At 35.9% G+C, this 72,089-nt stretch overlaps 5 protein-coding genes across 7 annotated transcripts in view; all 5 read right to left on the bottom strand.

The window, feature by feature from the left end:
- Positions 1–26,905: 26,905 nt before the first annotated feature.
- LOC121989365 (histone deacetylase 1-like) lies at positions 26,906–33,714 on the bottom strand. 3 transcript variants are annotated; one of them, XR_006114239.1, is made up of 8 exons: positions 32,930–33,714; positions 30,101–30,541; positions 29,396–29,626; positions 27,791–27,882; positions 27,638–27,710; positions 27,354–27,422; positions 27,024–27,260; positions 26,906–26,954 (listed from the first exon to the last, which is right to left on the bottom strand). XR_006114239.1 is itself a non-coding variant. In XM_042543361.1 (7 exons), exons 1-7 carry the CDS (start codon positions 33,458–33,460, stop codon positions 27,261–27,263), a joined length of 1,440 nt encoding a protein of 479 aa, XP_042399295.1. In that variant the 5' UTR covers positions 33,461–33,714; the 3' UTR covers positions 26,906–27,260. The 3 variants fall into 3 exon arrangements, 2 of the variants coding, with proteins under 2 accessions (XP_042399295.1, XP_042399294.1); XM_042543361.1 differs by having other exon boundaries at positions 26,906–27,263; XM_042543360.1 differs by having other exon boundaries at positions 26,906–27,260.
- A 16,278-nt stretch (positions 33,715–49,992) lies between these two features.
- On the bottom strand, positions 49,993–54,287 carry LOC121989364. Its single transcript, XM_042543358.1, has 2 exons — positions 53,944–54,287; positions 49,993–50,781 (listed from the first exon to the last, which is right to left on the bottom strand). The coding sequence occupies exons 1-2, from the start codon at positions 54,266–54,268 to the stop codon at positions 50,639–50,641; spliced, it is 468 nt and encodes a 155-aa protein (XP_042399292.1). The 5' UTR covers positions 54,269–54,287; the 3' UTR covers positions 49,993–50,638.
- A 1,016-nt stretch (positions 54,288–55,303) lies between these two features.
- Positions 55,304–58,815, bottom strand: LOC121990639 (boron transporter 4-like). Its single transcript, XM_042544741.1, has 11 exons — positions 58,712–58,815; positions 58,499–58,581; positions 58,190–58,382; positions 57,962–58,100; positions 57,709–57,874; positions 57,459–57,625; positions 56,778–56,951; positions 56,600–56,695; positions 56,386–56,502; positions 55,786–56,108; positions 55,304–55,695 (listed from the first exon to the last, which is right to left on the bottom strand). Exons 1-11 carry the CDS (start codon positions 58,813–58,815, stop codon positions 55,350–55,352), a joined length of 1,908 nt encoding a protein of 635 aa, XP_042400675.1. The 3' UTR covers positions 55,304–55,349.
- A 5,781-nt stretch (positions 58,816–64,596) lies between these two features.
- LOC121989363 (glycosyltransferase family protein 64 C3-like) lies at positions 64,597–65,852 on the bottom strand. The gene has a single exon (XM_042543357.1). The coding sequence runs from the start codon at positions 65,735–65,737 to the stop codon at positions 64,757–64,759; it is 981 nt and encodes a 326-aa protein (XP_042399291.1). The 5' UTR covers positions 65,738–65,852; the 3' UTR covers positions 64,597–64,756.
- Positions 65,853–71,920: 6,068 nt separating this feature from the next.
- The window catches only part of LOC121990638 (gibberellin 3-beta-dioxygenase 1-like), a 1,202-nt gene continuing 1,033 nt past the window's right edge, over positions 71,921–72,089 (bottom strand). Inside the window, exon 2 of the mRNA XM_042544740.1 lies at positions 71,921–72,089. This exon is cut by the window's right edge and continues 507 nt beyond it. Within this exon, the coding sequence (XP_042400674.1) occupies positions 71,996–72,089 (94 nt within the window). The 3' untranslated portion in view covers positions 71,921–71,995.

Raw genomic sequence — 72,089 nt, 5'->3', positions numbered from 1 at the left:
AAAGCAGAGGAGTCGTCAAGACTTCCAAAATAAAGTTCATATACGCATGCACGTACGTTTCCAGAAGGGATTGGTGGGAGGGAGAGGTCGGCAGATCGTTTGAGTTTTTCGAATCATACAGTGCATCGGTCTGTGTTGCGATAGGATTAGGATAGCAACAGTCCGCGAGAGCATTAAATATTTTAGGTGCAAAATAATTAAACTGAAAAATGAAAAGCTCCTCTCCTCTCCCTCTATATAAACAGTTGCATTCCGTCCCTTCCTCACCACAGCAACACTACAGCTTCTTCACCATGCATGGTGTGTGTGGTTTGATTAAGGTATTGGGGTGGATTAATGGAGGTTGACAGAAGAGAGTGAGCACACATGGTGCTTTTCTTGCATGAAGAGGGAGCCATGCTTGAAGCTATGTGTGCTCACTTCTCTATCTGTCACCCACCACAAACCTTAGCTAGTTCTAGGGTTATGGTGTTCATTAACTTGTACTACCCCATCATCTTGGGAAACCCTAATACAATCTTTTTTTTTTTGGGTGTGTGTTGATTAAGGTATTGGGGTGGATTAATGGACGTTGACAGAAGAGAGTGAGCACCCATGGTGCTTTTCTTGCATGAGGAGGGATCCATGCTTGAAGCTATGTGTGCTCACTTCTCTATCTGTCACCAACCACAAACCCTAGCTAGCTCTAGGGTTATGGTGTTTGACATGGCGATCATTCAGTTTCTGTCATTTACTTGTGTTTAAGAGAAAAATTAGTTAAGTTTTGTAACTTAAGTCATCTTTTTTAAGCATAAATTTAGGGTTTTGTTTTAATTCTTTTTCGAAGGGAAGAAGCAAATTAAAGACTCGGGGAGGATTTAACAAGTGCCCCTAATGATGCCTCGCTGGAAAGTGATTGGAGAAAGCATCTTTAATTTCCTTTTAAAGGATAGTTTCACTTTGTCGACGTATATGGGATTCTTGTATTCTTCCAAATTAGGTAAGTCTTTTCATGCTGCACTTTAGCTCCAAAGCATCTAATCCACTAGCTGTTGATTGGTCTAACCATAGTAAAGTAGATCTGAAAGACTTGGTAGCAAGATTTGAAGGTTTAAAATTATGTGACAGTAAGGTAAATAATATCGTGTTAGGATCCATTGTCGCAAAGATCAATAAAAGTTGTAAAACTCTAATAATAAACAAATTAAAACTCTGACAACAGGAGTGCTTTCCAGCTGAAACTTTTGATTAACTTGCCATTTACTTTTAAGCAATTATCTCTTTATGCGATTATACCTTTTTTTCTCTCTTAATTGTTGTATTTAATTTTATGTTTTTTTCTCTAATTTAATGGTGCTTTTAATTATTCAAGCTTCTATATGCGTTCAGATTAATGATTAATGTTTTTTGGGGTTTTGCACTGTTAGGCATTGTTAATTCTTTTGTGTGTTCAGGATATGTTCATTTAATCTTCGAATTGATTTTTTTTTAAATTTTTTATAACAGAGTTAATTGGAATTACTATGTAAATTGGATTGAAGCCATACTGATAGTTTTGGGTTTATTGTTTGAATGTGCTTGGTTGAATTAGCATTCAAGAATCACAGATTTTGATAGCATATTATAAACTACGTTAAATTAGTATGCTGTTATGAACTCACTTTAAAATATTTTATAAATATTAAACAAATTAAACTGAACTAATGAAATACAATTTTATTGTAGATTTATTTTTCTTTTGTCAATTAATTTAAATTAGTATAAGGATTAATACATTTGTTCAGGATTCCTAAGAATAAAAAAGCAAGCAAGTTTAAGCTTCCACTGAAGCCAAAATAATAAATAAAGTGTAATTAAATATTATTATATCTTTTACAAAGTGGTTTTTGAAAACTCAAGTTCCTCCAAACTCCTAGGTTAATTGTATTCGACTTAAGCTCGATGCATTCAAAATGTATCTATCAGATTCTAGCTAGCATAACCATGATCCGAACAGTGTCCGACCACATCCTGATCTCGGGTTCACAACGATCGAGTAACGGATACTATAATTGAATGACAAATTGACAATTGCAGTGAAATTGATAGCCATATCTTAGATTACCAATCGAATTCAACATTTCTTTTTGGGCCCCTTCAAAATATTCAAAAGCCCAATCGAACCAAATTTACTTGTATTCAAGCTTATTTATTTTATTGAACTTGTCTATAAATACTAGTTATCATAGCACTAATTGTTTCTTCTAGAATTGAATTGACAGGCAAAAACAAATAAATAACACTTGGAGGACAACTAAACCGACGCATCTAGAAGAATCAGTGCCGAAGGAGAGACCCAAAAAGAATCACGGAATCGGATTAAATCTCTTCCAATTCTGCGCCAGCGTGGGCCCACAAAATTTTCATCCTACAAAATTAGTCAAATCGTTTCGAATAGAATTGGCACACAAGCTTGCTCGTGATGGGATGAGCCGGTTCGTGGCAGGGTCGGCTGTGGCTGCACAAAATTTCCTATAATTGATTGTATTCAATAATTTTATAAATAAAATTGGACTTGAATTTCTTTTGATTTTTTTTCCTAATTCGTGTCCTCCTGAACTTGTAATTGGGATTGATTTGTTTTGGTCGATTTTTAAATAAATTTAAAAAATAAATAAATTTAATACTCCCAGTCACGGCTTTAGTTACGAACCACTATCAGCCATCCTCAGCGCTATCAAAATCTAAACAGACGCTACAAATTTTTTAATTATTATTATCATCAAAAGTGAAATACATATTTGGACCGTCCGATTAAAAAGAAACGATGAACCGTCAACAGCCCAATCCTAGAACAGGAGGGCATTTCACGTAACTTGTTGGCGAAGACATCGTTCTTCCGACTTTAATATATTTATTTATCTTCACAAAATGCAGGCTTTGAATTGATGAAGTTGATTTTTAAAATTTAGTTCTTCAATTAAATCCCTATGTAGATTAAAAAAGAACATATATTTCAATTTATTTATATATATTTGCATTTATTATAATTTTAATTGGCGAGCTTACATCAGCATTGCTTATGTCGGGCTGCAGTGAATTTATATTCCGGTGTAATCCGTCTCTATAAAATATAGCTCCTAGTGAATTTCATTTTTTTCTCACGGCATGGCATTTTTCTCCTGGAGCACAATGAAATCTCTCTACTTCATTCTCGTCTCTATTCTCCCAAAACAATCCTCCCGATCGCAAACTGTGGAGTCGGAATTAGCCCTCAATTCGAGCCCATCAAGCGGCGGCGGCGCGAGCGAGGAGAGCAGTGCCGCAGTGGCCGCGGCGGGGTCGTCGGAATCGACCGCAGAGGACAACCCGTCGACGTCTTTGGGGGCCGCCCTGGCGGCGGCGGGGTCGTCGGAATCGACCCCAGAGGACAACCCGCCGACGTCCTTGGGGGAGTTGGCGATTCCGGCGATCCTATCCGTGGGGATCTACGGGAGCATCCCGCCGGCGGTTCATGTCGACCACCGCAACGCCCCGCTCTACGAACCGCTTGTCGCTTTCATTTGCCTGGCCGTCTTCACGAGCCTCTGCGACATCATCTGCGTGCTCTTGCGGCCCGGTGCTCGCGGCGTGGCTCTGCTGATGGGCTCGTCGATTGTCTTCTTGCTCGTCGCTTTCTTCCTGAGGATTCTGCTGCTGCCGCCGTAAGAACCGATGTTCGTTGGGGTATTAAATAATATGTGACTCCCCCAAGTTATCCAGATCGATGTTAGTTGTGTGTGATATGTTTTTAGCAAAATAATGGACAAAATTGCTACGATAGATTCTTTTTTCACAAAGACAGATCTCTGATGACGAGTTGACTTCGATTGCTTGTCGAAACGCCAGATCAGTTTCCCTTTTTGTTTCCGATAAGACAATTCACTTTATTTATTCGAAGACTAATTCCAGTAAACAACTTGCAAGACTTCCGCGGTCGGCTAAAGTGAGAGTACTTGGCACTTGGTTGTTGTCTTGTTGCCCGTGTTTTCAAACCTGAACCGGACCAATTGGTTCGATGGGTTAACTCGTGAAGCGGATAAAAATTTAGGCTATTTCATAGAAAAAAATCGTGAAAAAGGTAAGTTATTAATAATTAATAATAATTTAAGGAGTATCCACTTGCCTATTCCTCAGTCAATGTTGTCTTACAATGAACCGGGAATGAGAAGTTGGTGCAATTATATATCATGTGGTTAAGATGATTGGCAAGTGATGAAGGAAATTAACAGCCTTGATGTGATTGGTCAAAAGTGGCTAGAGTTGGCTGGCCATTTGATAAATAATAAAAAAAATTCAAGAGCTTATAATAGGTTGATGGAACTTTTATATGGCAAGTTGATTAGATGTTTGACAAAGAGTGAAAAGTTTAAGAAATCTTAGTAGATGACTCATAAGGTTAGAGTTCACCAGGAGTTATAGCAGGTTATCATGGAACTGAAAGACCTACAGCGAAGGCCGATCTAGAGATCCGGCCACTAAGCAATTGGATATAGACATAAAGGTAATGTGTCTCTGGGTAAATGAATGAAGACATGGAGGTGAGATATACAAGTAGACGGAAAGGCAAAACCATTAGCCAAGTAGATGAAGACTTGGAGGAATCTTATAAGGGTCTATAATTTAATGATTCACATTTTGGGAACATTCATCAATTGAAGATGTGTTGGCTTGTGAGACTTCGACAACAACAAAAAATCAGGTGGTTCTTTGTTGTAGTTGGTGATCAATCTTAATCTTGGAGCTTTGTGTAATCTTATGAGGTCAAAAGTGATATAGAGTTGGGATGTCTGAGCATATTTAGTCGATTGAAAATGCATGATCTCATTTGTTGAGTTGATTGAGAAATTGTTTTTTAAAAAATTAGCTTAAGATAGAGTCTTTCTGTTTGGGGTTCAAACAATTGAATTAGAATTCAATTGATCAAAAAGGTTATTTTTTTTTAAAATATATATAAGGTATTCTAATCTTATAATCTGACTAATCCAATGAATTAGAATTCAATTGATTGAAAAGTTTATTTTTTTAAATATATATAAGATATTCTAATCTTATAATCCGACTAATCCTATGATAGATAGTTTTGATCTATAGTCTGACCATTAAATAAATCTTAAAAACACTGACAAGTTCTTGATGTGATATCCATTTCATTCAATCACCACACCGTGCCTTCGGGACACTAAAAAGCTTGTCTCGACCAGTCAATTGATCGTTGGTTCTGTAACAATTAAAATTTGAATTTCAATCAATAGAAAAGGATCCAAGTCATTTAGGGTGATGATCCTAAATCCTATTTGTAGTTGGATGTCGGTGTTGAAGCTTATTCTAGTGACATGGATAGACTTGCATGTTGGAAAAATAAATCTGAATAAAAACAGAGTGATGGATAGAAAAGACTCCATTATAAATAAGAATTTTAGTTTTATATTGAGAATTTTAAGGCATGATAGTTGGTTTATATAGAATTATAATATTGATATTATAAATATATACATGAGGAGAAGCTCTCTCATACACCCTTATGTGAGGGATGCAGATTGCGATTGTGATTTCATCGTTATATTTTGAGAAACAAAAGACCATTGTAATCTTAAAGTACTGTCGGAGGAGATGAATCTGTTTTAAAAAACTATGTTGAATGCAAGTCTCAAGTTCTATGTTTCCAAACACACGAAAATCCACTCAGACTCGGGATTATTTCTCGATTACTCTACATTGGTTTTCGATTAGTTACAGTGACCCACTCGACAATCCAGCATTGCTTTCCTGATTGAGATGATCAGGAAAAGTGTTCTCATTCTATTGAGATGATTACAGAAAATATTGAGCTAGCTAATTAGTTTGGGGAGGTTTACTCTAATTAGTTTGAGGATTTTATTTATCTATTTAATTCAGATGAAATTAGCTAAATAAAATATATTGATGCAGGACTTTAATTCGAGATGAGCGTCTCAATGTGGGATTGGTTAACACAATCGACAAATAAAGGCGGGTACTTCTTCCTTGACCTTTATAGTTTATTAAATTTAGTGCATGATTTTTAATTGATAGATTAGGTTGCTTTACTTTAAATCTATTCGTATTTATCCATACTTGATACTTACATGCTTGACCTTAGAGATGATCTAGTTATTTCATATACAATCTTGGCTTTGGATATCTATACTTTGTAGTATATACACATATAGAATATGTACTTTAGAGGATATATTGTTGACTGAGTTAACATATTAATTATGCATATGATGTTGAGTGTACACATATTTGGTATGTGCTATAGGAGTTTCCATGTTGACTGTTCATTTACATATTATGTGTGCACATGTGTCTGGTGTATACAATTGGAGGAGTCATGTTGATTATAAATATGTTGTGTGAATACACGTGTTTGGTGTGATTATTGAATATATCATGATAATTATACCAATGTTGTAGGGTGCACGTGTCTGATGTATATATTATCGGTATTGTTACTGATTGTATTTGGTTGTTTTGTAGACACTTGTTAGATCTACCTATAGAAATAGGTGTTAGATGGATCATATACTAGAGGTACTTACATCGATTGGGTTATTGCGTTGATGATGATTGCATTTGTATCATGATTATTTACATCATGTTCATCATTGCACTGCATGCTAATGACCATTGTCTTCCTTGTGGTGTAAGAGTCATCAGCCATTTTTAGCTACCCATTCAATCACTCAAGGGGAGTGGTATCTTAGAGTGGAACTTGTTCTAGTTGTGCCTGCTCGGCCACCCTAAGTAGTGGTAGCTGGAGTCATGCACACAGTAACCCTCGTTGTTATATAGATAGATAGTTACTTTACATTATACCCGTCTCAGCCACATTGATATAGTGGTAGATTGGAGACGTGAGCAGTTGTCACAGTCCTGCCCACTCGACCACATTGATGTAGTGGTGGTAGCTTGGAGTGGAGTCTAGGAGTGATGCATGCATGTGCATATGCATATGATGCGCAGTGCATCTTTCGGAGATATATATCTGTATTTGCTTGTGATTGTTGCATTTGCTCAAAATATGATTATTGCATTTGCTCGAGATATATTATTGCAAATGGTTGTCATAATTTATACATGTTCATTTCATACATGTATATGTTGTCATATATTTTGCTCAGGTGTTACGAGTAGATCTGTTGTTGATCGCTAGTGAGTTTACTATTCACTATACTGTACTTGTTAGATCCAGATTGGGTATGTGCATTTATTATGCTATATATGACCATGTTATTATTTCTCTATTGAGACGGTATGTTTTGATCTCTATGTTCTATATTGACTATGTTGGAGTGTATACTGAAAGCCTAAGCTTTGTAAACATTCATTATGAATAAAGAATCACATTTTGTCAAATTGTCTACATTTGTTTGTAGTTGTTCATATAATTTATATTGTAGATAACATAGTATGTGGTGTCACATGCAGAAGATGATGTTATCAGTACCTTATAAATTATAAACAGTAGCTCACGACTAAAATGGAAAGGGACAAACCATTAGAAGGTCGTAGTGTAATTAGGTATTAGTTTATCTTGACTATATAATTACACTAGTACACTCAGAGTGTATTGAGTAGAACCATTAGAGGTCGTTTCTTTTATACTGACTTTATAAAGGAACAAAGACCTCAGTTATTATGGAAGTGTGTGCTCTTAATCCTAATATAATAACAAACACATATGTTTGATATTTATTTCTTTAATTTATCAATGGGTGAGATTTAGTTCGATGAATCAATAAACCCGATAAGTTGGGAAATGGTATCACTTATAGTGTGTGTTGTTGATTATAGAAGGAAATTGTGTCCTAGAGATACTAGGTTGATAATGTCCTCAAGAGGAGCTCATAAAGATTATCATGTTAAACCCTGCAGGTGGACTTAGTCCGACATGATAATAAGGTTGAGTGGTACTACTCTTGGACTTAGATATTAATTAAATGAGTTGTCAGTAACTCACTTAATTAGTGGACATTCGATATCTTAAACACAGAGAGACTAACACACTCATAATAAGAAGGAGCCCAAAAATGTAATTTGGGATTGGTGCGGTAGTTCAATGATAGTTCTCTAGTGGAATGAATTATCATTGATAAAATTAAGTTGTGTTCGAGGCGAACACGGGATGCTTAATTTTATCGGAGACCAAAACCAATTCCTCCTCTCGGTCCCTATCGTAGCCTCTTATTTGTAGAGTTCTATACCCACCTATACCCACCTTCTATACCCACCAATAAGGGGCCGACCAAGCTGGAACAAGCTAGGGCCGGCCTAGGTATAAAATTGGGTGGCCGGCCCTAGCTTGAACCCAAGCTAGTGGGGGCCGGCCAAATTAAATTAAAAGGAATTTTAATTTTAATTTTTATTATGTGGAAGAAATAATTTATTAAAGAGAATTTAAATTAAAATATCTCTCTTATAAAAGATCTATAAAGATTAAAGAAAGAGATTAGATCTCTTTCCTTATTTGTAGATTGGTGAGATATTTTATTTTCTCTTTAAAATTATTCACATGTTGATAAAATTAAAATTATAGAAATTTCCTTTTATCAACCATGAAGAGATTTTTAAAGAGAAATTTTATTTTTTAAAATTTTCGAAAACAAATTAGGAAGTTTTAATTGTTGATTGAAACTTGTCCAATTTATTCTCCAATGATGTGGCCGGCCAATGTAGGTTTATTTGGGAAATTTTATTTTATTTTTCTCAATTAAATCATGTTAAGGAAATTGAGGAAATTTTATTGTAATTAAATTTCCTAATTTGCCTAGGCCAAGGAATATAAAAGAAGGGGTGAGGGTGCCTTCATGAGACACAACCTCTATTATTTTCTCTCCCTCTTTTCCTTGGTGTTGTGGCCGGCCATCATCTCTTCTCTTCTTCCTCTTTGTGGTGGCCGAAACTTTCTATTGCTTGGAGCTCTTGTGGAGGCCGGATACTACTTGGAGAAGAAGAAGAAGAAGGAGAGGAAGCTTGCATCTCTTAGAGCTTGGTTGGTGTTTTTCTTCTTCCTTGGTGAAGCTTTCTTGTTTTGGCCGAACCTAGCTAGGAGGAGAAGAAGGTGCTTGGTGGTTTCTCATCTCGGAAGATCGTTGCCCACACAAAGTCCGAGGTTAGAAGAGGAATACGGTAGAAGATCAAGAGGTTTTTCTACAAGGTATAACTAGTAATTTTTCTTTCCGCATCATGCTAGTTATTTATGGAAATAATACCAAATACAAGAGGCTTACGTTCTAGAATTTCGAATATGTTTTTCGATATTGTGTTCTTTTGTTTTTTCTTTTCCTTGTAATTTGATTGTTCTCTTTGGTTAACCTAAAGTTATTTTAGGAAATTAAATATTAGATTTCTATAAAAGGTTTTGTCTAGTCGGTGGTGGTTGCTCCCATATCCAAGAAGGCCATGTGCCTCGCCACGTCAGTACTGGGAACCAATTATGGAAATTAATATTTAATGGAATTAATAACTTAAGGAGACTTGGGTCGAACGTGTTAAGTTCCGCAGGAGATCCAAGTCAAAATCTAAAAGAACAAATAGATTAAGTTTTGGATCAAACGTGTTAAGTTCCGCAGGCGATCCAAAATTTAATTTAAAAGAACACATGGTAGCTAGGAAAAGGTTCAGACCTTTGTACAAAATTTTTTGTATAGTGGAACCTCTAGGTTTTCCGAGTAGCAACCAACAATTGGTATCAGAGCTAGGGTTTTGCCTCTGTGTATTTGGTATTAGTTTAATTATGCACATGTCATACATAATTTAGGCAGGATAATAGTAGGATGTGCTAACTTTGTGGATGCAGGATCCAACTATTATGGCTTTTAGTTATTATGTGTGTGATTGGACCCTTGGACATGTCAAGGGCATTTATATGTGTGTGCATGATTGTATTAAAATACAGCAGGAGCTGTATTTAGTTTTATTAGGATTTTATTTTTGATCTAGATACATGTACATTCCTTTTATGGAATATAGGATCAAAAATGTAAAATTCTATTAATGTCGCGGATCGAATCTTGCAAAGCGTGGAACCTTCTAAGGACCAGAGGCGCAGCGAAACTAGGAGCAAGATGGATGCGACAGCTAGACCCGGTAGCGGTGGCCAAATATGGCAGCAGCTTGGGATGACAACACACGGAGGACAACTAGAGATAAAAGTCATAATAGTTGAAAATTAGATTTTCTATTTATTACTTTTATATTGTGCTATGTGTGCATGTTAGTTTACAAGTTAAGTAGGCTAGCATAGTTAAAATTCCTCATTTATAAATAACTAAGTGGGAGAGAGATTTTTAAGTAAATCCCATGGTCTCCATTACTGGTTTGTAAGTGATGCAAACAAGCTTGCGCGTTGGCTTTGAGTGCCTTCCTCCATAACGGATGAGCTTGTTTGCGGATCACTAGAACAGACTTCCATTTTTTGGATGACTATAGGAAGTTAATTAAGAGCGTGTGATCTTCCCCAACGGAAGGGGCATAATCTTATTAATGGACTTAGTGTCAAGTAATGGGATACACTTAGACACATCTAATAGTATCCTCCCCAACGGAGTCACTGCTATTATTTGTGTGACCAAATAATTCCAACTATTAATTTTATTTGTCAAAAGTTAGGTTGACAAGAAATAAAATTAATGGGTTAAAACCCTCCTTTTACAAATGTTGAATTTGTATACGTCCACACTAACGTGGCATACAAAATTCACGGTGTTATGAGGTGTTGGTTAATTTAAAATAGTATTGTTTGAGGAATCAATATTATTCAAAATTTAGAGTTCTGACCAAAAGTTATTTGTGATTCTTAGGATGACTTTCAACCCACTGTCCATCATACTTCAACAAAATAGACTTACTGGACCTAATTACATAGATTGGAAAAGGAACCTGGACATTGTTCTGACTGCTGAAAGCTATAAATTTGTACTGACTGAACCTTGTCCTAATGCACCCACTGGTGAATCTACCCAAGAGGAGATTGAATATCATAAGAGATGGGTAAAGGCAGATGAGATGGCGCGGTGTTACATTTTGGCTTCAATGTCAAATGTATTGCAACATCAGCATCAAGATTTACCAACAGCTTATGATATTATGAACAATCTCAAGGAACTCTTTGGTCATCAGGATAGGGCTTCTAGACAAGAAGCTATGAGAAAGATAATGACAGCCACCATGCAAGAGGGTACTCCTGTAAGGGATCATATCCTAAAAATGATGGCTTATTTGAACGAGATACAAATCCTTGGAGGAGAAATTGATGGGGAAACCCAGATCGATATGATCCTCCAAACGCTACCTAGAAGTTTTGAGCAGTTCCGCCTGAACTATAATATGAATAAGAGGATTTATTCATTAGGGGAACTATTGACAGAGCAGAAGGATTATTTCGTCATAATTCTCAAATTCACTTTGCTGAAAATGGTTCTACTTCTAAACCGAGAGGAAAGAAGAAGAAGAAACAAGCTGGCTCAGCAAAGAAAGTGAATAAATCTCATAGTACGGGATTTAAAGCTGGAGTGAAGAAGCCGAAGGGCAAGTGCTTCATCTGCAAGCAGGCAGGACATTGGAAGGCGGACTGTCCTCGTAAGAACCAAAACAAAGGTATATCTCATGCTCTAGTTGTTGAAACATATTTAGCGGTGTTATCTACCAGCACCTGGTGTGTAGATACGGGAGCCACTGATCATGTCTGCAATTTCTTGCAGGGGTTCCAGGAAACCCGACGACTATCTGAAGGGGAGATTACCGTCTACATGGGCAATGCTACTAAGGTGGCAGCTGTTGCAGTGGGAGACGTCTACTTATCTTTTAGTAGAAATAAAAGTTTGGTTTTAAGAAATTATCTTTATGTACCCAGTTTTAGAAAGAATTTAATTTCAGTTTCTAAACTATTTTTAGATGAATATTCAGTTTCTTTCAGTAACGATGTAGTTATTAAAAGAAATAAAGTGATTATCTGTTCTGGTGCATTAGTTGGCAATTTGTATACTTTAAATCCAATTTCTTCCACAAAGCAAAACATGGAAATTTATAACTCATCTTCTAATTCTAATAAGAGAAAAGAACCTTCGGAAATGAACCAAACATATCTTTGGCATCTAAGGCTTGGTCATATTAACTTAAGTAGGATTCAGAGGCTTATAGCCGATGGACTTTTGAGTTCATTAGAGTTGGAAAATTTTTCAACTTGTGAATCCTGCTTAGAAGGTAAAATGACCAAAAGGTCGTTCAAGGCCAAGGGGTATAGAGCCAAAGAAGTGTTAGAATTGGTTCACTCTGATTTGTGTGGTCCTATGTCTGTCCAAGCGAGAGGAGGTTTTGAATATTTTGTCTCTTTCATAGACGATTATTAAGATACGGATACATTTACCTAATGCGCCGCAAGTCCGAGTGCTTTGATAAGTTCAAAGAATACAAAGCTGATGTGGAGAAACGATTAGGTAAAAGTATCAAGACACTACGATCTGATCGTGGTGGCGAATACTTCTTAGGAGAGTTTAGGAATTACTTATCAGAGGCCGGGATTCAATCCCAATTGTCTGCACCTGGAACACCCCAACAGAATGGTGTAGCAGAACGAAAGAACAGGACTCTTATGGAGATGGTTAGATCGATGATGAGTTATTCAGAATTACCAAATTCGTTTTGGGGATATGCTCTGGAAACAGCAGTATACGTTCTGAACTTAGTACCTTCTAAATCAGTTTCTTCTACTCCCATAGAATTGTGGAATGGGCGAAAACCCAGTATAAGACATATTCGGATTTGGGGTAGTCCAGCACATGTGCTGAAACCAGATGCTGATAAATTAGAATCCCGTACAGAAGTTCGCGTGTTTGTAGGATATCCCAAAGGAACGAAAGGTGATTTATTTTATAGTCCTAAAGACCAGAAGGTTATTGTTAGCACCAATGACCAGTTTTTAGAAGAAGACTATATAATGGATCACAAGCCCAGTAGCAAAGTTGTTTTGGAAGAACTTAGAGAGGACATGTCTACTTCAGTACCAACAGTACAAGATGAAGTACCACAAGAGACTACAACACGTGTCACACATGATACACAACCATAGACAGCGCCTCGTCGTAGTGGGAGGGTTGTAAGGCAGTCTGAAAGATTCATGTTTTTGGGAGAGTCTTCGGACTTGATCCCGAGAAAACATGAACCTGATCCACGAACATATGACGAAGCACTCCAAGATATAGATGCAGCATCTTGGCAAAAGGCAATGAATTCTGAAATAGAGTCTATGTACTCTAATAAGGTCTGGGAGCTTGTAGAACCACCTGATGGTGTCAAAGTCGTTGGATGCAAGTGGATCTACAAAAGGAAAAGAGGGACAGACGGGAAGGTAGAAACCTTCAAAGCTAGGCTTGTTGCGAAAGGGTACACTCAGAAAGAGAGAATCGATTATGAGGAAACCTTTTCACCGGTAGCCATGCTTAAGTCTATCCGGATACTCTTATCCATTGCTGCTCATATGGATTATGAGATTTGGCAAATAGATGTCAAGACAGCTTTCCTTAATGGAAGTCTTGAAGAAAACATCCATATGAAGCAACCAGAAGGATTTATTGAAAAAGGCAAAGAGCATCTTGTGTGCAAGCTCAATCGGTCCATTTATGGACTAAACCAAGCTTCAAGATCTTGGAACATCCGGTTTAATGAAGTAATCCAGTCATATGGATTTATTCAAAGTCCGGATGAGTCTTGTGTATATAAGAAGTGTAACGGAAACGTGGTGGTATTTCTTGTACTATACGTAGATGATATTTTGTTAATTGGCAACAATGTCAAGGTATTATCAGACGTAAGGGTATGGTTGTCCAAACAATTTGATATGAAGGACTTAGGAGATTGTGCACATATTCTTGGGATCAAAGTTATAAGGGATCGTAAGAAAAGAATGTTGTGTCTGTCCCAAGCTTCATATATAGATACAATCCTTGCTTGTTTTAGCATGCAGAATTCCAAGAAAGGTTTCTTACCTTTTAGACATGGAGTAGCTCTATCTAAAGAGATGTCTCCAAAGACATCGAAAGAGATAGAGGACATGAAAGCAGTTCCTTATGCTTCAGCTGTAGGAAGCCTAATGTATGCAATGCTATGTACGAGACCTGATATCTGTTTTGTCGTGGGCATGGTCAGCAGATATCAGAGTAACCCTGGACAAGGACATTGGACTGCGGTAAAGCATATATTAAAGTACCTGAGAAGGACTAGAGATTATATGCTAGTTTACCAAGCAGACGATCTGCTCCCTGTGGGTTACACGGATTCAGATTTTCAATCAGATAGGGATAACAGTAAGTCTACATCAGACTATGTGTTACTTTAGGAGGTGGAGCCATTTCATGGAGGAGTGTTAAGCAGAAATGCGTTTCGGACTCAACCATGGAAGCTGAGTATGTAGCAGCCTCTGAGGCAGCTAAAGAAGCAGTATGGCTAAGGAACTTTCTAATGGACTTAGATGTGATTCCTGGTTTGCCCAAAATCATCACAATTTATTGTGATAATAGTGGTGCAATTGCAAACTCGAAGGAACCACGAGCCCATAAGGCAAGTAAACATATAGAGCGCAAGTACCACCTGATACGAGATATCGTGAAGCGAGGAGAAGTTGTCATCGCCAAGATTGCATCAGCGGATAACCTGGCAGATTCTTTCACTAAGGCCCTTCCGGCGAAAGCTTTCGATCGACATGTGGAGGGAATGAGAATCAGATGTATGGTAGAAGATATGGCAGCTTAGTCATTAGTATAAGTGGGAGATTGTTGGAGTGTATACTGAAAACCTAAGCTTTGTAAACATTCATTATGAATAAAGAATCACATTTGGTCAAATTGTCTACATTTGTTTGTAGTTGTTCATATAATTTATATTGTAGATAACATAGTATGTGGTGTCACATGCAGAAGATGATTTATCAGTACCTTATAAATTATAAACAGTAGCTCACAACTAAAATGGAAAGGAACAAACCATTAGAAGGTCGTAGTGTAATTAGGTATTAGTTTATCTTGACTATATAATTACACTAGTACACTCAGAGTGTATTGAGTAGAACCATTAGAGGTCGTTTCTTTTATACTGACTTTATAAAGGAACAAAGACCTCAGTTATTATGGAAGTGTGTGCTCTTAATCCTAATATAATAACAAACACATATGTTTGATATTTATTTCTTTAATTTATCAATGGGTGAGATTTAGTTCGATGAATCAATAAACCCGATAAGTTGGGAAATGGTATCACTTATAGTGTGTGTTGTTGATTATAGAAGGAAATTGTGTCCTAGAGATACTAGGTTGATAATGTCCTCAAGAGGAGCTCATAAAGATTATCATGTTAAACCCTGCAGGTGGACTTAGTCCGACATGATAATAAGGTTGAGTGGTACTACTCTTGGACTTAGATATTAATTAAATGAGTTGTCAGTAACTCACTTAATTAGTGGACATTCGATATCTTAAACACAGAGAGACTAACACACTCATAATAAGAAGGAGCCCAAAAATGTAATTTGGGATTGGTGCGGTAGTTCAATGATAGTTCTCTAGTGGAATGAATTATCATTGATAAAATTAAGTTGTGTGTTCGAGGCGAACACGGGATGCTTAATTTTATCGGGAGACCAAAACCAATTCCTCCTCTCGGTCCCTATCGTAGCCTCTTATTTGTAGAGTTCTATACCCACCTATACCCACCTTCTATACCCACCCAATAGGGGCCGGCCAAGCTAGCTTGGGAACAAGCTAGGGTCGGCCTAGGGTGGCCGGCCCTAGCTTGAACCCAAGCTAGTGGGGGCCGGCCAAATTAAATTAAAAGGAATTTTAATTTTAATTTTTATTATGTGGAAGAAATAATTTATTAAAGAGAATTTAAATTAAAATATCTCTCTTATAAAAGATCTACAAAAGATTAAAGAAAGAGATTAGATCTCTTTCCTTATTTGTAGATTGGTGAGATATTTTATTTTCTCTTTAAAATTATTCACATGTTGATAAAATTAAAATTATAGAAATTTCCTTTTATCAACCATGAAGAGATTTTTAAAGAGAAATTTTATTTTTTAAAATTTCCGAAAACAAATTAGGAAGTTTTAATTGTTGATTGAAACTTGTCCAATTTGTTCTCCAATGATGTGGACCAATGTAGGTTTATTTGGGAAATTTTATTTTATTTTTCTCAATTAAATCATGTCAAGGAAATTGAGGAAATTTTATTGTAATTAAATTTCCTAATTTGCCTAGGCCAAGGAATATAAAAGAAGGGGTGAGGGTACCTTCATGAGACACAACCTCTATTATTTTCTCTCCCTCTTTTCCTTGGTGTTGTGGCCGGCCATCATCTCTTCTCTTCTTCCTCTTTGTGGTGGCCGAAACTTTCTATTGCTTGGAGCTCTTGTGGAGGCCGGATACTACTTGGAGAAGAAGAAGGAGAAGAAGGAGAGGAAGCTTGCATCTCTTAGAGTTTGGTTGGTGTTTTTCTTCTTCCTTGGTGAAGCTTTCTTGTTTTGGCCGAACCTAGCTAGGAGGAGAAGAAGGTGCTTGGTGGTTTCTCATCTCGGAAGATCGTTGCCCACACAAAGTCCGAGGTTAGAAGAGGAATACGGTAGAAGATCAAGAGGTTTTTCTATAAGGTATAACTAGTAATTTTTCTTTCCGCATCATGCTAGTTATTTATGGAAATAATACCAAATACAAGAGGCTTACGTTCTAGAATTTCGAATATGTTTTTCGATATTGTGTTCTTTTGTTTTTTCTTTTCCTTGTGATTTGATTGTTCTCTTTGGTTAACCTAAAGTTATTTTAGGAAATTAAATATTAGATTTCTATAAAAGGTTTTGTCTAGTCGGTGGTGGTTGCTCCCATATCCAAGAAGATCATGTGCCTCGCCACGTCAGTACTGGGAACCAATTATGGAAATTAATATTTAATGGAATTAATAACTTAAGGAGACTTGGGTCGAACGTGTTAAGTTCCGCAGGAGATCCAAGTTAAAACCTAAAAGAACAAATAGATTAAGTTTTGGATCAAACGTGTTAAGTTCCGCAGGCGATCCAAAATTTAATTTAAAAGAACACATGGTAGCTAGGAAAAGGTTCAGACCTTTGTACAAAATTTTTGTACAGTGGAACCTATAGGTTTTCCGAGTAGCAACCAACAGACTATGCACTGTCCAAGTTTATTACCCGCTAAGTCACTCGGACTCACCACCCCTTTATATGTTTTATGTTTTTCAGATAACCTGTAGACGTTGCAGAGTTGCTTGAGTATCCTGTATATCGATCTCGCATCACATTTGAGGATGATCTTTGGCTTGCTTTTGCTTTCTTACATTTTTTTTGGATTTTTATATACTTGGCATTGTAATAATTTTTACGTGGACTCAGTGTTTAGCCTTGTAGCTACTTTTGTTGTTTCGGATGGTTGTTGTGTAAAGCTTAGTCAACTGCGTGATTGTTGATCCAGCCGTATATACTATATATTAAACTGTATGCTTGTGTTTTATTTTAACCCTGTGAATTGTAAGTTATTATATTTATATAACCATGTGTCTATGTATTTAAGTTTTATATGTTATCATAAAATCCCTCGAGACGTGACAGAGCTAACATTGTTAAAAGAAATAATAAAAAAAATTGAACAACTAAACCGACGCATCTAGAGGAATCACCGTAGCAAAACGAGACCCAAAAAGAACCACGATTAAGGACAAGTACGAAGTTTTACTGCAGCAATGGACACCACAAATTTTCTCTTCCTGAAGAAGTAATCAAATGTAAAATGTCCGAAAATTTTGTTGTAGTCCAGTAAATCTATTCCTTGTAATTTGTTGTATTTGATTTTATGTTTTTCCCTCTAGTTTAATGGTGCTTTTAGTTCTTCAATCTTGTATATTTGTTGTTTTGTATATGCGTTCTTATTAATGTTTCAAGGATTTGTTTTTTCTTTCCACTGATGGGCATCTTTAGTTCTGGTGTGTGCTCAGGACATGTTCATTTAATTTCTTGGAATTGATTTTTTTTCTTTCAAAATTGACTTAATTATTGGAATTACTATGTAAATTTAATTGAAGCCATACCGATAGTTTAAAGTAATGACATCATACAATTTTATTGTTGATTGATTTTTCTGCTTTTGTGAATTAATTCGCATTAGTAAAGATTAATAATTTTTTTTTAATAAATAAAGTGGAAATAAATATTGTTATAATATTTAGAAAAAGATTTGTACGATTTTGTCATTTCATTTCATTAAAGGTTCAAAGCATATACATAAGATTAAGATTATAATTATATATGTATTTAATTTTAAACTACCTCGATAGTAAAATTAAAAATGTGCTCCTTATTTTCATTATCATTAAGAGGGTATTTTTTTTAAAAAAAAAAGAAATAAATGTCAAAAAGAGTATTCTATTTTATTTTTTTCATTTTGAAAAAGTATATTACTTGGCTTAGCAGGCCTTTGGAGTCGTCGCCAGCTGGCACTTGCAATACAGCCGAGGACAAGGAGGCGATGATTTCACGTAACTTGTTGGCCAAGACAAGCCGACAAGGTGATTTCGATTTAAATAACCTTTGGAGGCCTTTTCGTTGCCTTTGTTTTCAAACCCGAACCGGACCATTTGGTTATGCGGCCTCACTTATAAAGTCAATGACAATTGACAGCTAGGAACCGCCTGGCTACGCCTTTAGTCTTAGAAGTGTACCGAGAGTGAGACGTTGGTGATAGAGATGCTTGAAGAAATTTAAGAGCCTGATGGATTGGTAAAAGCCTAAAGTGGTCGGTGTTGACAAGGTATTTGATAAATAATGAAAAAAATTCAAGAGGTTAGAACAATTTAATGGAAGTTTAATGTGATCAAAGTATTAGACAATCTTATCGGACAATGAGGAAAAGTGCTCCGAATTTAAATTATAATCGGACTTATATATTGAGTTGACTTGAGATTGTCAAGTAGGGAAGGAAGGGCTATTTCGGATGATTGAGTTAGATGGAAAATCGGATTGTCTTGAATGTCAGACTGCAAACTCCCGAGTGCAGACTCCAAATTCCAGACTCCTAAGTGCATACTCTCGAGTCTCGAGCGTAGACTCCCGACTGCAGAGTTTGAGCTGTAGACTCCCGATTGCAGAGTCTGAGTTGCAAACTTTCGACTCTCGAGTGCAGACTCTCGACTGCAGAGTTGAAGTTGTAAAAAAGAAGATACCGAGACTTGCTTTCAAGTAGTTTCATCCTTAAATCAGATTCGTCCTCCTCTAGCTATGCTTTAAAGTTATGATGAATGTCAGTTTCTTAGGCTACAATGGCAAAACCACGTACATAATCAAGTACTGGCTATTCGTGGTGAACTGTGAAAGTACGTACCCGATTGCTATCACGAGCAAACCACAGAGCAAAAAATGCAAGACGGAGAGAAGATTTGGGGGAACAAAGGTGGAGGAAAATCTTAATTATTAGCTTTGTCTCTCTTGCTCTTAGTCATAATCTCCTTATATAAGAGCTTAGATCCTTGTAGTATTCAATGGCCAAATTAAAGTCATTTATTGCCCATTAATCCGTCCAACTCAAATGGCTGGAGGTTACAGATTCTTCATTAATCATCAATGCATCTATTACATTTAAGCAATAAGTAAAAATATTTAGGTGGCAAAACGTCGATTCATTCGCTTAGGCAAATTTGTCCAGACCGGTCCAACATTCAACGTGAATAGATCGTGCTCGCATATGAGTCAACTTGATGCAGTGTAATCCGGGTCCTATATTTGCACCTCCTGTACACTCACGCGTGAGAGAGTCTCTCCTCATGCATTTGTTCACATCATTAATGTATATGCAATAATATAAACCAACCATAGTTCCTTAAATCTTCTAATGTGAGACTAAACTCATACACAAAGAAGTCTCCTTCCTCCTTTTTCATTCACATGTATCCAACAATCCCCTATATATATGAATGGAAAATATGGTATGTGATAATATTTAGCAGATAAGTCTAATATATGACAGGTAGGTTTTACCCTTTGAATCTTTTCTTATGAAGATCTGTTTGCTTACTAACTGATAAGAGACACGATATGCTTGAACTATTTTGTTGTCTGTGTAAGAATTGACATATTTTACCTAGAACTCTTCTTGATATAACTTAATTCTCATGAGTGTGTTCATTCTTGTCATGAACAAGCCTGGTTCTATGAGAAGTACAAAGAATTGTGTCTTTAATTTTCTTCGAAGCAGCCACACTTCTTTCTCACATAGGTGATTTTTCAAAAGTATTCCATATCACTCTACTGAATCATTAAAAGTCATATGTTTTAACCTCTATCCTTCATTGATTAATTAGGTCGTTCCCCCGACAATGAACAACTTTGTTAGTATAATTAGGTTATCCTTTTGAATCTAGTTCTTTGGATCTCTAGTTTTCATAGGTTAAGTTTCCTTTGCACCAACATTTCTTATCAGCATCAAGTCCATCCCTTATGATGAGCTTACAACTAACTCTCTGTTTACCTTTTGATTAATTGATCTGTTAGGTTATCTTTTGATTTTACTTAGTCAACAGTGATAACTCCCGTTGAGAGTAGTAGTTGTCTGATGATATTATATCTATGACATATATATCTAGACTTATCATTATACAAATAACTCTGTGCCCAGCCAATTGTTGATTGACTATCGCAATGTATGCAAATTACCGACACCAATTTCTACCATCTTGGAACAACTTCTATGAATTGTCATAGTCATCCAGTCTCTTCATCACATTCGTCAAAAGCTACAAACTCAGATTTCATCGTAGATCTAGTTATTACGGTTAGCTTAGAAGATTTTCATGAAATGATTGTACTTTTCAAAGTGAATACATATCTACAAATAAACTTTTAGTCTTTCATGCCAAATATCCAATTCGCATCACTGTATCCTTTTGTCACAGCAAGATATCTCGTTTAGTGCAGTCTATATTGATGAGTATACCTCAAGTACCTTAGTACTCTTGTTATCCCTTTTCCGTGCTCAACACTAGGATTACTTATGTATCTACTCATTTACTCACTATGTAAGCTAAGTCTAGTCGTGTACAACTCATCGGGTACATTAGACTTCCAATCACTCGATAGTACTCTATCTAATAGATACTTTCTCTTTGATTCTTCGATAGATGTTGACAAGTATCTATTGGTGATTATACCAATGCAATATCACCATTTATGAATTTCTCAAGAAGCTTGTTCACATAATGAGACCGACTAAGAACAAGTCCTTCTGCTATTCTAAGAATTTTGATTCCTAGAATCACATCAACTACACCTATGTCTTTCATGCCAAATCCTGAATTCAACATATCTTTAGTGAATTTGATTATCTTATCACTACTTTTGATGATAAGTATGTCATTTACATATAGGAATAAGATGACATAGTCATTCTCTGTGACTTTTATGTAGACACATTTATCACATTCATTGATCTTGAATCCATATTCCTTTATGGCATTATCAAATTTTTCATGTCACTGTTTTGGTACATATTTCAAGTCATGCAATGACTTTACTAATCTATAAACCTTATTTTTCTACCATGACATAAAAAATCGTTTAGGTTGCTCCATGTAGATTTCTTTTTTAAAATCTCAATTTAGAAAGGTTGTCTTTACATCCATCTGATATATTTTTAGATTCCATAAAGCGACGATAGATAATAATATTCTAATGGAAGTTATTCTTAATACTGAAAAATATGTATCAATGTCTTCTCGTTGTCAGTATCCTTTGATTTCCAATCTAGCCTTGTACTTATCAATCATGCAATATGCTTTTATTTTCTTCTTGAAAATTTACTTGCAACCTAGTGATTTGCTTCCCTAAGGAAGGCCCACAAGTTTCCAGGTGTAATTTTACAAGATAGAGTCTATCTCAGATGTAATTGTCTCTTTCCAGTGAGGTCATCAGAAGAGTTACTGCTTCTGAGAAACTGTGAGACTCACTTTCCAACATAAAAGTGATAAAATTCATTCGGTAGGATTTTTTCATTCGAGCTTTTTTACTTCATCTCAGATCAACCTCAATTGGTACTTCTTCTTCTTCTTCTTGTGTTTCATATGTCTATTTAGAGAAGCTAGCTTTCTCTCGAGTATTATTCGGAAGTACATGCTCAAAGAATGAGATATTTCTTGATTCTATTATCGACTTCTTGTGTATATCCGATATTTGTGACTCATGTACAAAAAATTGATACGCACTACTGTTATGTGTGTTGGTGCAGTTAGCACCAATTGTTGAGATATGCTCAATGTGGGTGCGTGCTAGAACACGATTCGTAAACATGCGTAGTGGAAAATAAAATAATAATTCCTAATTATTACATCACACACCACACGCATACAAGGATACAACATGCTAAACATGATCGCATAATTAAAATTTTACAGAAAGTAAATTTACACTAGGTATACCTTACGGATGACCTGTAATGAGAAGGACATCAACCGTAACGATATTTTTGAACCTCGCCTCTATTCGTATCCACGTCGAGCTCCTCAAGACAACTCCTTGAGTATAAACCTCTCCTTCGAAAGTTACTAACCACGAGTGAAGAAGAGGGATCAAGAGGAAGAAGAAGCAAACAAGGAAGAGTCTCTTCCTTGCTTGGTGATCACGACAACAAGGAGAATAATTTCTCCTTGTTGTGGGTGGCGACAAAGAGAGGGGAGAGGGAAAGGAGGATTGAGTTTCTAAAATTCAATCAACCAAATAATGAAATTTGTTACTAATTATCTCCCAATTACATCTATATATAATCCTCTTTAATGAGTTAGATTAGAAAGTCCAAATCAAACTCATTATCCCTTAATCAAAAATTAACCCATCAACTCCTTGGTTTGGTTTACAACTAAACCACATTGATCCGTGACTAATTCATGATTAAACTAAATATGGTTCAATTCTACTATAAGAGATGTAGCCCATCAAGCTCCCCTTTGACTTGAGCTTTCCTTTATTCTTGGTCAAATTCCTCCCCCTTAGACATTGATTCTGATAATATCACTTTTGGTTGAGGGAGTGTTTGTGAGAGAAAATAAAATAGAGAGAGAGCATTAAAGATAATGAGAGATACCCCTTACCAATACTTACTTTACCCTTTCATAGAACCATGTTAAGGTTGTTGAGCCCTAAGGATCATGAACCATATCAATATAGATTGTGAGGAAGTTGTCCCCTCGGGACGGTCTAGTGGCTAGCACATGAGGTGTTGCCACCATGAGGTCTAGGGTTTGAATCTCGACAAAGCCGAGGTAAATGTCTTCCTTATGTGCTAGTCACTATTCCAAAGGTTAGTAGTCGTCCGTGATTTACCTCCTCCGTGTTGGCCCTAGGATGGGTTGGTGGGGGCGTTGGGGGTGAGCGTATTCGCCTTTTGCCACCGTGAGGAAGGTCTAATCAATATTAATGTTGAGGCAGTTCTAATAATTAATGGTTGGATTTTTTTTTCAAACCATGCCCTGTTGGATCAATATGACTGTCGGTGCAATTAATCTATGGTCAAAGTTGACTAGATTGACTAAACTCAATGTGACTCGAGATTGAGTTTCTATATTTAATCAATTGTTGGTTAGCAAGAGGAAAGCTCAAATGGGTTATGATTGACTGGATACTTGAAGGCTAGAAATTCAACAGAGACTTGACATGAGAAGTTTAAAGTCATAATATGTTATTATTAACCGTATACTAGATAATAAGAAAGTCTCAATAGGTCGAGGGTAACTAGATGTCAGATAGTGATGAAGTCTTGGTAGGTCAAGGTTGATTGAATGCTAGACAACGATGAAAGCCCGGTAGAATTAAGGTTGACTATATACTAGGAAAAAAGAAGTCTCGGCAAGTCAAAGTTGACTGAATGTTGGATAATGGAATCATGGTAGATTAAGGTCAATTGGATATCAAGAAAGATAAGAATTCAATCTTGGTTAGGCCAAAACATGAGTATTAGTCGATTGATAAGGTTATCGGTCAACTAATAAACCCTAAACTCTAAAATTGGGATTCAAGGTATTTTTAGGGTTTGCTAAAATAACAACCGCTTAATAGGTTTAATTAGTTAATTGATGACACTGAACAAAAGCTTCATAAATTGATTGAAAATTTTGACTGATCATAATCAGTCAACTGATGAAGTATATCAATCGGCTGATATCTATTCAAACGAAAAGAGAATTCAGAATTCAATTGTGTGATTTGACTAATTAGGTAGCAGTCAACTGATGGTAATGTTCAGTCAACTGATTCTGAGATGGATTGAGCCATTGAGCTGATAAGTCAAAGCAATGTTCGAATCTATAATGGAGTAATCGACTAATGAGTATGATCAATCAACTGATAAGTAGAAATTAGCTTGACAACAATCCTATAAAAGAGGATTTCAAGGAAGCACAAGGAAGTTGGTTGTTGGGAGTTTGAAGATGAAGTGTTGTATTTTCAGACCAAATAAAAGGTAATTCAAAGCAACAAAAAGCATCCAAAGCAAAACTCACTTGTGTAAATGTATTTATTTCGATTTCTTTTGAATTCATTTATATTTTTGTGTTTGGTTTGTATTTGTTATAGAAATTAGATTGTAAAAGACTTCTCTGCATCCGGAAGATAACCGAGAAGGATAATGTTGGTAGTCATTAGGACTAGACCTTGGACGTAGTCAACTTGGAAGATGATGAACCAAGTAAAACCGACCTATTTGCATTGTGTTGTCAATTTGTTCAAATTTTGTTTGCTCAATCAACTCAATGTGAAGCTATTCACCTTCTCTAGCTGACACAGATCCTAACACATACCACATCCACTCAATGTGAAGTTATTCACCTTCTCTAACTGACACAGATCCTAACACATACCACATCCTACTATATCCATATAAATTACAAGAAGGTTCTAACAAGTGATGGTTGGTACCAATCCAGACTATTATATTCCATGGCTCCCTCCCTATCAAGGCTATGCCCAAGGATAGGCCCAAGCCTATAGTCAAAAGTTAGACCCCTCATAAGGGGATTGAGGAAACCCAGCATACTCGAAGGGGAGAGCTAACTATGGAGCTTGACATAGGGTATTCTGAATGGCCAAGCAATAGAAGTTACTTAGATAGTCAAGTCTCGTGAATGGACTCGAAAAGTTAGGTTGCGTGTAACTTGAGATGCCTAATTGTATCAGGTACACAAACAACTGAGCTAGTTAAGATAATTGAAAGGTCGAGTACTCAAACTATCCTACACTCTAGAGAGAAAGAAAGACATTTAGGCTACTGAACAATCTGAAGAATGATGAAGGTGTTCAAGCTGTCGGCACAAAGGATGTCGGGTAGAGGTTCTCAAGCCACTGAGTACCAAGGTTGCCACGATAGATCTGAATTATATTATATGATAATTTGTTTTAAATTATTATATGATAATTTATTTCTTTAAAATTTATTATAATCTAACTATGTTTCTGATGAAATAAGTTTGATTATCCAAATAGCAATTTGAGCAGTTCTAATCAAAATTGTTGCATAAATCAATTCAAAGACTATCAGTGCTATGATATTTGATATCATTCGGAGACCTTTATATTATTAAACATTTTTGCCAAAGTACTTTAAAATTTAAAAAGAATAATATAAATGGACCATAGAAGGCCACTAAAAAAATTGTAATGATAGCTAATAGACATGAATTTATCATCTTTAATATCGTTAACTATTTGGACTAAAAACTTAAAAAGAAGATGGATATACTAAGATGAATACTAAAAGTATAAAAATACTAAATGCAAGACCTCTACGCACTTTTAGGAAAAATACTTGATGAAAGAATGGACCTTTGTCGCTTCAGTTTAGATAAGGCAGAAACAATTTAAAACTTAAGTTGATATAAGCAAAGAGCAATACAAAGCATCGAGTTGGGAAAATGCCGACCGAATCAGCACTTCAGATCAAATATGCAAATGGCTTATAAGTATTTTAATAATCAAAAGACTCAAAATAATTTGGACAAAAATAAAAGAGCGTCATCATTTGACAAATTTTCAAATAGATGTTTCTTTTTCTAATTACAGTCAAATACACATCCCATTTAAACTAAACTATCTAAGACTAATTTTAAAAATTTAAGTTGTAATAATTGATTGCTAACTTCAACGTGTAACATATGATATAATTAGGGATTAAACTCTAAATATATGAATGATAACTTAAATATTTTATCATTATACCATAGTCCTAAATGTAGTATTTTATCATTATACCATAGTCCTGAATGTAGTAACTGGTTGTTAACTTCCATAATAAAATTATTATTTTATGTTGATTTTACTTATTGGAAAATGATAATATAATTAAAATAATATTTTGATAAATAAAATAAATTAAAAAGATTTTATGGCATTACTACAATTCAAATGAACATTTTCTTACCACAATCGACTGTTTAGAAGCTAATAGATAATTATTACAATATGTAGCAGTTAATTACTAATTTCTTGTATCATCTTATGTTCATTTTGCTTATTAAAAAGTAATAACCTTCTTAAAATAATATTTCAATAAACAAACAAACTAAGATAACTCCATAACACTCCTTACATTATAAATAAATATTATTTAATCATAAATAGCTACTATACGATTGTTAATTTCTACAATAACATTATTATTTTATGTTGATTTTATTTATTAGAAAGTAATAACCTAATTTAAAATTCAATGAGCAAGACAACCTAAAGAAACTTCATCACATTCACTACATTATTTAATTTGACAAACCCTTTTAATTTTTACCCAAATAATTTTGAACCAAAATTGTGATGATTTAACAACTACAGTCTACAAAAGGCGTCATGGTGGACTAGAAATTGTGTTCTGAGTTTACCAGGAACCTCTCAGCATAATATTTCAATTTGCCTGTACAAATAATATCACATTGGTAAATAGATAGTTTAAGCATAATGTTTCAATTTAACAGAATAATACCAGAATCACATTAGTAGATGTATCTTAAACACCAGACTGGACTTCCAAATCTGCGGTACTAGCATGAAATAGTGCGGCTGATCTTCCGGCGCTAACTAAAACTGTCCACCCACGCCAAGTCAACTAAAACTGGTGTTTGCCTGCACTTTCTAGTGCATCGGACAACTTAATCTTGCTCTCCAATTCCATCTTTATACTCCTGGGTTCATCTATCGCCGTGGATCCAACATCAGAAGCCTACTATGCAATAACCAAAAACAAAAACCAATAAGACTTCCAGCAAATTTCATCTATGATTAGAAGCCGCTTTTCATCGGATATACATGCTACCTTGAAACCAGAGATTTCTTCAACAACTGCTTCTACAGCTTTCAAATGATCTGTAATTTTTTGATCTTCCTGAAAATCAACAAAGGCAAAGAGGACCACGAAATTTGTGATTAAATCCAGAAAATGCTCAGCCCTTCAACTAAGGTATCAGAAATGTCAGCCTACTATACATGATAGTAAGATGACCATATACAGCAAAATAAATCATTAATAAATTTTCTGTATACAGAAGATATACTTTCATATGTTTAAAAGTGAAGGGGAAACATATCAGAATAATGTACCTGATATTTTACATCACCTTCCTTGGTTTCCTTCTTGATTCTCACATTCTGGATATTAATAGGAAACGGTTTTCTGCAATCAAACATGAGTCAGGAGAATGCATAAAGTGGTCCGATGGAGAAAATAAGCCGAAGAAGTAACAAAATAACTACCTTACTGACTCATCTGGATGCTTGGAGTCATCAACCTCCATGTCTGAATCAGGATCATGCCTTACCTCTGGATCTGCATGATCTTCATCAGGCTGGATATCATCAAAGTAATTACTCTCTTAAACAGCTAACCATATAATTCCCATGCTAATCTCTTATATGTACTTATCAATCCAACAAGTCCTCAATAAGAAACATGTTGTTATGTTTGTATCAAATGTATCCAAAGAGATAGTAAAGTGGTTCCAAATAAAGGTGCATTGCCTCAGATTTGATATTTACTCAAAAGTAGTGGATTAAAGGGGTATAGTAGTGGGTATCAGGTTCAGAACAATTCTTGGATTTCATATTCATTCAGGAAGTGGCACAACTACTGGTGAAAACACATGCCATGTTAATGCTTGGTGTAAAGAAAACAACTTATTTGACCTCGACCTTGTTAACAGATCAATTTTACTATTATTATTTTCAGATCCAATATCATCTTTTCCTTGACAACATGCTTATGGATACAGCCAGCTTTACATAGAGTGGAATCAACAATGTATTCAACAGGTGAAGAAGCTAAGGGTGCGTTTGGTTTGCCCCATTTTCATTTTCATTTTCTGAAAAACGCGTGTTTTTCGTTTTTTAGAAAATGACTTTTCCGCGTTTTCCGTTTTCTTAGAAAACGCTCTCTCATTTTCTTAAAAATGAACGTGGAAAAGGCAAATCAAACACGTTTTCCATTTTCTCAGAAAATGAAAATAGAAAACAGCGTGGAAAACGCAAACCAAACGCCCCCTAAGTATCCTCTAGTGCCATAAGACACATGCAAAAGTCGATATGTCACTTTTGATTTCAATGGTCACAGCTAACACAGGAAATGCTCATTGAATCATTTCTTTAATTAATTTTCAAAAGACATACAAAATATTAATTATTAGAGATGAAAATGCTAAATAGACAATTTATTTATATAAAAAAACTATTATTTGGAAGCAACTAGATACAACTCCAAAGATTGATAAAATGCAAGAAATTAGGTTGACATTGTATGGATATGTTCAAAGGTAACAATATATTCTATGGTTAACTTTGAAACTATCAGAGTGGAAAGTGAAAAAGGTTGAGCAAAGTGAAAGTAAACTGATAAAAATTAATAATAATAATTTAATTAATTTGAACATTACTAGTGCTATAGCCTTGCACATATTCAAATACTAGATGACAAATGATGATATAGTATTGCAAAGAGCTCATTGAGGGGTGATCCATACAACCATCCTCAGATCGATGGAACAATCATAGATGATGATGATCATCATCATCATCAAATCCTCATAGGTTGCGTGTATTTTTTTTCTACAATTAATAAGAATCAGAAGATGAATTGATAATTAATAAGTATTATCTTACAAACCAGAGAAACTTTTTCCATGATTTTTCCAATGACCCATCTATTTGTTTTTTTATAAGACATGCTCAATCATCTCTTACCAGGGTTGCATGTAAAGTTATAGTGAGGTACCAAATAAACTTCAACCATAAAAGAGAAGTGTCATAAAATCAGGTCAAAGATAACGCAACCTTCAAAAACATGACATTCCATTAAGTGAGAAGTACCTCAGGAATCTCTGTATCAGGAGGTCGTTCTTGAAACTGGACACTAGGAGCATGTTGAATCCTTGAGAGATTGTCTAGAAGCCTTGATCTAATATCATCCAATTGCTGATACGAATTTTTGTTTTCCATATTACTTGGTGCAACATGAAGAGTATAATCCGGTCCAAAATACTCATAGTATTCATTTTGAGGCATCTTGTCATCAATTTCTAACCCAAGGGCAACTCCAGTCTGCCCAAGTGAGATCGAACAAAGTTAGAACACATTAAACTAGTACCAATGAGATGGGATTGATATAACACAAGGCAAATAAAGTACACCTAGAGATGAGGAAGTTTAACTTGTGCTTATTGACATACAATAACAAGAGATTGCTTTGTCCATGAACGCAACTTTTATCAGGCGTTTTAGAACAGATCCAAACAATACATATTGTTAATGAAAGTACAATTACAAAGCAACAAGAATCTTACACTTACAATGCTGAAAAAACTGAATAATCATTAAAAAACTTCCTACATGATTATGTATATGTTGATATAAATAAGTAGTGAGCAAAATGGAACAACAATAAAATAGTATATGTGCTGTTTTTAGAAAATGTTATAAAATTCATAGTTCAGTGATCGAAAATATGTGAATCAGGAAAAAGGTGCTAGATGATTCGGCAATTTAATGAAAGAGAGGGTTTGTTTACCACAATACCTCATAGCACCAACATCGAGCAACATTCCTGATAGTATATCCACCACCACCAAGTAACAACAGTGGCACATTAAAAGATCTCATGTATTTCACACATTCGGCATGACCTTTGATGGAAAGGTTAAAACATCCCAACCTGTCTCCGGATAATGAGTCAGCACCACACTGAAGGACCACGGCGCCAGGTTGGTAAACTTCCATAACTTTTCCCATGATAGGTTTGAAGAGAGATTGATAGCTCTCATCATCTATCCCATCATCTAATGGGACATTGAGTGAGTAGTATTTCCCTTTCCCATATCCAATATCACGTATGTCTCCTGTTCCAGGAAAGTAGTCTCCAAATTTATGAAATGAAACTGTCATGACTCTGTCTGTGGAATAGAATGCCTCCTCCACACCATCTCCATGGTGAATATCAATGTCCACATATAATACACGCTGTAGATGAGTGCATAAAAATTTATGGTCAAACAACAAAAATATCAGACATTAGGAGAACACTGAAACAAGCTAATGACCACTGTTAAGTCAGTCAAATCAATCTCAAAGAATGGAAATAGTGCAGTATAGTTAAGTGAACGATTAGGCTCTCTCTAGGTCAAAATTTTGAGACGTTGCAGGAAATTCTAAGGCTGTTTATTTCCAGAAAATTTTCCTAATTTTCCTTTCCCAAGATAAAAATTAAAATCCAAAAAAATGAAAAGTGAAAAGGGATATATTTGTTACAGTCTTTTTCATCTCTATATAAAATAAGAAATATTTATTATAAAAGAATGATTGATCTCCCAAAAAAGGTAAAGAAAAAATTACTTATTTATTATTTTGATTGTACTCATTTTTTTTTTTGAAAAATTATGATCAAACACATAAAGGTTGTAAATGAACCAAACGTTCATAAACAAGCTAGGTGTTCGACATGGTAAGAGCTTATTTATAATCGTTCAATACACACAAGATCAATTAAATAAATATGATTGAACAACTCGTTAAACTAAACAAATAAGTTTGAACACATATATGTTCAACTCGTTAATGTTCATGAACAACAGTCGTTTCACAAACCATGTTCATTAATAAAACTCTTATCAATATACTTAATAAACAAAGAAATTTTTAAAATGAACAAACAAGTTCAAAATTAACACAAGCTCAATAATCAATCAAACAAACAAAAGTTTCAAACAATCAAACAAGCTTGAATTGAGAGTTCGATAACATCTAAACGAACCAAGCTCAAGCCAAGCTTAAACTAAGCTCTAGCTCATAAAAAGTAGACCAAGTCAAGCTTGAACAATCATTTCAATGCCTTGATTCATTTTAGGCTCAGCTCGGTTACCTTATCAAACAAGCTTGAACATCCCAAAGCTTGGTTCGGCTTAGCTTGTTTACAACCCTTTACACATTTACATAAAAGAATAATTTATTATAAAATAATATAGGAAACCAGGAAAATTGTCCAAAATAAATGCAGCCTAAGATTCCACTTCTGAGGATTTAGATACATATATATACAATCATCAAACAACATTCAATTTTTCATCAAATCAAAATAGGCAGGTCAATAGACGGAACAATTAGTGTATGCTTGAACAAGATCAACTGTTCAAAAATAGTCAGGTCAATAGATGCCATGTTTACTGTATTTTTTAAGTTCCAAAGGTAACTCAGAGGAAGAAATAAATATACCTTTTGATGGAACTGATGTGATTGTGCAAATATGTTTATAATTTATTCATGCACACAACTAATTCTGTATATGTGCATTGTGTGTGTATGTGTCTATACAGATAAATGAGAGAACATGCATCTTAACAGCAGTATTTTCTTTTAAAAATAGGTAAATAAGCAAAAGAATCTTAGAGATGTAAAGAGAACTTGTAGGTTAGCTTCAAAAATCTAGCAAAATTTAAGTTTAATATAACAAGATCATGATACAAAAACTGGATTCAGGATTGATTTTTCTTAGATCCGATAAGACAGTGAAAAAATCTTCACGGGCCTTGCATAGAGTTCCAATAGGAAGTCATGTCAGCATTGAGTTGAAACATAGCGTTAGTCGAAAAAAATATATATAAAACATGGTGATATGCTAATAGAACTTCATATTATTCACTCTCAGTAACCTAAAATACCATTTATGTGGGGACATGTATATAATTTCACTTTACACAATATGTGATACATCCAAATTGTATACAAATGTCCTAGAATAATAAAACCATTGCATGAAAAAAGTAAGGAAAGTAATATCCTAACTTCCATGATGACACTTGTAATGGTGATTCAATAAAACTAGGAATGAATGTCATGATGGTTACATTTTGGTGACCATCAATTTATATCTGCATGCTACTAAAGCTTAACAACTCAAAAAGCAATCTGTAAGGCGAAAGCCATCTTTGCATATGAATCAGGGAACTGTTATTGCTCTAACAACACAAAGAAATATCATTATAAAGAAAAATATATCTAGAAGTAAGTTCTAAATCTAATGCAGCTAAGAAACTCATAATAGTCCCAATCTGTCTTGAGGACCTAGCATGTCATCCTATGAGAGCAACAAAGTTCCTCAGTTACCTCCTTGTAGCTGTATGAATTGAAGTGTTAATGAATACCTATTTATATTTTTGCCACCGCTATGTTCATTGTTGAAAGATCTTCCCAATCTACAAGCAATACATAGGAGCAGATGCAACCTCTAGTCATAACAGCATGAGTATTAACAACTTAACATTATTAGCCACAATCCATTATGGAGATCGAAAAATAAGAACGAAGAAAAGAAAACCTCGGAACCTACAAAAAAAAAAAAAAAAATGGACGCACCTCATGGCGCTTGAGGAGCTCGAGGATGGCTAGCACGATGTCATTAACGTAGCAGAAACCTGAGGCCTCGCATTTTTTGGCATGGTGAAGGCCGCCAGCCCAGTTGATGGCAATGTCGTGCCCATGGTTGAGTTTGACAGCGCCACCAACTGAGCCGCCCGCGTAGGCCTGACAAAAGGAGTAAAGGCCGTCGAAGACGGGGCAGTCCTCGCCGACATTGAAGCGCTTGAGGGCGCGGATCTGCTCCTGTTGAGTCTCGGGGGTGACGGAGCGTAGGAAGGTGACGTAGTCGTCGGCGTGGAAACGGCAGAGGTCGCGGTCGCGGGCAGGGTTGGGCTTGTACACCTGCATGTGGCCGAGGAGGCCGTACTGGGCGAGCAGCGCGTGGGTCATCCGCATCCGATGCGGCTTCATCGGATGCCCCTGCCCGTAGTAATAGTTCCCGATCTCCGGGTCGTAAAAGTAACACACCTTCCGCTTCTTCGCCGCCGGACCGATTCCCGGCAGGGAGTTGCCGCCACCGATCTCCATATCCCTTTTCTTTCGCCTTAAATCCTACTCCTGGACCTCAATTTGTCTTTCCTCTTCGAACAAGAAAGAGAGAAGCGAGGAAAGGGAAGGGAGACAAGGGAGTGAAGTGAAAGATGAGGGTTTGGGTTCTTATTTGTTTAGCCGGAAAGAAGATTTGATTGGCGTGCCAATGGGATTCAAGTATCAACGATGCGCGGATCGTCGAGAAGAACAATTGCTTCTGTTGGGGGGATGAAAATTAGGGTTTATAACATGTCCGCAACAAATACGCTAGTTAGTAGAATATATAACTACTAGAGACATAACTACTATAAAATTTATTTAATATTTTTTAATTTAATTAAAATTATTACATTCAAAATATTTTTTATTTGATTAAAATTATTTCGATTTTTTTTTTTTTTTTTTGCTTATCAATCCTTAATCATCAGTGTCCGAGAGCATTCGTAGTCCACAATCTTTAATCTCCTCTTCCTCTTGGCCCCTTCTCTTATTTATACTTGGAATATCATCTTATTTATGCTCCAACTTTTCTAAAAGCTTACCTAACTCATTAGTAGCACACTTAGATAATTTGTAGTTAAAGTTTATCTATTTTTATTTTTTTTCAGGTGAACTCATTATTTTTTATGCAAGTGAGAATGTTTTAATTAAATTTAGATTTGAGCTTGATAGAGTGAATTTCATTTTAAGTGTGTCACTAATAAGTATAGGTAGTATTTCATAGAAGTTTGAACGTAAATAAAATAGTATCCAAAGTGCAAATGAGAGAAGGGACCAAGATGAGACTAGAGATTATGGATAAAGCAAATCCAAACTGTCTGAAGAGGGAGAGATCGGATCCTCTAGTCAGCAATCCTTGATTTCTTCTTGGTCCCTTCTAAAATTTATATGTCGTATCGTAGTCAGAATCCAACCAAAATTGATTATAATCTCCCCTGGGTTCACCTTCCCACCCTAGGTTATAGTTTTGGGTCGAGCTAGGTGATTGGAGACCACCGGTAGTGGGCAGGCCACCCTTGCTTGGTACCATACAGTCCGCCAACCATCGATGGCCTTTGGCCGCCTAACTCGACCTAAAACTATAACCTAGGTGGGAACGTGAATCCAGAGAATATCGCAGTCAATTTTAATTGAATTTTTATCATAATCTAACATGCAAATTATAAAAAGGACCAAAAATTAGGACTAAAAGATCTAGACTTAGAGAGAGAGGGTTCTCTTCGTCTCCTTGATGTGTCCGATCACTCAACTCTCTATAGGATCGATGTGTGCTAGAAAGGGGGGTGAATAGTACTCGTGTCTTTTTCACTAGTTTCGTAAAACACAGAATAACGTAGCGGAAGATAGAAAGAGACGAGGAGCTAGCAATGCTGACAAGGTTTCTTTTATTTGGTTTGGAGCCTATGACGACTCCTACTCCAAGGCCCACGATCATTGATCGCTTTCGGTGGGCAATCACTAATAGTTCGAACAAAGATTACAAATTTGAAGTACAACAGCAATATAATAAAGTTATCGACAATAATAGAAATAAAAGTCGTTCGTTGATTGTCGAAGTAGAACAACAGTTGTTCGTTCTTGATCTTAGAAAGTGTTTTGTCGAAGCAACTGATCGAACCCTCCTTAAATAGCCAAGCTAGACCTTATCCAGATCCACTGATCTCGGGATCAGATTTGACTCGTCGCTGATCAGTTGACCGATCCCATCGTTCGGTCGACTAATCCTACCTGAATCAGCTCGGCTTCCCGTTCAGATTTTGCTGCTTGGATAAAAGTCTTCGTTCGGTCGACCGATCCCCAACTCATTTAGTCCGATCAACTCTGCTAGACCACGTCGATGCATATCCACTGTTCGGTCGACCGAACCCCAGGTTCGGTTAACTGAACCCCAGGTTCGGTCGATTGAACCCCAAGTTCGGTCGATCGATCCCTTGGTCGAACCTAATCAGCTCGCTGAAAATCCAATCTGTTTGCTTGGAGGTTCGGTTGACTGATCTCAAGTTTGGTTGACCGATCAAAGCTGAACCTAACCCAGCAAAAGTATTAGTCTCCTGCAAAACAGGCATTAGAAAATAGACATATAACATGTGAAGTAAAATTTGTTTTGATAGTCATCAGACTGTCCAATTCTAATTTTCAAATTTCATCAAAACCCCTAGGTAAAATCTGTAGGGGATCGGTGACCGGTTAGAAGAGGGGTGGATAGACGGCGCCCCCAAATCGATTGCTTCCTACAATGTTAGCACAGTGAAATACAAAAGTTAAATACAATGAGAAAGGAAATGCAAACCGCTAACACATCGATGTAACGTGGTTCAGAGATTAGGGCTCATATTCCACGACTGTCTGTAAGGTGGACGATCCCTCAATCTATCGATGGATTAGTCCCCGGAAACTCCGGTTAACTCAAACCTCCTTATGGGTGGAGAAACTTCACCACAACACTCACCAAAAACACTTGGACACAAGGGAAACCTTAAGCATTTAGTGACTACTAATTAGGCTTTAACCAACTCTAATTTCGTCATCTTGGCCGGTCATCCCAAGCTCCTTATAGAGCTTGAAAGAAAATAGTCATACTATTTTACCATTACCAGTCGACTGGTCCTTGCACCAGTCGACTCGTGTCAGCCTAACAGCTCTCTACCAGTCGACTGCTACAGTACACCAGTCGACTGCTACAGTGCTGTCGACTGCTACAACACCCGTTGACTGCTGCAGTTCCCCCGTTGACTACTACAGTACCACTCAGGATTTTTCCCTGAATACAATCTCTCATGCACTCGTACCCTCACGACTCACTTGACTCTTCTTTGCAGCCTTGACCTCTTGCATTCAAGCATATTTCCTTTGGCTCTCATCTCTCGGATGCATCCAAGCTCATGGCTCGTCCCCAATGTCATCCTTCGCGTATGCCTCGAAGTCGTTTCCCTCGGGCCTTATCTTTGCTGCCTTGTCCACGGTCCCTCGGATGCTCCATCCTTCACCGGACCCAAAGTCATCAAACTAAGTCATATGTGTATCCTGCAAATCTGCACACTCACATACACATATCAAATAACAAGAGTAAACCTAACTTAAAACCTTTGCTTAAACACCAAAATGCATGGTCATACGGACCATTGGGATTGCTCCAACAAAATCGACGTCTACTGTTCCCTCAACGGGGAACGTGTCCTCGCCTACTCCTCTCAAGAGAGTTTATCTTTTGTCAGACTGATCTTCTAGACCGACTAGACTTTTGTTCAGCGTCCGAAACTTCAGGTCTTCATGCTAAACGTCCGCTCCACGACTCGTCTAGACTTTCACCTGGTCCGCGACCACCAGGATTTTCACTTAAAGTCCTCGACTCTAGAATTTCGCCCAAAGTGCCTGACCTGCCAAGACTTCGATGGCATAGGGTTACCACTCCCTAGGAGCTAGGGTTACCTCCCCTAGAGTTTTCCATAGCTTAGGGTTACCACCTCTGGGACCTAGGGTTACCTTCCCCTAGGGTTTTCTATAACCTAGGTTTACCACCCCCTAAGATCTAGGGTTACCTCCCCCTAGGATTTTCCACCTGTCTAGAATTTACTAGAACTTTTGCCTAAGAACACTTAGGACTGTTGGATCGTGAAACGTCGATAGAGGGGGGGGGTGAATATCGATTCGAAAAACAACGTGTATAAACGCAACGGAATAAGAAAATTGAACACAGTGGATTTACTTCGTTTGGAGCCTGTGACGACTCCTACTCGAAGACCCGTACTCCGTGAGTACTTTTGTTGGGCAATTCACTAGAAATTCGAAATATAGATTACAAGTTAAGTACAATATTGCTAATAAGGAAAAATTACCAACAATAAAAAGACTTAGAACAGAAAGGAAAAGCTTGTCGGAGATCGCAGCGCAGCAGGAGCACAAGGAAGCAGATTCTTCATTCTGAGAATTGTGTCCTTGAAGCTTGCTCACCCCCTCCTTTTATAGCCCTTTGGAGGGGTCTCCAGAGCTTATCATATCCCAAAAATTCAGATTAGATGAGGAGAGTTCGAATCTGGCTGATCCGAGTCGTCTCCAACTACTTGTTTGACACAGTCATCTTCCGAAGGTCATAACTTTTGACTCCGAACTCGGAATCAAGCTTTGTCAGTTGCTACGCGTGCAAAATTTGAAGCTCTACATTTGTATCTATAAAATAGAGTTAGAAAAATATATGTATAGACATTTTATATAGATTTATGAGTTAGGTCCTGTCTTCCCGAGACCAGAACCTAGTCAGGATCTCAATTTAGGGATCCAAAATGGACCTAAACTGGATCGACGTCTACTGTCCCTTAACTGGGATGTGTCCTCACAGTCACTCTCCTCCAGTGACTTACCTTTACTTACCTGCCAGACGTTCGGTCAGCCCTTCGACCCGTCTGGACTTTGTGCCAGCTATCCGGTCAGCCCGTCGACCTAGCTGGACTTTGTGCCAAGCGTCCGGTCAGCCCATCGACCGGCTTGGACTTTGTGCCAGCTATCTGGTCAGCCCGTCGACCTAGCTGGACTTCTCGCCAAGCATCCGGTCAACCCGTCGACCCGCTTGGACTTCGTGCCAGACATCCGGTCAGCCCGTCGACCTGTCTGGACTTAGCCTGCATACTCGATCAAAGCATTAGATAATGACAAACCTAACTTAACCTATTTGTCATTCATCAAAACCTGGGTTAAATCGTTAGTGCTAACCGTACCAACAATCTCCCCCTTTTTGATGGAATGACAACCTGGTTAAGTTAGTGAAAACATATGCAAGAAAAAACAAGTAACAACATGCATTTATGTGATTTTTAAGTTAGTTTGTATTTTCAGTTTGGTTTAGCTAACTTAACCACTTAACCCTCCCCCTTTGACATTCATCAAAAGTAAGCATGGATTAAGTAAGCATAAATACAGACTTCAGACAAAGTAAGAAATAATGTCAAGTTAATCTGGGGGAGTTTAAACTTTTGAAAACTTGTTTAAAGCATTAGCTTTTAGCTTTTAGAAAAATAGCTAAGTTTAGATAGTCTAATTTTCAAACATAAGTGTATAAGTTCTAAATTTCAAGATCAAGTTTTAAATTTTCAAAACAAGTTTCAACTTTGAAACACTTTTCAAACATAAGTTTTCAAAATCAAAATTCCAAAACTAAGTTTGAAAAATCTATTTTTTAAAACTGATTGAAATTTATTTTTCAACACTAAGTTTGTAAAAAATTCAATTTTCAAAATTAAGGAAAATGATTTTGAGAAGCTTAGTTTGTAAACTTAAGTTTTGAAAAATCTAATTTCCACAATTTTCAATAACAAAGTAATTTTTAAAACTAATTTTTGTAAAATTTAACTTTCAAATCAAATTGTCAAAATTAAGTAAAATCAAATTTTAAGAACTAGATTTTTAAATTCAATTTTCAAAACTAAGTTAAATCTAATTTTCAAAATCAATTTTCAATAAAAAGTAAAACTCAATTCTTAAAAACAACTTAGTTTTATAAGAGTTAGTTTTCAAAAATAGGTTTAAGAAATTTTTAAGAAAACATTTTTCAAACACAAATTTTAAAATATTTTAAATAAAGGGAAAATTTTAATTAATTCCTCCCCCTGAACCTGACATAAAATTTTGAAAATATTTGCTAAAAATATTCAAAGTAGAATTTTTTTTTAAAAAAAAATTGAGGTAGAATTTTCTAGAGAGATTTTAAAGAGAAGATTAAAAAATAACACTTAAGGAGATAATTAAAAAATAAACCTCCCCCTGAATTTGATACTCCTTTAATTTATTAATCCTCCTTATTTATTACTCCCCCTTAATATAATGCTAAGGTTTGAGTGTGTTAAATTTCAAGCCCTAATACATTTGTCTATCTAAGTGTTCTAGGGGATTTGGTAACACTTATATTATTTACATATTTATCACTGTATCCTTGATATAATTGTTTATTTGAGTTTGATTAATCAATAATTAATATTAGATTCAGGCGCTTAAGCTTCAGTTTAAGGTTTAATAAGATAAACTTTATTAAATCAAAAACAGTTGGCCATTATTAATAATTTATTGATTAATTTTTACATGATTTAATAATTTAATACTTAATAAAATAATTTAAATTTCATATTAATTGATTGAGTTGGTCAATGAAAGTGTTAGTTATAACTATTTTTTTTATTTACTTCCTTTTAAGTGGGATTAATTTAGTTTGAAGTTAGCATGAAGTTAAAATTATTAGACACAGTTAAGTAAGGTTTAATTCAAGTCAATTTTAGTTCTCAAATGAAGTTAAACTTAAACAGTTAAGTTCTACTTATTAATTACATAATTAAGTTTAAAGTTAAAGTTAACGGAATTTAAGTTTTTAAGTTAGGTGTCTAAGTTTTAAATGAATTTAAAAGAATTATTATTATTATTATTTTTAAGGGATTTCTAACCGGATTTCTAAAATAGTGTTTAAAAGGATTTTAAAATGATTTTTATAATTATTTAATGACAATTAACATACGTTCAATTCAGTTTTGATTTTAGATTTAAATTAATATCAGTGATTAATTTAGGTTTAAGTTTTAAGTTTTAAGTTTAAGTTAAATTTTTAATTTTTAATTGTAATTTCAATATTAAGTTTTAATTTAAGTTTTAATTTAAGTTTGGTTAAATTAAGTTTAAAAATAATTTTAAGATTAAAATAATGTTTAAGGTAAAAAAAATTTAAAATCTAAATAATAATTTTTAAAGTTTAAATAATCAATAAGAATAATTTTTTTTTAAATTAACAAAATTTTATTAAAGTGAAAAATAATATTAAGAAGAATTTTTCAAAATGATTTATAAAACATTTATTTTTTAAAAGACTTCTTTTTTAAAAAAACTGATTTTTGAAAGAGTTTAAAAGTAAATTTTAAATAATTTTTAAAAAGGTTTTTAAAAGAATTTTTAAATGGTTTTTAAATAATTTTTAAAATAATTTTTAAATGATTTTTAAAAGAGATTTTTTAAAAAAATTTAAAATAATTTTTAAAAGAGTTTTTTAAAATAAGTTTTAAAATAATTTTTAAAATTATTTTTAAAAGATTTTTTAAATAATTTTTAAAAGAATTTTTAAGATGATTTTTAAAAGAGTTTTAAAATAATTTTTCAATAATTTCAAAAGAGTTTTTAAAATAATTTTTAAATAATTTTTAAAAATGATTTTAAAAGAGTTTTTTAAAATAATTTTTAAGAGTTTTTAAAATGATTTTTAAAAGAATTTATTTTTAAAATAATTTTTGAAAGGATTTTTAAAAGTATTTTTTAAAATAATTTTTAAAAGGATTTTTAAAATAGTTTTTTTTAAAAAAAAGTTTTTTAAAATAATTTTTAAATAGTTTTTAAAAGGATTTTTAATTTATTTTAAAAAAAAAAATTAAAATAGTTTTTAAAAGTATTTTTAAAATAGTTTTTTAAATTAATTTAAAAAATAGTTTTTAAAAGGATTTTTAAAATAATTTTAAAATAATTTTTAAAAGGATTTTAAAAATAATTTTAAAATAATTTTTAAAAGGATTTTTAAAATAGTTTTTAAAACAATTTTTTTTAAAAAAATAATTTTTTAAATAGTTTTTTTTTCAAATAGAATTTTTAAAAGATTTTTTTTTAAAAAAATAATTTTTAAAAGGATTTTTTAGATTATTTTTAAAATAGTTTTTAAAAGGATTTTTAAAAGGTTTGTAAAATGATTTTTTTTAAAGAAAATAATTTCTTTTAAGTTAATTTTTTTTTAAAACTAATTTTTTATTAAAAATATTTTTAAAATAATTTTAATTTTAATTTTAACTTAATTTTAATTTAAATTTAAATTTTAAGTCCTTAGTCATCTCACTTGATCTAAATTATCAATCAGGGAATCTTATTATTTTGTGAGATTAATTAGAATCCATTTTAGGGTTTGGTTTAACTTTGTGTTAGATTCAGGTTTAACTTTGGATCTAATAAATAGGCATTCTTTGGATAAATTTCTGAGCTATAGTGAGTCACTTGGACATCATTAGAGTAACCATGCCTTCGAGATTTTCCAAATAGTCCTATCCACTGGACTTAGTACAAAACCTTGGTCTAACTGGTTAGGATCCATAAAGGGTAGCTTCGGTCAGTTCCACTTAGCCAAATGCACCAGGTCGAAACCATATCTTCCTAGACCTGCATAGACTAAGCTTCCCTAACGTACTATCATCCAAGACTTCACCAGTACCATTGGTCAAGTTAAACTATTATCCCTTTTGAACTAGTCCTAATTACCCTGCTAGGTACAGTAGTTATTTATTACCCTGTCGGGTAAGTTAGTTTTGTTGGTGCGGTTAGCACTAACGATTTAACCCAGGTTTTGATGAATGACAAATCAGGTTAAGTTAGTCTGTTGTTGTCTAACACTTTGATCGAGTGTGCAGGAGAAGCCCAGACAGGTCGACGGGCTGACCGGATGTCTGGCACGAAGCCCAGCTAGGTCGACGGGCTGACCGGATAGCTGGCGAAAAGTCCAAGCGGGTCGACGGGCTGACCGGGCGCTTGGCGAGAAGTCCAGCTAGGTCGACGGGATGACTGGATAGCTGGCGAGAAGTCCAAGCGGGTCGACGGGCTGACCGGACGCTTGGTGAGAAGTCCAGCTAGGTCGATGGGCTGACCGGATAGCTGGCGAGAAGTCCAGACGGGTCGAAGGGCTGACCGGACGTCTGGCAGGTGAGTAAAGGTAAGTCACTGGAAGGGAGTGACTATGAGGACGCGTTCCCGGGAAGGGAACATTAGGCGTCGATCCGGTTTAGATCCATTTCGGATATCTAAGTCGAGATCGTGACTAGATTCCGGTCTCGGAAAGACGGAATCTAAGTCATACTTTTTCATGTCAAACTCATGAACTGTGGTAACACTTTGTTTTGCAGGAAATTTATTATACTTGCCTCGGACTAACCTTGTCTTGCAGGAGAAGGACCTGTTCTGGAGAAAGGTGGTCCGGACGCTCGGAGGGGATCCGGGCGCCCGGAAAGGATCCGGGCGCCCGGGAGGCAAGTTTTATCCCGATTGCGCGTCGCCACGTGGAGCTCACTGGTTGGACCTGCCACGTCTCACCAGGGCGCCTGGAAGGGATCCGGGGCGCCTTGAGCTTCATATAAAAGAAGGGGCAAGGGTAGAGCTTGAATAAGAACTAAGAATCCAAGATCTGCTGCTCTGTGCTCTTGCGACGCCACGAAAAGCTTTCCGACTCAGTGCTGGTTTTGTTTTAATTCTATTGTCGGTATTTTCTTTATCTGTCAATTCTTGTACTTAACTCTGTAATATTCGAATTGATAGTGATTGCCCAACGAAAGTACTCACGGAGTACGGGCCTTCAAGTAGGAGTCGTCACAGGCTCCGAACGAAGTAAAATCAATTGTGTTCATTTACTTTTCCGCTGCGTACTTTTACACTCGAGTTTTCGAATCGATATTCACCCCCCCTCTATCGAACGATCACGGTCCTACAAGTTTTGGAGGTGCCAGCTATTCTGGAGTCTCCCCCTAAATTATTGATTTTCCTTTTAAGATTTTTTTGTTTTAGTTTTAATTTGTAATTTAGATTTAAGTTTTTAATTTTGAATTAATTAAATTGGTTAAATTATCCTTTTTTTAAGAGAGTGTATTTAATATTTAAATTTTCTTTCAATTTTAATTTTATTAAGTTAATTGAATTGTCTTTATTTAATGGATTATCGTTAATTGAGTTTTTATTAATTTTTAAATTTGAATTAATTAAATTATATTTCTTTAAAGATTTATCTTTTAATCTTTTATTAACCGTTAATTTTAAATTTTTCAGATTATCTTTGTTTAATATGTTATCTTTAACATTTAATTTTAAATTTGTTAAATTTATTTTTGATTTTATCAGAGTGTTAGAGTTTATCCTTATATTTTCTTTACCTTTTAAGTTGATATAATTAGTGGAATTTATTAGATAAATTTCCAAATTTTTTTAGGTTTAAATTCGAATTTTTAGATTTATTAATTATTTTCAGATTTTCTGTATTTTCTAAATTAATTATATTTGTTTTATCAGAAAATATCCTAGGGGCATTTTTGCAAGTATTGTCATGTACATTATTTTCACATATACTTTCAGACATATCCAAATTAACATACACATATTTTAAACTACTACTAGAAGGGTGTTTTGGTAAATATTACTAACCTTGAGCGCAACCCCTAATTCAGCAGGCTTCTCCGTTGGATCTTACTCGAGTTCGGATTCAATTTTGGCTTGATCGTCTAACTCCAACGGCTTCTCGTGAAGCTTGATCAACTGGGCCCAAAGCTCACACGCATTCTTGCACTTTTCTAGTCTGCATAAAACATTGTTAGGTAAAACACTACAAATAATTTTACTTACATTTTTATTCAGTTCCGAGTCCTGAGAGGGTTTTCTCAATATTAGCACATAATCGAAATCTAAGCTTCCTAAGAAGCATTCCATTAATCGCTTCCAGTAGTTGAAATCTTGATCGTATGATGGTGGTTCGTGAGGGTTCCGTCCTTCTAGAAGAGTCATTGAATGCTGAAGATGGAAAACTAAAAAGTGGTGTCAAGACTTGGTCTTGGATTAGCAGTGCGGGAAGAAAGAAGAGTAATGAAAAAGAGCTAAATCGGTGTTGCACCAACTTAGTTTTAATTACGAAAAAATAATTTCAAAAAGGTAATAATATCAGTTTGGAATTATGTGAAAAACTGAAAGCCGAAAAAAAATTAAAAGAAATGTTTCTCCCCCTGTCTGATTGGTGGTTGCACCAAATCAGAGCGGTACCTGCTCTGATACCACTTGTTGGATCGTGAAACGTCGATAGAGGGGGGGGTGAATATCGATTCGAAAAACAATGAGTATAAACGCAGCGGAATAAGAAAATTGAACACAGTGGATTTACTTCGTTCGGAGCCTGTGACGACTCCTACTCGAAGGCCCGTACTCCGTGAGTACTTTCGTTTGGCAATTCACTAGCAATTCGAAATATAGATTACAAGTTAAGTACAATATTGCTAATAAGGAAAAATTACCGACAATAAAAAGACTTAGAACAGCAAGGAAAAGCTTGTCGGAGATCGCAGCGCAGCAGGAGCACAAGGAAGCAGATTCTTCGTTCTAAGAGTTGTGTCCTTGAAGCTTGCTCACCCCCTCCTTTTATAGCCCTTTGGAGGGGTCTCCAGAGCTTATCAGATCCCAAAAATTTGGATCAGATGAGGAGAGTTCGAATCTGGCTGATCCGAGTCGTCTCCAACTACTTGTTTGACACAGTCATCTTCCGAAGGTCATAACTTTTGACTCCGAACTCGGAATCAAGCTCTGTCAGTTGCTACGCGTGCAGAATTTGAAGTTCTACATTTGTATCTACAAAATAGAGTTAGAAAAATATATGTATAGATATTTTATATAGATTTATGAGTTAGGTCCTGTCTTCCCGAGACCAGAACCTAGTCAGGGTCTCAATTTAGGGATCCAAAATAGACCTAAACTGGACCGACGCCTACGGTCCCTTAACTGGGATGCGTCCTCACAGTCAGTCTCCTCCAGTGACTTACCTTTACTTACCTGCCAAACGTTCGGTCAGCCCTTCGACCCGTCTGGACTTTGTGCCAGCTATCCGGTTAGCCTGTCGACCTAGCTGGACTTCGTGCCAAGCCTCCGGTCAGCCCGTCGACCCGCTTGGACTTTGTGCTAGCTATCTGGTCAGCCCGTCGACCTAGCTGGACTTCTCGCCAAGAGTTCGGTCAGCCCGTCGACCCACTTGGACTTCGTGCCAGACATCCGGTCAGCCCGTCGACCTGTCTGGACTTAGCCTGCATACTCGATCAAAGCATTAGATAACGACAAACCTAACTTAACCTATTTGTCATTCATCAAAACCTGGGTTAAATCGTTAGTACTAACCGCACCAACAATGACTTTTCTACAAGCTCATTCATACTTGTAAGACAACAAATAACTTTAACTTTGAACCCTTTGCCATAATCAAAATATAGGTTTGATCATCTGGTGCATCCTGCACCAACACTCTCTCACCTTCTCCTTTTTTAAATTTAGATAAAATCATTAAAAAATGAATTTTAATGGTTTGTTGTATCCATGTTCAATTTGAGTAGGTAAAGTTAAAAAAAACCTTCTTTTTCCTCATGTAGGATGTAATAAAAAATTAATTATCTATTTTAGAAGATTATAATTAATAATATTTTATTTAATTAGGCATAATTAAAGCAAATATGAAATATTGATCTCACATGGAATTCATCAGGTATAATTTCACATGGATTGTAGTTCTCTTTGGCTGGAAGCATTTTCCCCATTTCTCACAATCTTGTGTTTTCCGTTCTCGCTTCAGATGGCTTCGTATCGATCGTGTAATGTTTGTTCAAGATGGGAGGAATGACGATTAGGTTGTATGTAGGAGATCTATGGCATTTATTGTATCGTTTAAAAAAGAATTAACTAGACGTCTCCAGATTCAGCATTCATCTAAGGTAGGACCGTCTCAACCATTCTTAAGGCCCTAGGCGAAAAAAATCAAGGTTTAAAATTTTGACTCGTGCCAAGATTTCGATCCTGGATCGGAACGATACGGTTTTAGTACTGTATCGTGTTGTGCCGATATAGTTTCGATATTTTTTAAATATAAAATATATTAATTAAAAACTAAAATATTTAATATAAATATTTAAAAAATAAACCAGATAAAAAATAATCTTTTGAAAAGAAAAAGATATGAAAATAAATAAATAAATAAATAAATAATTTATTATAATTTTTAAATTAAAATAAATAAAATATAAAATTAATTAGATAATTTTATTAGGGTTTAATAAAGTCTCTTTAGATTATCTCTATCATAATTAGGAGTTGATTAAAATAATTAACCTAAGTTTAATTAAAAAAAAAATCTGAAAATCCGACACCACTCGCGAGCCCACACGACTTCGGCGTTGTCGCGGGGGTTGCCTGACCAGCCATGGCCACGGGGATTGCGTGACTCCTTCGGCGCGATCACGTTGGTCGTGCGACCCCTCTGTAGTGACCGCAGGGTTGTACGATGCCTCCGCGGTGGCAACGGAAGGGTTATGCGACCCCTCCACTACTGTTGCAGGGTCGAGTGCCCCCTCCGCTGTGACCACGAGGTCGCGCAGCACATCGTACCTGTCGTGGGTGTGGTGCCGAGGTCGTGCCGGTGCCGGTCACCAAGCGGAACGAGACGTTTCGCCCGTTTTGACCGTTTCACCATGCCACTTTAAACCATGAAAAAAATTAATATTTTTTTAAATAAATATTATTATAAATATTTAATTTTATTAGTTATAGCAAAAGGTGAATTTTATCACTCTAACAGCCCAACATGACTGACCCTACAAGCATATGTAAGGAGATAAATCGGGAAGCTGTAGTTGGTCACTACGGGGAGAGCATTTTTCTTGGTTTTGCCGAGATTCAATATCTTGCCCATTGTAACAATATCTATTATGTATTAGTCAACTCAACTATGCCCCTCGGGCGATATTTATTTTTATTAGTAAAATTTAAAACGACAATTTCATATATTGCTAATGATTATTTATACGAAGCAATGGCCAACTAGGCCACATAGCAATAATTTTATCTTATGTCAAACCTAAAAAATAAAAAATATTTTATATTAACTAATTTAGAAACAAGTAATAAATTATTGTAATACTATTAATATACATTTTAATTACAATTTTTTTTAAAAAAATATCAATTATTTTTAACTCCAAGGAAGGAAAATCTCAACATAGCGGTAAAATTATTGTGTGACCTAGAGGAAATAATTTTGAGTACTAGATATAGTCACTACTTATAATATACTCTTCCTCGAAATCCATTATTGATGGGAGCTTCATGAGCTAAACTGTTTTTTTATCAATTTTAACTTTGATAAATTATTAATAAAATGTATTTAGTAAAAAATATTTAGCTAGAAAATATGTGAATTATTAAAAAATGGAAAAAAAATTAAGAAAGAAATAATACTACAATATTAAATATGTTTTTAACTTTTGAAAAGTATTTTTATAAAAAAATATTAATTAAGTATAATCAATAAATATTTTTAATTTATTAGCAAAATTTAATTTTGATTAATAAATTTAATTTTTAACAGTAAAAAATTTAAAATTACTAATTAAATTTTAATAAAAAAATAAAAATAAATTACCAACCAAATCTAATTTTAATAGTAAAAAATTAAAATTATCAATTAAATTTAACACGAGTAAAAAAATAAAAACAATTCAGATTTAATCTATAAAAAATTTAAAATTTTTGGCCAAATATAATTTAGCTAATAAAAAATTAAAATTACCGATGAAAATAAATCTCGTCTAAAATTTATTTTAACTATAATTTTAAATATTTAATATCTAAACTCATATGTTTTTAAATTAATATTTATATTTGATTTATATATATATATATATATATATATAATTTGTGGGCCCCAATATAATTGGGCCCTAGGCATAGGCCTTAATGGCCTATGCCTTGAGCCGACCCTGATCTAAGGCTACGTTTGGTAGGGTGTAATCTACCTTGTAATGTAATCAGGATTACATTACAAGGTTGATTATTTTGTTTGGTTAAATTTTAAACTTGTAATGTAATGTAATCTGGATTACAAAAGGTAGTGAAGTTTTGTAATCTGGATTAAAAAATAAATACTATGTAATCCGATTACATTACGAGGTCACCATTTAACCAAAATTTAAATGTCGAATATACCCCTAGTTCATCACGGCCGCTGGCACTCGCGGCCGCCGCTCGCCGCCACTCGCGGTCGCCGCCGGCGACCATCGCCGGCCGCCGGCGACCATCGCCGGCCGCCGCCGCCAACGGTTGTCGTTGTTGCCGGTAGAACTGAGGCGGTTGTTGGTAGAGGTCGCAAGATATTTTTGTCATTTTATAATATTACGAATTATATTGCTTATAAAATATAATAGACACCAAACAAAAGAATGTAATCACCCTTGTAATCAAAGATTACATACATTACATTACCAAACGTAGTAATATAATCAAGATTACATTACATTACATTATAAATTTGATTACATTACAAGCTACATTATATTACATTATAAATGTCACACGTATTACAATCACTAGGAAGAATTTCTTTTGCAAGATTTAACTTCAGAAAGTTTGCTAGAATGTCGTAGTGCAAATGCTTCTGTGCATCAGGATCTGTCCTGACTTTTGGGGGCCCTTGGACAAAAAGAGAAAAGGGGTCTCTATAGGATTTTTTTATTTATTTATGTACAATTTAAATATAGTTTAATAGAAAAACTTAAAAATTAATATATTTTATTTAAAATATGATAAACTCCATACAAAATATATTTGCCAAAATTTTTCAAAAAGTGCAACACCGTATAAAATATATTTTCTAAGTTTCTCTAAAGAGTGTAATACCTACCAATATAAAAAAAAAGTATGAAATAATCATTGAAAAAATCTATATTTTCTAGAATTTTGAGACGTAAAATCATCAATAAGGTCTTCAAAATTAAGTTTTTCTAACACCTCATTTTCGATATATAGAATTATCAAGCCATTTACATTCAAATCATTATCATCATTTTCTCTTAATTCTTCCTACTCATTCATTGAATGATTATGATCATCATTTTCTGTCAATTCTTCCCGCTCATTTATTGCATGATCATTTAGTTTTTCTTGATTACTCAATTGTTGCTCATTTGTTGCATGATCATTTAGTTTTTCTTGACTTTCTTCTTTTAATTCATCAACTGAATCTTTAAATGAAGAGTTAATTTTAAAAAACTTATGAAGAACACCTTTATGAGTTTTAATAATCTATTTCACTACTTTTCTTTTATTTCTTTTCTGCTCCAAGATTAATATTTCTTTGGAAACATATTTATACTATAAATTTCAAGTGTAAAAATAAAATACACAAAACCAGCAACAAAACTAATAATGAAACAAACACAAGCAATGGAAATAATAATCAAAGAACAATAAAGCCTAGTTTGTATTTGAATCAATCGATATAATCTATTATATGATGATTAAAATTGGGATGATTTATTTAAATTCTTTTAAATCTATAAGAAAAATTATAAAATATTGGCTCCAATATAATATTAAAAATTAATATTGAATATTGACAATAAGAAAAAAATATAGATAAGTAGGTAACTTATGTTGTAAGTTTATATATTGATGAATGATAAAATTAAAATTTCAATTGAAGAATAAACTTTCTGATTTAATTAGAAGAGATTAAAAGGAGAAGAAGAGAGGAAATTAACGTTCAATATTCATACTTTATTCTTTAGAGTCTTATATAACTTATGTAAACAAATTAATGAATAAAGAGTTGTACAAGAAATAAAATATTGGAAAGAGAAGAAAGAATCGTTTACCTTCATTCTTTTTTTTTTTATATTTTTTTCTTAAATTTTAATAGAAAAAATATATTTTTTTTTGGATCTTTATTAAAATAATTCAACAAACTGTTCCATCGATCTCTCAATTCATTTTTTGCCCAGAAAAAAGTTCAAAACGTCAATGAACAAACTGTTAGCCATTATGCAGATCAGTAAACATTAAAGACACAATAAATGGTGGAATGCTATCTCCACTCAGGAAAGACTCAGCTAAGATGTGAAAAGAAACCTTTGATGACCAGCATCTGCAATGCTATTAGATGTGGGAGGACTCTTTTCTTCTTCAGCTTCAAGGTATAGTCAAGGTCTCTCTCTTATGATTCTTGGCTGCAAAAGCATAGAGACAGAAGAGAGTTTTACCGTGGAATCAACACCAATCGATCAAACAAGAGATGGAGCTCTCAACTTCCACAGCTTCTCCAAGTAGGAACAGTTCGGACAATTCTAATGCTGCCGAGGCAGTTGATCGGGGTGAAAGAAAGATATTCCTTAAGAGTAGCATCACAAACCACTCACAGGTTGCATGAAAAACATGAATATAAAGATTGTTCTGCCAACCGCCCCATTGAACTTTAACAATGATTGGAATCAAATATATTCACATTGTATATCTATTTGACACCTACTGACACTATAACCACGTAAAAGCCTTGAGATTTTTTTTTCTTCTACTCAGACTAATAAGGTAGCATATTGATCAAGGTTTGACCTGCATTCATTTTCGAAACCATGGCCCCTTCTTTTTTGCATCATTTTTTCCATCGTATATACTTGCCCAGAAGAACAAGGACATCCAGAAAAGAACAGCAAAGAAGATTCGCAGCCTATCCTGGATCCGTGTCAAGGTTGTCTGCATACCTGTGCAATACAATATCACATTACTTATTGAGCACCCTTCAAGGAGTATGAAGAAAGAATAAAACGAAAGGTAAAATTGCTAAGTGCCTGGAACTGGATGTCACATTGTCACCTATATTACATAGAGCGCCATTTGATGTCGTGAAGTGAACTTTTGCATGAGTTGCTATAGCAACTTACTGTAGAGTAGGGTAAAGAAATGATCTAACTTTTTTTTTTTAAAAAGTAAAGAAATGATCTGACTTTTTTTTAAAAAAAATAAAAAGATAAAAATAGAAATGTCTTTTGTGCTTGAAACAGAGAAGCATATGTTACCAAAACACAGAACAAAAATCATAGGCTGCTCCCTAACCCTAATCCGTATTCAATTATCTTTTTCTTACATCTATTTATTTGTTTACTCAAGTATTTGGATTTGTTTTTTTGTACCTATTTTATAAATCTTTAGGATCTTATTACTTGAATCAAAAAAAGGATAAGGAACAGAGAGTGAGAAACAGATGTATGTAAATGCCTTAATATCTTCTATCCAAGTAGTCGGTAGTCACGAAAAAAATGGTCAAACTAACATCACTGTTTTCTAAACTGTATTGGACCAGCAGGTCAAACTAGTTAACACGGGAATCTGATGCAGAACTATTCCTGTTCCAATTTTTTTATCCATCTGGTTGGACCGGATTTTTGGCTAGTTCAATAAGAGCAGCTCACCCTCCGGTTCAGTTTCAGAAGCATTGACTAGCATGTCTGCTCATATAGCAAGATCGGGAAGTGGGAGAGCCAGCAGTCACCCACTCAGTTCAGTTTCAAAAGCCTTTGCCAATTAAAATGAAATACAACACACACTTAACTGATTGTTTGCTATATTAGTTTGAGCCTGGAACATGTTCCATGGTAGGTCGATCCTAGGGTTTCACCACCGCCTATAGAAGCCTTGCTTGCCACCTGTGCTCCCGTTGAACCTCCCTCCATACGACGTGGGGCCGTTGTAGGGGAGCCATTAATGTGACGGTTCCACATTTTTTTGAATAGAAGTTTGCACTATTTAAATACTTAGCATGGTGCAGTATCAACAGAATTCAATGTTTATGCATCAGCTGTCACCAGCTAAAGAATGACCTACATGCCTTGACATAACAAACACAATCTCAAATGTACCAAGATTTCTTTGGCATTTTAGAAGCAGATTATCTTTGAATTCTTTGCAACTGTGATCTTAATTAGACAGCGTGCCCAGAGGTGGTGCAGCCTAGCAAATCAGACAGATGGATAAACTACTTCTTGTTCCAAGTTTTGAGGACACAAACTAGGAATGGTCTAACCTTATTTCTGAACTTTAACATATAAAGAAAGGACTTTGTAGCAGCACTCCTTTTGCAGTTCAATGATGAATTAACATTAACTCATCTGTACTCGGGGTTTCTAGATAAATCATGCTGGTAAGAGAGTTCGCACAAAAAACACCCTCAATAGTAAAAAGAAGTACTAAAAAGGGCAGCCCAGAGCACGAAACTCTTGCCATGCGGGGTCCCGGAGAAGGATCCATTGTACGCAACCTTACCTTGTTTTTTTGCAAGAGGTTGTTTCCAGGATTCGAACCAGTGACCTTTTGGTCACAAAGCAACAACTCTACAGTTGCGACAAGGCTCCCCTTCATTAAAAAAATAAGCACTAGCTAACAAAATTCATCAGACTTATTTTTTGATCAATGGTTTCAAAAACAATCGCCACTAGTAAAGGATATATCATCAGTTGCTTGACTAATCAGGCCTTATGGTAAGAGTATTGGAGCTAAGCAGAATGCATAAAGACATAAAACATCCAAAAAAAAAAAAAAAAACTATCCTAGAACGTTACATAACAACACCTCCATACATTTCTTGTATAAGCAACTCTGTTCAAGCATTTGTTACTAGGAAAAGAACTAATAACTCTTATTAGTTATGGTATAAATCCCAGTATGCAAAAAATAGATACCAAAATAAATAAGGAAACCAATCAGATAAGAAACTTTCACCAAAAGAAGGCATAATCATGGATGCGATTGGAAACCTAATGAGAGATATCTATGTCTGTAAATGTCAAGAAAAGAAGAAATTGTGATTGTCAGCATTATGGGGGGGGGGAAAAGTCTGGATCTAATAAAGAATTGACACTTCTCGTCATCTTTGTCTTTGTATAGGCTAATAGCTCTCACTCTCATAAAAATCTTGATTTAAGCTTCAGAAAAACTGACACAAAGAATAAAAAATTGATGTATGCTTTATGATTATAATTCCATCGATTTAGATTGTTTGCAATTACAGGAGTTGAGGTGTTGATACAACATTATATAAAGTACTTTTACCAGTTCAGATTGAGATTCATAAGGTGCTAGTCAATGAAAACTTTAAAACCTATAGGACTGATGTACTTCAGACTTGAAAAATAACTATAACTAGGTAAGTTCGAGTACATGTCATTCGACACCATTGATTGCAGATTAGGTAAAATGCCCAAATATTACTATTTCCTATCTGAATATCCTATGTTTTTTTTTCCAAAGTTAAAGTGATCTGTGAAGGCTATCAACATTCTTATGATATTGTAATGATAACTCAGAAAAGAAAGCGACCACATACGTTTTGCTGCATCTATCATCTCTCCCTATTGCCACAATTACCCTTCATTCTTCTAAACACGTCTGAATCTTGTTGGGGAAAAAACCTAATTCACTTTACTAGGTAAAGCATTATACCAATATATCTTCCAATTTTCCAGTATAAATCTTTGTATAAGCAATGGCCATTTCATTCACTATTCACATCCCCAGGCTACTTGCACAATTACATGTTCTTTAAGAGCGAAACAACTGGTTCAAGCACGTCCGTTAACTTTACATAAACCACGGAAGCAAAGTAGAGATTGTCTGGAACCAATTAAACGATAATCACAATTCAAAAATGAAGAATTCAAAGCATGAAAAATAATCTAGCAAAAAAGGACAAAGTTCAATCCCAAATTATTGGCAATCGGAATCTCTCTTATTTAACTATCACGAATCTCAATCCAATATTTCATAATTCTTATTGTTAGAAACAGAGCACCATTGTCACGGCAACAGAGCACGGGAGAAAAACTCCCGCAAACTAATAATTATGGAGGAGCTGAGAAAGACATACTTACCATCTATATAATTTCGATCCTCCCCGGGAGGAGGAGGAGGAGAAGGACTGGGTCTAGAGGCGCTTCTGGGGCAGAACCTGAGGCCAGAGGGCCTCGAAGGTGCGCCAACGCAGGAACGGCGGAGATGGTGGAAAGGAGAATTAGCCTCAGTCCGGCTAGCCAAGGGAGGGGAGGAAGAAGGGAGGAGATGATGAGCGTTAGGGCTAGCAGCAGGGCGGAAGCGTGGCCGTACGAAAAGGGTGGACGAAGATGATGCGGCGGCGGCGGCGGAGGAGGAGGAGAAGGAGGAATAGCACGAAGGATGTAGAGCGAGAGACAGCCGCATGATGATTGATGGTCATCGATAGGCAGCAGCTATTGAGAACTTGATCCATCTTCCACTTGAGATATCGGGTCAACGTGGCTCTAACGGATCAAGGTCCGATCCGATTTAAGCTTCTCGGGGCAACAAAAAATGATCCAAAAATCAACGTGGCTAAATTGTCACATTTTTAAATTTATATTTAATTTTTGAGAGGCGAACGAGACGAGGGCGGGCGGACGACGAGAATGAAGCAGTTGATGTGTTCGAGTGTGGGATTCTAAAGAAGTTACAGAGATGAATGGTTTCATCTTCTTCATATCTTCAATGGAAATGCAAAATCCTTTACATTGCTATTTTTTCCCCTTTAAATTAACAGTAAATTTCTAGAAATGAATTGTAATGCATGTGCATATAATTAATATATAAATATGATATTATTAAAATACTATATGTATGCATATATATGTATTCTAATTGATCAGATTTTAATCATTTAACACTGTAATTAAATTAATATGCATCTTCAGACGTTAGTACATCAGAGATAGGTGTAGATACGCATATATCTGTTGGTCCAATTCCCTCAATTCAATTGCTCACTTTAATAAATGAATACAATAAATGGTTGTGACGAGAAAAAAATAACAAAAACTTGTCGACCTCTCTTGCATCATCTGAACTGATGTTCCCCAGGCCGCGTGGACTAGAGTTCCTTGCGATCTACTGTGGGCGTAGTTGCTCTCATTGCATTTGCTCCTTCGGGAAAACCTACATTGAGGAGAATTTAGTGAAGACATCGAACAGCAATTAAAGGCAGAAATTGGAAGTGGAGACTCTTTGGAAACGGGAAATGGAAACTGGGTTAGATCCAATAAATGAAATTTTCAGGTTAACTCTCTATGGCATAAACATGGAGCATTCCCTAGCTCTTGTTCGTAGCTGAAACAAGCTTTGATGATACCTGGGAGGACCTCTCCTCGCTGATGCTTTTGGTTCTATGTTTGAGTTCTCCTCTATGGGTAGTGAGCTCGTCCAATATTTCAGCATCACATATGTCTATTTGATCCTCGTTACCGTCTGGAGATGCGTCTGTTTCCTGAATTTAAGAAAAAGGAGAAGTAAGGAAAGTAGCAAAGATTAAAATCAGAAACCAAGAACGAGAATATACAGAGAATGAGATCGAGGCGGCATGACGATGGACGGAAGGAGCTTCATCATATTCAGCTGCATCCAACTCCCGAAGGTGATGTCCATGGAAGAATTTAGGCATGATATGCTCTCTGATGCTAATGAGAAGGAAGAATGGCAGTGGGAATAGGATTCCAAATATAGGTATCCATGTCACACCAAAGCACAGCAGCAAATAAGCAAGCTGAAAACCAGTGAAGATGGCAATTTGTTTGAAGGGCACTGATTCCACATAGGAAGCATGGACGCTTTCCAAAACCCTGCATAAATATTGAAGCTTATAAATGACGGTTGAAAAGTTCTGTCTTTGTGTGGTCTGTGTGTGTAGTTTAAAGAAACGACAGGTTTACTTGTATCTTCGTCCAGGAGAGACGAGGCAATATAGTATCCTCTCCCAGAACTGATTTCCAGGGAGACTATCAAGAGCCATATAAGCAAAATATCCCCAGAGAAGTGATGTAGGTATCATTCTGATGATAGGCATAGCTCCAAGACAAGCTCCAACTAGAAGGGACTGCAAAAGGTTGGTCAGTCTTTGCTCGTTCACCCGAACAGGCAAGTGGGCATCTATGTGCTTTACTGGATCAAATTTTTCTTTAGCCTCCTCTTCAGCTGTGTTGTTGCTCATAACTGCATCCTTCAGATTCTTCAATTCCTTATCTACTTCCATGGTCTGCAAAAGAGTTTCCGATAATTCAACAAGGGAAAAAATGGCCAAACTGCGTGTAGCATGTCCAATTAAATTCCTATTCAAAATGCACAATCAAGCCCAAGATTTACTGTGAGTGATTCTAGTGGCAATCATCTTTCCCAAAATTATAAATATGAAAGCATATACGAATCTTCAGATAATTTTAACTATTAGCCTCAAATCGTAATTGTTGATATTATATGACAGAAATAGTGTTCTTTCTCATCCATTAAGAGTCTAAACAGGCAAGTGCTCTTACTGAATTCCCCTTGTCCATCTCTATGAAAATATCTTGCATCTTCCCATATATCTCTGACTTACTAGCATTTTGCTTCACGCTTTCTTGCACACTTTCAACCATCTTCTTGCGCATAACCTATACAAATCATTAAATATTTGAACAGAACTAACTCTTGTTTGGCAAGGAGAGGAGAAATAGTTGCAGATTGAAAACCAAAAGCGCTTTTACAAACCTGTCTCTTAAGATCCGAGAGGCTCTTGGTGTGCATAGGGGACTGTGGAAGAACTCCATTTGAAGGGGGTATACCAAGCAACCCACAAACAAGAACCTAAAATTGGGGAAATAGAATAAATATGATAACTAATATTTCTCTTAATTCATGAAATAGAATTTATTTTGATTGTTAATACCATGAAACCTAGGATCAAAATGTCATAATGATAAGCAGAAGGCCTTTTCAAATTAAACTCCTTCTGTTGTGCCAACTGTGAAGCAACACTATGGTCAAAGAAGTAGAGTCCGGCAACCATAATAGCAGGTATGATAGCGACAAATATGTACAATGGAGGAACAGAAAACAAGTCCTGCAAAATTAATTATTCAGCAAACGAATCAGAAAGGAAATAAGTTGAGATACTAAATTAAGTCACAAGGATGTAATTTAGATATAATGAGCTTTTCTCATGAAGTTCTAAGCAAACAAATCAACTGAAAATGACATAAGAACTAATCAATTAATGTTTTCCAATACTAAAATCATGCACCATCAAACTGCATTAGCCCCAACTATCTAAAGTCACCTAGCTACATGGATCTTATCTCTCCATTTAGTTTTGTGCAAAGTCATATTAATAGTAATATTCAAATCAATTAAATTATTTATTTAGTCTGTCTACATCTTCTACTCTACTACTTGTTACATTGAACAAATACTAGAGAGATATATTCAAGGTTTTATTGCCAGATTTGAATATGAATTCCATCAGATCACAATAGTGCTAAGATCACAAAAGAAAATGTTGAGCCATTAGATTTAACAGGCATCAAATCCACTTCATGATAATTAATAAAAACGATTAAATTTGTAGCACCTTCGCAACGGTCCAATGGTGCAACGATTTAGGATCCCATGGTAGAGGGGTAAAGAGCCTTCTGGGAACTCCAGTTTCAACCTCCTTTGGAATAGCATATGACATTGCTGTCCATAGCAATACCATAAAAGGAACTCCATAGTCAGCAATGAAACTTCTAAACCACCCTGTATTCTTTCACAGCACCATCAGTACTGTTAGATGTTGCATGATATTTTCTTCCATAAACAAATGAAAATGTTAGACATGCCTGTGCCATAACTCCATGACCTTGCGCTTCTGCTTCTTAATGCAGTAAAAACAAGTCCAAACGTGAATATGATGCCTAGCAATCCATTTATATATAACCACTGGAACTGGTAGGCTGGTAGCGTTTGGTCTTCTCCTTTAGGTGGTCTGAACTCACTTATAATTCCCTGTGATCCTCACTTATTTAGAAATAAACTTTTATAATTCCAAGCACAAGGAGAAATATAGGTTGCAACATATACAGAGAAGAAAACCTTAATAGCTTCTTGAAAGAATAGAACTGTTATCAACATCCCAAAGAGTTCTCCAGCAACCCTTGTGAATCTGCTAATGATTGAAGCAGCATTGAAAATTGCAAGGAAACATAGAATAGAAGCTGTCCAAATGCAGACCCTAGCAACAAGAAGGAAAAAACTTTAAATCGTAAAACAATGTAGAAACATGCATGTAACAAAATAAAAATCTTCTCTGCACCACATTACCATCCTGCCCAAGCCAAGTATAAACGTGGTCCAAGGCCTTCACGTCCTTTAGCAAAACTGTACAGATATGTGTACATAATTACTGTTGGCTCTGCCACACCTACAATCAACATTGGTTGCCCACCAAGCACTGAATGTATGATGCCACAGATAGCTGTAGAAACTAAAGTTTCCACAGTGCTTAGAGATCCATCTACAAGAAGCGAATAAATGATGGGTTAAAGATATTGGTGTAGCATATCACGATGAATAACAAGAGTACATTAGGCCAAGGAAGGATATCTGTTCTACAGAATGAGGAATCCCTACCAGTATCTTTGCTTAGTTGTTCACCGAAGGCAATAACAGGAAGTGCAGAAGCAAAGAAGATATACATTGTTGGAGCCAATATCCTGAAATTGAAAAATAAAATAAAATAATAGAGTCATATTTAACTAAAAACTAAGGTTTTTCTATGATCAAATTAATATTCAAATGAACAATAGTTAGCAAATTAGTACAAGTTAAAATATAAAATCATACCTTAAGCCAGTATGACGTCCGCATTTCCAGTCTTCCTTATAGCATGATAATCTTCCTTTGACATCCTCGATAATCCCACTCAAGGGAGTGTTGCAGTGATCCATTCCTTTAAGTTGTACACAATGTATAAAGGTCAATGATGCAACAACCGTAACAGCCAATGCAGAATTCAGCATCAGATTCCAATAACTTCAATCATATAAAATCATTTATATCAAAAAGAGATTGAGCCCTATAAATTTGTTTGTCAAAAAAGAGTTTCTTGGCTTTCAGCCTTTTTATCGCGACTAAATATTGAGCATTTATTGAACAGACGTGTATATAATTTATGGCAGAGCATCCAATTTACTTTCTTAGATCAAAATCGAAGAAGAAAGGTAGAAATGTGTCTAATTAATTAGGCAAAAAGAAATAAAAAAGAGAAAATAAGAAATAGAACAATAATAAAATTAATCATGCTCCGGTCCAAAAATTCTTCATCATCATCCTCGAAGAAGAAAAAAAAGTAAATAAATAAAAAATACATGCACAAAATGACAAACTCAATATAATCCCTAGAAAATAAAACTGGCCAAACCAAAAATGGCATTAACAAGACCAAAATGAACCTTTTTAAGTGGAATAAAAGAAAATTAAATAAATCGTATTTTCCATCCTCTAAATCAACCGTTGCAAATGATAGCATAAAGATAAAGAGAAAATTGGAAACCTTATAACAGTAAATACATTTAAATAAAACTTAGATTTAATGCCCATCGTAGAATCGAAAAGGGCAAAGCAAAGGTATCCAGTTCGATATTGCTAAAAAAATAATAAAATCCTAACATAATACAGACAAAAGCATTTGAAGTTAATTAAGGAGTATACTAGTACCAAACGGATCACGGAAGTTAGGTGCGATTTCTCTTCCCAATCTCAACAAACGAGAAAGGCCAAACAAAAGAGGAGTTGGAAAAGGGAAGAGAGGGAACTCGAGAATGGGGACGGAGAGAGACAAAGAGGAGCGATCTCCTCCTTTCTTCCCGTTCTCTATTAGCATGCATCGCAGTTGGTTTTAGCTGTGCATTGGACGGAGGAGGGAAGCAGAGCGAGAGTCGCTCCACTTGTGTGTGGGGCCACCTCATCTTGCGGGGCCCTTTCTAACAAACAGATGGCCGGAGCTTCCTTCCCGCTTCTATTTTTAAGTTTTAATTCTATTTTTGTTTTTTCTTTTGATTTGTTTTTCTTGTTAATATTTTAGATGTGAATATAATGATTTAAATTGATATTGAATGATATTTGTTGAAAATTGATGAAATAAAAGTATTTTTAGGAGAGAGATGTTGGAAATTAAACTTGTTTTTTTAGATATAAAAGTTGTTGGTAAAATTTGGTGGAGATAGAATAGATGAAGTGGTAATCATGATAGTCACAAGACTTTCGTGAAGATAAAATAATAATAATAATAAAAAGGTCATGATGATTATCTAAATTTGATGTTTATCCAATAAGCCTCTAAATATGTACTTTTTTTCAAAAATAAAACAAGTTGAGTTTTGTTTTATTCTTCTTCTCTTCCACGTAGAGATTCTCCTCCTCTTTCATATTATTTTCTCCTATATTTTCTTTTATTTCTTCTTCAATAATTCTTTTTCTAACAAAGTGGTATCAGAGCCATGGCTAATGGAGGTATGGTTCCCTTCCAAGTTCTAGTACTCAAAACGAGTAACTATGACAATTTGAGTATCAAGATTAAGTCGCTTCTTGGAACTCATGATGTTTGGGAGGTTGTAGAAAAAGGCTACGTTGAGCCACGTAACAACTCGTCGCTAACTCTGACTGAAAAAGACAGTCTAAGAGATTTAAGAAAGAGAGACAAGAAGACTCTTTTCCTCACTTATCAAGCTTTAGATGAGGATGGTTTTGAGAAAATCTAAGTGCGACTTCGGCCAAGCAAGCATGGGTAAAGCTCCAAATCTCATATCAAGGAGAAGAAAAAGTAAAAAAGGTACGACTTTAGACATTAATAAGTCAATTTGATGATCTTCGTATGAAAGAAGGTGAGTTAGTATCCGATTACTTTTCTAGAGTCTCTACCATTTCCAAACAACTAAAGAGAAATGGTGAGAAACTAGAAGAAGTAACTATTATTGAGAAAATTCTTCGATCATTGGATTCAAATTTTGATAGCATTACAAGCATCATCAAAGAGACCAAGGATCTATAAGTCATGACGATTGAGCAACTCCTGGGTTCATTACAAGCCCATGAAGAAAAGAAGAAGATAAATGAAGAAATTACTCAAGAACTCCTAAAGACGACTGTTCAACCAACAAAGAAAGATAAAAGCTTCAGTAATAAATAGAAGTCAACGTGGAAGAGGTCGTGGATATGGACGAGGTCGTCCTAATGAGCAAGGATGGTTTCCAACAACAACAATGAAAGAGGAGAACATTCAACAAGAGGATGTGGAAAAGGGTACACAAACTCGAGGTACGATAAATCTCAAGTTAGGTGTTATAATTGTGACAAATTTAGGCATTATGCAAAAGAATGTAGATTGCCCAAGAATAAAGTATATGAAAGAGCAAATTATATGGAAGAAAGAAAAGAAGAAGATGACACCCTACTGCTAGCATATAAAGATGATGAAAGAAGAAGATACAATTTGGTATCTCGACACTGGTGCATGCAAGCAATCATATGTGTGGGAAAAGAAACATGTTCGTAGAGCTTGATGAATCAATTGGTGGTAATGTATCCTTCGGAGATGAATCAAAGATTGAGGTAAAAGGCAAAGGTAACATTATCATCCGTTTGAAGAATGGAAAACATGAATTTATCTCAAATGTTTTCTTTGTGCTAAATATGAAGAGCAACATCCTAAGCTTAGGACAACTTTTGGAAAAATGATATGATATTCATCTAAAAGATGGTATGCTCATCTTGAAAGATCATATTGGTTGCTAAATTGCTAAGGTGCCTATGTCAAAAAATAGAATGTTCTTACTTAATATTCAAAATGATATTGTCACTGTCTCAAAGCTTGTTACAAAGACATCACTTGACTATGACATCTTCAATTTGGATATCTCAATTTCGGAGGACTAGAACTGCTTTCAAAGAAAGAGATGGTGAGAGGACTACCTTGCATCAAACATCCTGATCAAGTATGTGAAGCATGTCTACGGGGGAAGCAATTTAGAAGAGGTTTTCCAAAGGAGTCAAGTTCAAGAGCTCAAAAGCCTCTTGAACTTATACATACAGATGTTTGCGGTCTGATAAAGCCAAGTTCACTTGGTAAGAGTAATTATTTCATTCTTTTCATAGATGACTTTTCTCGGAAAACTTGTGTATACTTCTTGAAGCAAAAATCGGAGGTCTTCGACATATTCAAGAAATTTAAAGCTACCATAGAAAAGGAGAGCGGTCTCGAGGTCAAAGCTATGCGTTCTGATCGAGGAGGAGAATTTACCTCAAAGGGATTTCAAGAATTTTATGAAGTCAAAGAAAAACGACGACACTTAACAGTTCCAAGATCCCCTCAACAAAATGGAGTAGCAGAAAGAAAGAATCGAACAATTCTTGACATGACAAGGAGCATTCTCAAAAGCAAGAGGCTACCAAAGGAACTTTGGGCAGAAGCGGTTACATGTGTAGTATACTTATCCAACCGATCACTAACAAGGAGTGTGTGGGGCAAGACACCACAAGAAGTGTGGAGCAAAAGGAAGCATGAGATTTCTCATCTAAAAGTTTTTGGAAGTATAGTCCATGTTCATGTGTTTGATAAAGCAAGAAGTAAATTGGATGATAAAAGTAAGAAGTTTATTTTTATTGGTTATGATACTAACTCAAAAGGGTATAAACTATACAATCCAGATACTGGGAAGATAATCATCAACCGAGATGTCATATTTAATGAAGAAGAAGAATGGAATTGGGAATCTCGAAATGAAGATTACAACTTCTTCCCATACTTTGAAGAAGAAGATGTGGATCAACTAAGGGTGGAGCAACCAAGGGTGGAGCAAACAAGAGAGGAACCTACTACTCCACTAGAAACACCAACATCAAGTACTCAAGGAAATTCATCTACATCAACTTCAAGTGAAAATTTAAGTGAGAGAGTACCATGCTTTAGAAGCTTACGAGACATTTATGAGGTAACTGAAAATCAAGATAATATCACTTTATTTTGTCTCTTTGCAGATTGCGAGCCTATAGATTTCCAAGAAGCTATAAAGACCAAAAGGTGGAAAGATACAATGGATGAAGAAATTAAGGTGATAGAGAAGAATGACACATGTGAGTTAATTGCACTTCCTAAAGGACATAAGGCGATTGGTGTGAAGTGGATGTACAAAATAAAGAAGAATGCCAAAGGAGAAGTTGAAAGATATAAAGCAAGATTGGTGGCAAAAGGCTACAGTCAAAGATTTGACATTGATTATGATGAGATATTCGCTCCCGTTGCTCGATTAGAAACTGTCAGACTAATCATTGCTTTAGCAACTTAAAATAAGTGAAAAATACATCAAATGGATGTAAAATCTGCTTTTTTAAATGGAGTTCTTGAAGAAGAAGTCTATATTCAGCAACCATTAGGTTATGAAGTTAAAGGACAAGTAGACAGAGTTCTAAAATTGAAAAAGACTCTACGGGCTAAAGCAAGCACCAAGGGCATGGAATAATTGAATAGACAAGCACCTGCAAAAGAAAGGTTTCATCAAATATCCTTATGAACATGAATTATACATTCAGAGTAAGGATAAAGATGTTTTGATTGTATGCATATATGTGGATGACTTGATCTTCACAGGAAGCAATCCAAGTATGTTTGGAGAATTTAAAAAAGCGATGACTAGATAGTTTGAAATGACTGATATTGGGCTCATGACATACTATTTGGGCATTGAGGTGAACCAAAGGGAAGATGGAAGCTTCATCTCACAAACAGGTTATGCAAGAGAGATATTAAAGAAGTTCAAGATAGATAATAGTAAGTCTATAAATACCCCAGTAGAATGTGGAGTCAAGCTGTCAAAGCATGATGAAGAAGAAAAAGTTGATCCAACATTTTTTAAGAGTTTGGTTGGAAGTTTACGATACTTAACGTGCACAAGACTTGATATTCTTTATACTGTTGGACTTGTTAGTCGCTACATGGAAGATCCAACTACTACCCACCTTAAGATCGCTAAGAGAATTTTGCGCTATATCAAAGGTACGATAGATTTTGGATTACTTTATTCAACATCTAACCGCTTCAAACTTGAAGGATATAGCAACAATGATTGGGGTGGATATATAGACAATAGAAAGAGCACTACAAGATTTGTGTTCTTTATGGGAGATACAACTTTCACTTGGATGTCGAAAAAAAAAATCTATTGTCACACTTTCTTCTTGTGAAGCGGAGTATGTAACTACGACTTCATGTGTTTGTCATGCTGTTTGGCTCAGAAATTTGTCGAATGAGTTAAGTTTACCACAAGAAGAGGCAACCAAGATTCGAGTTGATAACAAACCTACAATAACACTAGCAAAAAATCCAATCTTCCATGATAGAAGCAAGCACATTGATACGCGCTTTCACTATATCAAAGAGTGTATTACAAGAAAAGAAGTGCAAGTGGAATACATAAAGTCTCAAGATCAAATTGCTGATATTTTTACCAAGCCACTCAATTTTGAAGACTTCATCAAGATGCAATATTTGCTTGGAGTCGTAAAATTAAGTTTAAGAGGGGGTGTTGGAAATTAAACTTATTTTTTTTAGATATAAAAGTTGTTGATAAAGTTTTGTGGAGATAGAATAGATGAGGTGACAATCATGATAGGAATAAAAATTTCGTGAAGATAAAATAATAATAATAATAATAAAAATGTCATGATTATCTAAGTTGAATGAAACAAGTTGAATTTTATTTTATTCTCCTTATTTTCCATGTAGAGATTCTCCTCCTCTTCCATATTATTCTCTCCTATATTTTTTTTTTATTTCTTCCCAAATAATTTTTTGAGTGAGTTTAACAATTCGCTGATCAGATGCATAGGTTAAACCTAGTTTTGGCGATCGCAGAGGACGAGCTTTCCGCCCTTTTCACATAATCCCTGCTCCCCGACGCCATCGACCACCTTCCCGTAGCTGTACTTCAACGGCATTTCGCCCAGCATCCGGTGGAACTCGGTGATGCAGTCCCCCCTCTTCTTCCGGTGCCCGTGCCTTGCGCTCAGCCCCATCCGCCCCATCGCCACCTCCGCCCCTCCGCCGCTTCCGTTGTTCCGTGGATCGCCCCAGTCGCGCACCCTTCCGCCTACCAGCACCGGCCCGACGCCGCTCGCCTTCGCCACCACAAAGTTCATGAGGATGTCCTCGCAGTTCCTCTCCCGGTCCACCAGCCGCCGTGCCTCGCTCAGCCTGCCCCAGCAGCTGTACTGCCGGAGGTAGTCCACGCTCATGATCATGAACTTGGTGAGCACGATGGAGTAGCGGTCCGGGTGCACGGCGTAGATCCAGCGCCGCCTCTCCAGATCCAGATCGTGGGAGCGCGCGAAGAGGCCGACTAGGGCGACCCCGCCCCGGGAGCCCCAAACAGAAAAGGCAAAGGACAGGGTCCGGGAGTCGATCTCCACGTCGTCGTCACAGACAGCCACGGCGCGGGTGCGGATGGCTGCCCGGGGAAGGAAGCGGGCGTTCAGGGAGGTTGAGGGATTGCGGACGACAAAGACGGAGGCGGATCCACCGCCTTGGGAGGAGAGGGAGGCCAGGGTGGCGGCGGGGGTGGAGGGATCGCCCCAAAGGACGAGGACGGCATCGACCAGCGGGTGGGCAGCGTAGGAGGCTGCGAGGGTGTTGAGGAGAGGAAGGCGGGCTTCGGAGTAGCCGTTGATGAGGACGGTAAGTCGATCTGGGCGGAGAGTGAGCGGATCTGGAAGGGATCGGGGGTCGCAGGCGTCCGAATAGGATTCGGGAGAGGAGAGTAGCGGCGAGACACTGAAAAACAGCAGAAGGACGAGGAGGAAAAGAAGCTTCCGCCACATCCCTGCGACACCAACAGGTTCGTTTGGTTAGTGGCGGCGCATTAGGATTAAAACTCAAGTTAGCCCTCATCCCTCATTAAGGAAATTATAAATTCCACACAATATGCGTCAAATGTTCATCTAGTTCTCATTAAAATGACAATGCGTCTAGACTATTTTCAACTGATCAACTAACACATTAGGCTTTTTATATAGCATCTGTTTAGTTTAGGGTTTATTAAATTAATATAATTAATATTTGTTTAGCAAATTTAGAAAAGCCAATATGAATTTTATTAAATCTAGTACGGTGTGAAGAAGAAAAAATAGCTATTTTAGGGATTTTAACATTTAGGCATACCTCTATTGCGTTGCTTAATCTGATGATGCCTCTATTATAGTGTCAATGATGTTCATGCCAAGTTTCTTGCCACCCCACCATGCCACTAATATGCAATTTACTAAATTGATAAAAGTGTCAAATGAATGTCACGTAATTTTAACAACAATCAAAATATTTGATGGATATTATACTTTATTATAAAATATATATTGTACTATATTTTAAGTTACATTAAGGTCTCGGAAGAAATTTAAATGATGTGTTAGATTGATGTATTAAACTTAATAAAAATAATAAAGGGTTATGTAGTTGGTAGCCAGAGAAAATGAAAAGTTATAAAATTTAAAAAATTTAGATTTATCAGTCAATTGAGATGGGCTTGAACTTTTGAATTCAGGAATGCCGAGTTAGGAAGGTCGTGCCGTGGATCAATAGAGTTTGAAGAGGATACAGTAAGACATTGCTCTAAATTTGAAATCAAATAATGTTGGCATTGCATTAATGCGTGATTATTTGATGATAAGGAGAGAAGTTCTATAAGAAAAACATGACCAATTGCTCAGATATCCCGTGAGTGAGGGTTACTTAAATCATGTTATAAAGCTCTAGCTAAATCTATTTGATGGGAGAGGTTGATGGGAGAGGTTAAACTTCAACTTCTAAATCTCTGTTAATTGAATCTCTTGCTCCAAGTATTGTTTCTAGATGTTCTATATATGAGCTTGGGCTTATTGCTATTGATTCTCTAATTCTTATAGGATGTTGTCAGCGAGAATTAAGGCCATGTCAGGATGACCAACTTAGAAAGGTTGAGCAGTCGAGCAAGGAAAGCCAAGATAAGATGTTTGAGCTTCTAAGCAAAGAAGACATAAAAGGGAAGGCTGAGCTGCCGAGCATGAAAGGTTAAGCTACCGAATAGGGAAGATAAAGTTGTCAAGCAAGGAAGGCCTAGGAGGGAAGGCTAAGCTGGTAAGGTCGACGAGCTAGGAAGGCCGAGCTACTTAATAGGGAGGCCAAGCAAGAAAACTGAGCTACGAAGGTTAAGCCGCCTTAGAAGGGAGGTAAGGTTGGGAAAGTCTCTAGCAAGGAGGTTGAGCTAGGAAGGTTAACCTGGTGTTGGAAAAATGTAAATGGAAACATGTGGCAAAAGGTGAAATCGCTCGTCCTCAGCATCCCCGCCACACCCGACCTTAGGTCATCACGAGAGAGGTAAATCACGATAGCTGAGAGGGCAAGTGCTGGTGGAGTGAGTTGCACAGGGTCCAGGGATTTACGCTCCGACAACCTTGCGGTTCGACCCCGCGACCTCATGTGGCAAGCATGCCATCACTTACCAAGTGATTGACATTACAACTGATCGATAGTCGATAAGGGATGTGAACCTAGGATCTTGATTACACTAACCCAAGGGTTCTTATGTAAACACTATTGCACGAAGTGGACCGCAGTCGGGGCACAATGAGCCCACGTACATCAGTCCATAATTCTCATACCTCTCTTGAATTCTTAACGTGATCACTTGCATACAATGGAGTTGCTTCTCATGCGTGTCACGTTGCATGCAAAACAACCTTGTTGCTTTGCATGACGGTCATGTGCATTTTGTTGCTGCAATAAGCTTTCAAGATTTTGATATTTGATAATATACCTAAGTTTGGTCAGTTTGACCAAGAGTTGATCGAAAAAAGACTTAATGTTTGAAAGAGAGAAGTCTAGTCAGTACTAGATGACTAGCAAGGAAAAGTCATAACTAAAGGTTAGGCAAAGAAAAGTCCTGATGAGTAAAACTAGGCAATGGAAGCCTTAGTAAGTGAAGTTAGGTCATAATAAGTAAAGCTAAGTGGTGGAAGTCCTGGTGAATGACGCTAGATAGTGGAAGTTCTAGTAATGAAACTAGACTCTAGTGAGTAAAGTTAGGTAATGAAAGCCCTAGTGAGTGAAGTTAGACAGTAGAAAACTCTAGGGAGAGGTAACTCTAGGTAATGGGAAGTCTTGGAGGAGTGAACTCCAAGCATGAAGCATAGTAGATTGGGTAGATTTATAAGAGTGCAGATCCTAAGGGATTAATCCTTAAGTGGTAGACTTGGAGGAGGGACATCCAAGAAAAAAGTTAGCCTAGTAAGTTAGGTAGACTTACAAAAGTGTGACTTGATTCTACGGGATTAACCCTTAGGTGATAGACTTGGAGGATGAACCTCTAAGTAAAAGGTAACCCTAGTAGGTCAAATAGACTTACAAATATAGGTTAGGTTGTTTGTTTTTGTTTTGTATGATTGTTTTATAAGAACTTGGAGCTATAAGCAAAACAGAGAGCAAACAAACGTAAATAGGTGAACTAGACTTGACTCTGGTCGAATTGGACTTATACTGATTTAGTAGATCGAACCAGTGGTTTGGTAGATCAACTGGGTTTGGTCCAAATTGTTAAGTTGTGAAATGCTGACATGGAAGATGATGTGGCAAAAGATCTGGTTTATTTTTATGATTTGGATGAGGATAAGGATAAGCCAGATGATATAGATAGAGAGATAAGACTTGATTCAGATAAATCTTGATCTAGATATGACTTTATCTAAATATGACTTCATTTAGATAAGAGTTGATCTAGATAAAGATCTGATCCAACTCTATAAAAAGAGACAAAGGCTTTACGTTTAAGAAATTCATTCTTCATCCTACTCTTTATCTCTGCGCTCAGATGAACGTGCTATGAAGCTCTGTGACCGGGAAAGCTCCAGGAAGGGTGTGTTGTGCTTAGGACTTTTAAATCGGCCGTAATAATTTGTTTGAATTTTCTGTTTATAAGTTGCGCTTAATTTGTATATCTTATTTGTACTTATACTCTAAACTGTAAAACAGGTTTCTCTGTGTCCAGAAAGTTTCAGAAAGGAGATCACTAGTGGATGAGCGCCTCACGTGATTAGGGCTTGGATGTATTGACTCTGGGAGTTAGGAACCAAGTAAATCTCACCTTTCTGTCTTATTATATTATTTATATATTCTGCTGTATGCTTACTCTGATAGAACTAACACACAATGAAATGAAAAGAAAGCAACGAATTGAGATTTACACCCTCCCCTCTCTCTCTCCTAACCGCACCAATCATACACATTTGATGTGCATGTAAGCTACTTGACATGCTCAGAATAGGCCACCTGCCTTGAAGGTGGTTACTCATGCTATTAAGCATGCCTTCATAAGAAGCCTTAATCTTAAGGTGAAGGCAACATAAGAGAAGCACAGAGCAAGTAAGCGTGAGCAGAGAGATAAAAGAAAGAGAGGCTTCTATTATGAGAAATTCCTCAGTTTTTTCTTGTCTTCTTCTGAGCAATTTTTGGTTCGATAGATATTTGTGATAGCGTACAGGTATATACTCAGTTCGTCATGTCAACTTGTGCTAGGTTGTATCGTGGTCTCGTCATTTTATCCTGGGAAACAGATATCCAAGTGTGACCTCTTAGCACTGTCGAAGGAGACGAATCTATTTTAAAAGGACTACCTCGTTGCAGGACTCAGCGTCTTTATCCTCGGGTGACGCTCCTCGCACAACTCGGACATAGACCCTATATTTGTTCGGTGTCCGTCTCAAGCCGTTGGCATCAGCGTCCTCGACGCGACACTCGGAGAAGTCACTGACACATCAACTTAGTGATCAGTCTATTCCATCCAGACCGACAACCTGAGATTATCAGCTCAAGCCATCTTAATAGATAAATAAGTACTATCACTCCAGTAGATTGTGGATAGATATCCAATACCTGGATGGGAAGATTAGGCTATAAAGGCTGACTCGAGCTCTACTAAGCCCTATCGAGGCTTGTGTTAAACATTTTTTTTTTTTAAACATATTCATCCCCTCTCTGATGTATAGAAGTTCAAATATGGACCTTTAGTTCTCAGGATTCAACGGTTCAAGTACATTCACAACTAAGCATTGTTTGTTTGTGATGAATTGAAGATGTACTCCAACACTGTCACTGGAACAAGAAAGATGGATAAAGAATAGTAAGGAAGAGTGGTTACTTGTGGATGATTTGATTAGCTCAAAATCCTTGTAGTCATTAATCCTAACACATAATGATCATTAGTCGACCATTTTTTTCTTCTACCGGCTGGTTCAAAATGTCAGTTGACGATTAATGGTTGTCCATTTTAATTAGGTCATTGTTTTGTCTTTTCATACTTGAGGTAGGTAGCTAGGAAAAATAATCCCAAGTGACAAAATGCTGACTAGACTGGTTGAGCAATTTTGTTTGCCTTAATCAATCCAATATTCCATGCGCCCAAGTCATATTCGTTCATGAGTCAACTGATTAGTATAATTTGGATCTGCACTCCCTTATGGGCACATGTGCAAAAAACAGTCTCTAATTCATACCTATTCATAATATCTAAAGTTGAGAGATTGAATATAACTCAATCATGTTGTCCAAAAATTTTTAATGTGAAATTAATTTTCCATTCATTTGCATTCACTTCTTTGTAAGGAATGTAAATGCAGAGATAAAATCTTAAAAACCTAGTTCTACATAATTCTTAACTATAATAATCCTTAACTTTTAAACACTTGGGCGATCGGGTATTGGGCTCAAGTTCGCGGGTGTCTACGCTCTCAATTGCTCTACGTTCAGATGTTCAGTTATTCGACGCTCTAATGGTCGGGTGATCTATGCTAGGGTGCTCGGGCGATCAACACTTGCTTGCGCAATTCACTCACGCTCTAGTTTGGATCACGTAGGTGCTTCTTACTAACCTAAGACGGCTGTATTAATTAGAATATATTCTTTGTGATACTCATCTCCCTATCCTACTGGGAACAGAGTAAAACTAGTCAGTTGGATTCTTTCTCATTCTTCTCCTTATTTGCCACTTCTCTTTTTCTTTCATTTATACCTTTTTTTCCCCCTTTTTTCCCTTTTCATCCCAAAATGAGGACTTAGATGATGTCAGAAGAGTGCTCTAGGGTAGATTAGCAAAACAATTTATTACCTTTAAGTAAGTAGAATTCCGAATGAGGATACAAAATCACAAATAAATTACAAACCTCTTGCAATATTAAATCACGAGTAAAATATTGAATGATGTGTCAAATTTAACACTATTTTCGACCTTATCCTTTCATCATCTTCATCACGTCGGCAGTCTATGACTTTAGCGGTCTTGTCAGTCGAGGATGACGGATGGTCACAGTTCGTTATAGGTGCAGATGAAATAGTAGTCAACATTTCTTTAAAAAAACTTATAAATTATAAGGTCTAGTATGTAACTTAGTTTTTAAAAGCTAATATGGAATTATCTAAATCTGCTATGTTAAATTACAAAACTACGAAGTCTCATTAGAAACTAGCTAGCTAGTTAGCTCAGTGACGGCGCTGTTGTTACTTGTTACTCAGCGGCCGGTGTTGCTGGTCGAGGCTTCTGTTTAACAGAATTGATCTGATCCAGGTGGCGCTACCAATCGTCTGCTCGTCGGTCGGGGCTTGTAGGGCGGTGACCTCGATTGGTAGCTGGAATACTCCTACAGTTAGCTAGCTTAGCTAGACTCTAATTGTCGCCTTTGTCAAGTGGGTGGCGGCGGCGCAAAGCAGATGATCTAGTTGGCCGACAACGACTTCGACCAAGCCTGCTGCAGTCGCTCGCGTGAAGCCGAAGGCGTCAATCCCAAAGTCGAGGAGATCGTCCGACAGCGCAATTGGCAAATAGAGAAAAATAAAATAAAGAGATTCTGATATATATATATTTTATATAAACAGAAAAGAAAATAGAGAAATTTTTTGTTGTTGTTTAACCGAATAAAATTATATATTAAAGTAAAGTTGCCATTTCAGTAATTATAGTAATAAACTAAAGCTTCCAGATTTTCTTTCTTCATCCATCGATCCATCCACGAGATCAAAAAATCAAATCATCATATACAGATATCTTTTCTGGGTTCTCATTCTTTGTCCCCCGACAATCTCAGCGACGTGAGAGCTTCGTTGTAAAGTTTCTTCTTCAGGTGTAAGTATTCAGGCCAAGTCACTCCCCGG

This window comes from Zingiber officinale, chromosome 6B (genome assembly GCF_018446385.1).
Source record: "Zingiber officinale cultivar Zhangliang chromosome 6B, Zo_v1.1, whole genome shotgun sequence".
Taxonomy (NCBI): Eukaryota; Viridiplantae; Streptophyta; class Magnoliopsida; order Zingiberales; family Zingiberaceae; genus Zingiber; species Zingiber officinale.
Note: the sequence above shows the minus strand (reverse complement) of the source record. Positions and strands in the feature narration are given on the sequence as shown.

Bases quoted from the DNA above. Each gene is read 5' to 3' on its own strand.
- LOC121989364 (XM_042543358.1), bottom strand. From the start codon at position 54,268: ATGCGGCTGTCTCTCGCTCTACATCCTTCGTGCTATTCCTCCTTCTCC. The intron at 50,782-53,943 runs GTAAGTATGTCT...TGTATTGCACAG, and splicing joins GGATCGAAATTATATAGATG to GTATGCAGACAACCTTGACA.
- LOC121990639 (XM_042544741.1), bottom strand. From the start codon at position 58,815: ATGGATCACTGCAACACTCCCTTGAGTGGGATTATCGAGGATGTCAAA. The intron at 58,383-58,498 runs GTAGGGATTCCT...CGCTTCTTGTAG, and splicing joins ACAACTAAGCAAAGATACTG to ATGGATCTCTAAGCACTGTG. The intron at 56,503-56,599 runs GTTTGTAAAAGC...TGATTTGTATAG, and splicing joins TCTCGGATCTTAAGAGACAG to GTTATGCGCAAGAAGATGGT.
- LOC121989363 (XM_042543357.1), bottom strand. From the start codon at position 65,737: ATGTGGCGGAAGCTTCTTTTCCTCCTCGTCCTTCTGCTGTTTTTCAGT.
- LOC121989365 (XM_042543360.1), bottom strand. From the start codon at position 33,460: ATGGAGATCGGTGGCGGCAACTCCCTGCCGGGAATCGGTCCGGCGGCG. The intron at 29,627-30,100 runs GTATTGTGGTAA...TCACTTGGGCAG, and splicing joins CTCGATGTTGGTGCTATGAG to ACTGGAGTTGCCCTTGGGTT. The intron at 27,883-29,395 runs GTACTTCTCACT...GATGATATCCAG, and splicing joins CTGATACAGAGATTCCTGAG to CCTGATGAAGATCATGCAGA.